Source organism: Amblyomma maculatum, chromosome 7 (assembly GCF_055883805.1).
Source record: "Amblyomma maculatum isolate TAMU_Amacu chromosome 7, ASM5588380v1, whole genome shotgun sequence".
NCBI classification, from domain to species: domain Eukaryota; kingdom Metazoa; phylum Arthropoda; class Arachnida; order Ixodida; family Ixodidae; genus Amblyomma; species Amblyomma maculatum.
This window is the reverse complement of record NC_139350.1, coordinates 108,377,892-108,442,061: the sequence shown is the minus strand read 5'-3', so window position 1 is coordinate 108,442,061 and position 64,170 is coordinate 108,377,892. Positions and strand designations below refer to the sequence as shown.

At 47.9% G+C, this 64,170-nt stretch overlaps 3 protein-coding genes and 1 non-coding gene across 5 annotated transcripts; 2 read left to right on the top strand and 2 right to left on the bottom strand.

The window, feature by feature from the left end:
• Positions 1-14,098: 14,098 nt before the first annotated feature.
• Positions 14,099-14,262, bottom strand: LOC146184309 (U1 spliceosomal RNA). Its single transcript, XR_014708977.1, has one exon. It is a non-coding gene; the product is annotated as a U1 spliceosomal RNA (small nuclear RNA).
• Positions 14,263-17,586: 3,324 nt separating this feature from the next.
• On the bottom strand, positions 17,587-30,541 carry LOC146184308 (leucine-rich repeat-containing protein 20-like). Its single transcript, XM_084609374.1, has 4 exons — positions 29,905-30,541; positions 22,138-22,281; positions 21,662-21,829; positions 17,587-20,143 (listed from the first exon to the last, which is right to left on the bottom strand). The coding sequence occupies exons 1-4, from the start codon at positions 30,008-30,010 to the stop codon at positions 19,962-19,964; spliced, it is 600 nt and encodes a 199-aa protein (XP_084465500.1). The 5' UTR covers positions 30,011-30,541; the 3' UTR covers positions 17,587-19,961.
• A 1,195-nt stretch (positions 30,542-31,736) lies between these two features.
• LOC146184306 (uncharacterized) lies at positions 31,737-57,745 on the top strand. 2 transcript variants are annotated; one of them, XM_084608801.1, is made up of 3 exons: positions 31,737-31,892; positions 56,653-56,896; positions 56,984-57,745. In XM_084608801.1, the coding sequence occupies exons 2-3, from the start codon at positions 56,842-56,844 to the stop codon at positions 57,622-57,624; spliced, it is 696 nt and encodes a 231-aa protein (XP_084464927.1). In that variant the 5' UTR covers positions 31,737-31,892; positions 56,653-56,841; the 3' UTR covers positions 57,625-57,745. The 2 variants fall into 2 exon arrangements, 1 of the variants encoding a protein (XP_084464927.1); XR_014708562.1 differs by lacking the exons at positions 56,653-56,896; positions 56,984-57,745 and adding an exon at positions 46,401-46,501.
• Positions 46,538-47,482, top strand: LOC146184307 (uncharacterized). Its single transcript, XM_084608800.1, has 2 exons — positions 46,538-46,643; positions 46,731-47,482. Exons 1-2 carry the CDS (start codon positions 46,589-46,591, stop codon positions 47,390-47,392), a joined length of 717 nt encoding a protein of 238 aa, XP_084464926.1. The 5' UTR covers positions 46,538-46,588; the 3' UTR covers positions 47,393-47,482.
• Positions 57,746-64,170: the final 6,425 nt, after the last annotated feature.

The window sequence follows — 64,170 nt, the reverse complement described above, 5'->3', positions numbered from 1 at the left end:
TCTCTCTGACCTGGATGCCTCCGAGACCAACCGTGGTAACTACATCGATGCTCTGCAGTCCCACCCGACGCCTTATTCGTTGCCAGAGGACTTCTTCCGAACCGCCATCGATGACGCCCTTCCTTCCACCTACCGGACGCAGCTTGTGGCCCTTTTACAGACGTTTCGCTCCGCGTTCGACGCCGCCCACACACCTCTCGGCCTCACTTCCACAGTCGCGCATCACATTCATACCGGCTCTAATACGCCTTTTCGATAGCGCCCCTATCGTGTGCCAGCGGCAGAGCGTCGCGTGATCAGTGAGCAAGTTGAGGACATTCTACAACGTGGTGTGATCCGTCTGTAAGGCCGCAGTGAAAAGCGACTCGCACGTGGAGTCGAGCTGGCGGATGAACCCCCCACGCGCCGAGGCCAAGGAGCGAGCGCTGTTGTTGTTTTTTTCTCCCTTTCTCCCCTCTTCTTGGGCGCGGGCGCGTGCGAGGCTTGGTTTGTTTCGTCCCTTCGCCCCGAGGCGTCGCCAAGAAGCGAACGGCAGACGCATCCTTATCAGCCGGGAACAACAGCGGCACGCTTCTGCGAACCACTTTACGGCCGGCTCGTCCGGCGATCTCCCGCCGTGGCGCCAAGCATGGGTGCAGGGAGACGCCGTTAATGAAGCCTTTTGCACTGCCACAAGCGCTCGCTAAATGTCCTGCAGAAGGCGACAATAGGCGCGACCCTTGGCCCTCCCAAGTAGGGAATCAGCCCAGCGGCCTCCCGCTGTGTCGCCAGACAGCGGATGCGAGCAACGGCGACTGTACACTGCTCTGGGACAGTGCCGCCCCCCCCCCCCCCCCCTTTTTCCTAGAACGGGACGGCTGGGTGGCCTAGTCTCCAGATCCCCCGCGGCGTTTCTTTCACAAAGGCGTCAGCTGCAAGGTCACGTCGCAAAGACGCCGGGGAGAGGAGGGAAAGAGACAGGCGCCGTGTGAGAGAGTTTGGGGACCAGCGAGTGAAGAGAGTTTATGTTTTGGATGTTGTATTTTTATTTGGCGTAATTAAGGACTTGGGTCCAAGATTATTCCCAACCCACGAGGGTTGTGGCATGTTTTTCAATAATTTGATTGGCTGCTTTATTTTCGGGGCGGATCACCGAAGGTGACCGCCCTCGGGTCTTTGTTGATGCTTATCATCAAAAGGCGGTCCTCGGACCATGTTTGGCAGTCAAGATTGAGGCTCCGTGCTTAGCACGTATTTACAGTCCCTAGGCTTTAACCGAAATGCTCGGTAGAAAAGTAAGGGCTTGTAGAGTGACTTCTCTGTGTGAGAGTCTATTTTGTTTTAAGTTACAGTTGTCTGTGTGACTCTTGTTATTGTAATTTACAGTTTGCCAATGTATACTATTTTTCTTCTGTAAATATAATTCTCCTTTTGACCAAATGAGCAGGGTCACATTGCCGTCAACTGCCGGAAAGAAAAGATTGCTTTCTCGTATGTCAGGGACTGCGATGAAAATATGCAGCTTTTAGAACCCTACCTGCATGACCTAGTAGTCAACGGGAAGCCTTGCAAGGTACTGCGCGATTCGGCCGCAACAATGGATGTTGTCCATCCGGCGTATGTGTCGCCTTCCGACTATACAGGACAGTGTGCATGGATCCGACAGGTAGTTGAGGAACAGAGTGTGTGCTTGCCGATCGCGAACGTGGTCATCGAGGGCCCTTTCGGCGAATTAACAACCGAGGCTGCCGTTTCAGGAAAGCTTCCTAAGTGCTATCCGTATTTGTTCTCCAACAAATCGGACATGCTGCTGCGAAAGAGGGGCATCCTTTTCGGAGACAGAGTTGTGCAAGCCTTAACACGTTCAAAGGCGCGAGAACTAGCTACACTGCTCATTCCAGAAAAATCCACAGCGGAGGAAACGGCAGTTAAAACAGTGGTAAATGCGGAAGATAGCAGGTCAGAAAACTTTGAGAGCGAGGCATCTCAGATATGTCAACTTGAAAGGGAGCTTGATGAGACGCGGAATGAGGACGTTCTTGAGAGTAACCTCTTGCCGCCAGTGTCTAGTAATCTCACGAGACTTTTAAGTGGAACCCGAGAGGACTTAGCTATAGAGCAAGCCAATGATCCCAAGATACAGGAGATAAGAGAGCGCCACCGCGCCACTAAGACAGCAAAGAACATTTCTTTTGAAATGAGAAAGGGAGTGCTGTATCGCCTATTCAAGGATAAGCGCGGAGTAGAGCGGGACCAATTAGTCGTTCCCCAAAAGTACCGCGGAGACTTACTGCGACTTTCCCATGGCAGCTCGTGGTCATGTCACCTTGGAATAAGGAAAACAAAGCAGAGGCTGTTGCAAGAATACTATTGGCCTGGATGTTTTAAGGACACGGAAAATTTTGTACGGTCATGCGACACGTGCCAGCGGGTTGGAAAGGCGCAAGATAAGTGGAAAGCTCCGATGGTGTTAGTACCAATCATTACCGAGCCGTTTCACCGGTTAGTAATAGATGTAGTTGGGCCACTTCCTGTGACAGAGTCAGGGTACCGTTATATCCTCACTATGTTATGCCCAGCCACAAAGTTTCCAGAGGCTGTTCCGCTGCGCGAGGTGACGTCCGAGAGTGTAGTGGATTCGCTGCTGTCAGTGTTTGCACGAGTTGGATTCCCTTCCGAGGTCCAAAGTGATCAGGGTAGCGTTTTCACGAGTGTCCTCACCACCTCATTTCTCGAGCGATGCGGCATTAAGGTAGTGCATAGCTCATTCCATCATCCGCAGAGCAACAGCGTAGAAAGATGGCACTCTGTTCTCAAACGAGTCCTGAGGGGACTGTGCTATGAAAACAAGCGCGAATGGGATACCTGCCTGCCTGCAGCGCTTTTCGCTTTGCGGTCAGTGCCGCACGAATCCACTGGATTTAGCCCAGCCGAGTTGGTGTACGGAAGGTCACTGCGCTCACCTTTGCGAATGGTGCGCGAAGCCTGGGAGGGGCGCGGAGAAGACCCAACAGTAGTAGAATTCATTCTGAACCTCTTGAATCGCTTACATAACACTAAGGAACTCGTTGAGGCCAGCATGAAGTCAGCCCAGGCTCGTTCCAAGGTGTACTATGATAAGACAGCCCGTCAAAGGACGTTTTGTATCGGGGACCAGGTGATGTTGCTGAGAAGTTCAAGGCAGAATAAGCTCGAAGTACAGTGGGAAGGACCGGCTGAAGTCGTTGCAAAGCTTTCTAACACTAACTACGCAGTGAAAATTCCCGGTAGGCGTAAAGAAGTGCGCATTTATCATTGCAATCTTATGAAGCCTTATGTGCAGAGGGAAGCCGTGGTAAATCTAACGTTAAACCTTCCCGAGGAGATGGGGGACAACTTGATTTGCCTCAGCGGAAAAGGAAGCAACGCTCAGGAGCTTCTCAAAAAGACGGAGCAGAGAGGAGAACTAAAGAAATCCCAGCTGTCCGATCTGGGCGAGATAATAACAGAGTTTGAGGCCTGCTTCGTGGACAGGCCAGGCAGAACTGATTTGACTGAGCACGATATTGAGCTGACTTCAGACGTGCCAGTGCGATCAAGGTGCTACCGATTTTCTCCAAGGCAAAGAGAAATTCTGGATAGGGAAGTAACTCGCATGCTGGAATTGGGAGTAATAAAACCCTCGGAAAGCGATTATGCTTCGCCTATGATCTTAGTAGAAGCTCCAGGTAAAGACCCTAGGCCTGTGGTAGACTACCGAAAGCTAAATTCTCTCACCAGGGATCAAGTGTATCCTATTCCGAATATTGAGGAGAGAGTAGAACAGGTCAGTAGAGCGGCATATGTGACTACGCTGGACCTTACTCGAGGATACTGGCAAGTACCGCTCACTGAACGCGCCAGCAGATACGCGGCTTTCGTCACTCCGACGGGCAGCTACCAGCCAACAATGATGAGTTTCGGGCTCAAAAATGCTCCATTTTGTTTTTCCCGACTCATGGATAGGGTTTTAAAGGGGTGTGAAACATTCGCGGTGCCTTATTTAGACGACATTGCGGTTTTTTCCGACTCATGGGCGGACCATATGGTACATCTAAGAGCTGTACTGAGCCTTTTGCGTCAAGCTGGACTAACCGTAAAGGCCGAGAAATGTTGCCTGGCAAGGGCGACCGTGGACTACTTGGGTCACAATGTAGGTCAAGGTTTCAGGAAACCCAGCGAGATTAAGATTTCTGCGGTAGCAGACTACCCGCGGCCGAGCACGAAGACGGAAATTCGAGCATTCCTGGGTCTGACTGGGTACTACAATCACTACATCCCTAACTATTCAGCTTTGGCTAGCCCTCTGACCGACGCTCTCCGCAAGACAGAACCGACAAATGTAGTCTGGGACGAACAAAAGGAAGCCTCCTTCGTAAACCTGAAGGCTGTGCTGATTAGCCGTCCGGTATTGCGAGCTCCAGACTATGGCCGAGAATTCACGGTCCAGTGTGATGCCAGTGATCGAGGGTTAGGTGCTGTTCTCTGCCAGAGAGATGACGACGGTAATGAGCACCCCGTGCTCTACTTGAGCAGAAAACTGAGTTCTAGAGAGAGGGCTTATTGCGCGTCAGAGAAAGAATGCGCTTGCATTGTATGGGCCATTCAAAAATTGCAGTGCTATCTTGGAGGGGCCAAATTCACCGTAGAGACGGACCATTGTCCCCTGGCTTGGCTACAAACTGCGACATCAAAGAACAGTCGCCTTCTTAGGTGGAGCTTGATTTTACAGCAGTACAATTTTGAAATAAGATACAAAAAGGGGAAGTTAAATGGGAATGCGGACGCGCTTAGCCGCTGTTTCTAAGCGGTCCGAGATGTTCCTCACCATGTATCCAAATTGATAATCAGGTTTTTTTTTTTTTTTCGTGCGCTTGTATATGTGTGACTATGTAAAGCAGCACGTTTGGTTTTCTAGGAATACGTGGGTCCTGAACGTCTTGAGAGTGGGCTTTTCTCGAACAACAATGGCAGTTTTCTTTTGACCTGGTCTCTTCAGACGGGAGCCGAGTGCTTGTTTAGACATGTGGTTGAGTTTCAGACAGCTCGAGCAATTTGGCCTACAACAATCAAGACAACGCGACAAGCAACAGCGAGCTTCAAGCGTTCACGTGCAGGCCATTAAGTCGTCTCTTCATGCAGCAGCTGGGACTGCTGCCCTCCGAGACTCTTCTGGCGGGGGAGGAGGCTGTTACGACCAAGCATCCGCATTTGCGCGCTCTATTGTTCGCCTGTGGGCATGGATAAGTGCTGTGAATATGTGGTGATGGTCCAATGGCTCTAAGTGAGCCTGTTTCCAGGAATCCTGTTTTGTAAGTCTGTTTTGCTTTGTGGACACTCTGCAAATGCCAAATTGACCCTGCCAAGAGAACGTCTGGAAAAACACAAAGAAACGTCCCCCTGCGGGAAATGCAGGAAGTGCTTTCTTTCTTTTGTTCACCCTTCCAGTCGATAAGCCCTATTGTCCAGTGAGGAATGCCTACTTTCCAAAGGAGACGACAGAGTGACATGTCCGCTGACGTGCAGGACAAGAAAGGAGCATGACGCATACAGCCATTAAGTGATTTCCCAGGAATGCAGGAAAGATTTGCAATTGTCGAAAACGGACAATGCTGGGAGCGGATGCGGCGCCACGTGCACTCGGGTTTCTGAGAAGTAAAACCCCCAGAACCAGCCTGTGGTTTCTTTGCTGAAGAATAGAAATGTACCTCCTCTCCTCGCCGTTCCCAAGCTTTTCCCGCCAACAAGTGATCACGCCCAACGAATGAATGCCGGACCAGTCAGTGCTTCAGACCATCAGTGCAGTGATGTGTTCGATTGGATGCCGATACCTGAGGGGCGTGCCCTGGATTTGGTTGGTCAGCATCTTCAGAGAGGGGCTGGAAATAGGGGGTTTTAAGGACGCTGCAGAGCACGAAATGTCGCTCTGGGCCCTGGGTAAACGGCTCATCCAGTCGCTTCTCGCTATGAACTCTTAACGCTTGCCATTTTGCTGATGTACCCTTCTTTTTCGTGTAAATAATCTTGTAAATAAGTTTCTCAAAGTGCCATTAAACCTGCTTGTACATATTTCACCAACTTCGAAGATTCAATCCTACTTCAACCCCGAGTCTCTGCACGCCACCAAGTGAAGGCCGGGTCGACGTAGCCCCAGCGTCACGACAATGTTGTATTTTTATTTGGCGTAATTAAGGACTTGGGTCCAAGATTATTCCCAACCCACGAGGGTTGTGGCATGTTTTTCAATAATTTGATTGGCTGCTTTATTTTCGGGGCGGATCACCGAAGGTGACCGCCCTCGGGTCTTTGTTGATGCTTATCATCAAAAGGCGGTCCTCGGACCATGTTTGGCAGTCAAGATTGAGGCTCCGTGCTTAGCACGTATTTACAGTCCCTAGGCTTTAACCGAAATGCTCGGTAGAAAAGTAAGGGCTTGTAGAGTGACTTCTCTGTGTGAGAGTCTATTTTGTTTTAAGTTACAGTTGTCTGTGTGACTCTTGTTATTGTAATTTACAGTTTGCCAATGTATACTATTTTTCTTCTGTAAATATAATTCTCCTTTTGACCATCATCTGATCATCGTCTACTGCTTCTTCACTGCCGAATGACCACGTTTGGAGAGGCTTCAGCCGCTCCGAAAATTGGCAACGAACGAGCATAAAATTACTCCGTCCATCTCAAAGCCCCTGGTCTTCGCCAGTGGTGCTAGTAAAAAAGAAAGATGGTTCGTTTCACTTTTGTATCGATTACCGGCGCCTCAACAAAATTACCCACAAGGACAATTACCCCCTTCCGCGTATAGACGATGCTCTTGATTGCCTCCAAGGTGCCGAGTACTTTTCGTCTCTTGATTTACGTTCCGGTTACTGGCAAGTACTAATGGCCGCCTGTGACAGAGAGAAGACCGCATTTGTGACGCCGGATGGCCTTTATGAATTTAATGTGATGCCCTTCGGTCTGTGCAATGCGCCCGCCACATTCGAGAGGATGATGGATAACATCTTGCGGAAGTTCAAGTGGCACATCTGCCTTTGCTACTTGGACGACATTTTTGTCTTTTCCACCGACTTCGCTACGCACCTAGAGCGCTTGCGGCAAGTTTTAGTTTGTCTTACTGACGCTGGCCTACAACTGAATCTTAAGAAGTGTCACTTCGGTGCCCAGCAGTTGACAATTTTGGGTCACATCGTCTCTAAGGAAGGTGTTCGTCCTGATCCGGCCAAGCTGCGCGCAGTCGCAGAGTTTCCTAAACCGGTCTCACTCAAGCAACTTTGAAGCTTCATAGGTCTGTGCTCGTATTTTCGGCGCTTCGTACGGAACTTTGCTTCTATTATTGCACCCCTGACGAAGCTACTCGGGGGAAACAGTGAGTTAAGTGACTGGTCAGCCGACTGCGACGAAGCGTTTAGGGTGCCTCGATGTCAGCGCCGCCGTTCTGACATCGAGGCACCCTAGAAGCGTTCACCGCATTGCGCCTTCTTTTGACATCACCACCAATCCTTCGCCACTACGACCCGACAGCACTCACCGAGGTCCATACTGATGCGAGTGGCGTTGGCCTCGGAGCTGTCTTGGCTCAACGAAAAAACGGCTTTCACGAATACGTCGTCGCCTACGCGAGTCGTGTTCTCTCTAAAGCTGAATGCAACTACTTGGTTACGGAAAAGGAGTGTTTGGCAATTGTGTGGGCACTAACGAAATTCAGACCCTACCTGTACGGTCGCCAGTTTGACGTCGTCACGGACCACCACGCGTTATGTTGGCTGTCCTCTCTTAAAGACCCGTCCGGCCGCCTCGCACGATAGGCCCTCCGCCTTCAGGAATTTGGTATTCACGTTGTATATCGTTCTGGCTGTAAACACATGGACGCCGACGCTCTGTCTCGTTCTCCCCTGTCCAGCGAACCTGCTTGCTCCACGGCGGCTGATCCCGTCCTATCGTCTCTAACCATCGCTGATTTGCCTGCGGAGCAGCGCAAAGACCCGTGGCTCGCATCTCTTATCGACATCGTGTGCACTTCTCCCAACGCTGCGCCTTCTCGAACTTTACGCCGTCAAGCACCACACTTTTCCCTACGAGACGGTCTTCTCTACGGCCGCAATTATATCACTGATGGGACCACCACAGCCTACCACCCTCAAACTAACGGGCTGTCTGAGCGCTTCAATCGTACCCTCGGAAATATGTTCACGATGTACGTTGCCGCCGATCAGACTAACTGGGACGCTGTTCTTCCTTTCGTGACATACGCTTACAACACCGCCACGCAGTCAGCCACCGGATTTAGCCCTTTCTTCCTGCTTTATGGGCATGAGGCGTCGTCCGCGATGGACACTATATTACCATATCGTCCCGACTCCTCCGAGTGGACTCCACTTTCTGACGCTGCAAAGCATGCGGAGGAATGTCGCCAGCTGTCCCGCAGTTTAACATCGCAATCTCAAGGCCGCCAAAAGCATCGTCACGACAAAGATCAGACGCCACATGTTTTCCCTACAGGGTCCTCGTTTGGCTCTGGGTTCCTGGTACCCCACCGGGATTGTCATCGAAATTTCGAACCGAATACCACGGCCCCTACCGCATCGTTCACCAAACCTCCCCTGTAAATTATATCGTGGAGCCACTCACTCCCTCTTCGGACATGCGTCATCGCGGCCGCGAAACTGTGCACGTGAGCCGCCTCAAAACATACTACGACCCGCTCGTCTTGCCCTCGCCATAGGTCGCCAGGGTGGCTCCTCTTCGCTCCGGGGGAAATTGTATGTGAACGAAGAGCGGATGTCACGAAACACGAGGAAGAGAACAACGAAGTGCCGCTGCGCTGCTCGAGCTTGCTGGTTTGTGCCTAGACGGACTGTGTTCCTGTGCTGTTCGCCGTGCCACTTACAGAGGGCTATATTCCCTGTTGAACCCTCAGTAAAACCCATTTCAATATAATATATATATATATATATATTTTTTTTTTTTTTGGGGGGGGGGGGGCAGAGTTTTGCTTTTTTAGTAAACTGACGCAGTAAATAAAAACGAGACTACACTTTCTACGTGTCTGAGGACGTTTCGCGGCCTATGTGCCGATCGCGCGCGAAGGGAAGTGAGTGAGGACTGAGGGGTATGCCGGGCTGCCGTCAGAAGAGAAGGTGGTCTACGCGCTTCGATCGGTACTTTGCGATCGGGAGCTCTCGGTCAACAGCAGTGCGACCAGTCATAGAGACAAATAATTCGCATCCCTAAGTGTGCGGGCTGAGTTTTTGCCCCCTTCTACATCAGCGGAAGGGGAGCATACCGTGGCTGCCTGGATCGAGTGCGGTCGGATTCCCTGTGTCATCAGCTGCGTCCTACACTGACAGCTATATTCTCGGAAAGTTCGAGCACACTCACGACACTTGAGCGGCCGATAAGGCTGCGGACGCTGCCCCGCTACATAGGCGGGCGCGGACGCGCCGGCGCGGTGCCGGTATCAAGCAGCTCGTTCTGCTCCAAACGGCTGCAGCAACTCCTCGGTCATAGAGCTAGCGGGATTCAGACTGCATACTACGGGCGTTGTAGACCTCGTTCTTAGGATATTTGCCATTCTGTGCGAAAGACAGAACTTACAAAACTTCGCAGCGAGCGAGGAATCAGACGACGATGGATGGATGGATGGAATATAGGAGCGTCCCCTTTGAAACGGGGTGGTAGCAGTAGCTATCATGATAATATTTCACCCTATATCTTAATTATTGTTTAGATTGGTTAACTATACCATCGTTCTATTTATTACATTTTTGTTTCTACATTACTAACATTATGTCACTTTTCTGCTTTTAAGCCACCAATCTTCCAGTCGTTTTTTGCGAGCTTCCACCGCTGGCTTATTATCCCGGCCACTGGTATCTCTAAACCCCAGAGCGCCAGGAACAGTGACTGCGCCTGCATCGACTTCCGGTTGGATAAAATTACATCTGAGTATAATATGGTCAATTGTTTCACTGGAGTTACCACATAGAGCACGTGCGTCATCTTCATTGTTCAATTTCTTTTTGTAGCTGCGCGTTCTAAGGCACCCTGATCTAATTTCAAAAAGTAGGGCACTGCCTCTTGAGTTATCAAAGAAAGCTTCCTTCCTGATCTGCATTTTCCACTTTCGGTATAATTCCACACTCTGTTTCTTTTTCATCGAATTTATCCAATTTTTACCTTGTGTGTTTTTCACCTGTTGCTTAACGCTCTTTATTTCTTCGTCCTTGTGACCAGCATACTTACGCGTTAGTTTCCTAGTTCTTTTCCTCCATTGTGAGTCAACGCTTTTTAGGTACAGGTATTTAAATACTTTAGCTGCCCATCTGTTACTGTCCAGTTTCCTCAGGCGTTCCTCATATATTTTACTCTGAGCTTCCCGTACTTCGAAAGATGCCCAACCCATATCTCCCTATACCGCCTCATTTGTGGTTTTGCCTTAGGCACCTAGTGCTAATCGTCCGATGGCTCTCTGATTTATTTCTAATGTCGACTGTACCTCTGATTTTAGGTACAAAACTCCATTTTCGAAAGTAAGTGCGGGCACCATAATTCCTTTCCAAATACCCCTCAAATCCTCATACCTGTTGTATCCCGAAAATGCCCTATGCTTCATTATCCCGGAATTTCTTCGCCTTTTGGCCTTAAGTGATTGCTCATGCTTTCCAATGTATGCCAATACTTCGTTTACCCATACCCCGAAATATTTATATTCTGCTACTGTGGGTATTTCATGGCCTTGTATTTTAAGACCCTGATCAGTTGAGCCGTTGAAAATCATCACACCAGACGTAACTGCGCTAAAACTAAAGACTAGAGCGTCCCCTTTGTCTCCGCAATACTTAACTAGAGTTTGCAATTCTTCCAGACTCTCAGCTAGCAGCAAAATATCGTCTGCATACATCAAACCGGGAAGGTGCTGCTCTACCGCCTTTCCACCTAATCTATATGATATGTTAAAACCTAGGCTACTTTCTTGTATCCTCCGTTCCAGGTTTATCATATAAAGCATGAACAGCAGCGGTGATAGAGGACAACCTTGTCTTAATTCTTTGCATACCTTGATAGCTTCCGTACTTCTTATCCCTTCCCACGTAATTTCTACTTTGTTATCCCGGTATATTTCCTGTAGGAACTCTATTATCTCATAACCGATACCTTCTTCTTTTAATATGTTCCACAGGAGTTCCCTGTTTACGTTGTCGTACGCCCCGTTTATGCACAGGAAGGCCAAATACAAAGGTCTATTTTCCACTCTAGATATTTCAATGCATTGGGTAAGCACGAACAGGCTATAATCTAAGCGCCTACCATTTCTAAAGCCGTTCTGAAGTTCTCCGCGTATCTTGTTACTTTCTACCCATGCTTGCACCTTTAATTTCCCCACCTGCATGGCCAACCTGTACATAACAGAGGTTATGGTAATCGGCCTGTAGGATTTTATGTGCATCCTTTCTCCTTTTCCTTTATAAATCAAATTCATTTTACTCTGCCGCCAGTTGTGCGGAATTTGCTTATTCGTTATGACTGTTTCCAAAGTTTTTAACAACGTTTCCTTACTTCTTGGACCAAGTTCCTTAATCAGCTTGATCGGAATTCCATCTAATCCTGTAGATGTGTTTTTAGGATTTTTTTTCTACCTTTTTCTAGTTTAGATTGGTCAGTTCTAAGCTGCTTTGTATTCTGCTACCTTGTGTTGCTTCCTGATTTGCGGAGATTACCCTATCGTCGCTCTTAAATGAGTCGGCTATAACTGATGTAATGTAGTTCACTGCGCTGTCTCCATTTAAACAACTTCCCTCGTTATCTTTAATCCGGTCCTGCTTTCCTTGATACTTTTTAGCTAGCCAGCTTATTTGGTTCCAGAATTTTCTTGCTCCGCCTCTAGAGGCATCGTGTATGTCAGCCATCCAGCGATCGGTGGACTGCTTTATTTTACTTTGGACGAGGGCCTGTACATCAAGTTTCTTTTGTCGATACGATTCCCATTTTTGATCGATTTTCTCCTGAGATACCTGCGCTTTCTTTGCCGCTCGATGTTCCCTTGAAGCAGCCCGTCGCTGTTCAATGGCTTCCCTGATTTCCTTACTACACAACGTCACCGCGCGTGCGACACCACCTAGGGCGAAAAAGGTACTCATTAGCTAAGAAAATTGCTCGGTGGTTGTTAACAGGAACTTTCCAACAATATTTAAGTCTGTTATTCTCTAGTTTGCATTATTATGTAATTATTAGGTTTATTTCATACTTAACACCACTTCGGTAGAAGTATTTGGTACCAGAAATAGCCACATGCTCGTGGTGGACACGATCTGGCGCCATCGCCGATTGGCCGCTGTCTTTCCAATCATCCCCGCGAGGTGACGCCCGCTGTCTTGCTGACGTCAAATTGACGTCATCTTGAAAGAGAACGGTTCCCGAAAGGAACCTCCGCTGGATGCGGCCCCAGCGCCGCATTTCGAACCACTTGAGGTGGCCGCGTAAAAAAAAGCATGGCGAATTCGACGTGCACTGTAGGCGGCTGTTACTCACCGCAGTTTGGTAGACAGTTTGGCGGGTGGTAAAGTAAGCTGACACATGTTGTAATTTGCAGAAAGCAAACGACGTCATGAGGGAATTTTTCAGCTGCGTCATCTTTTAGAGGATTAATAATGAAGACGCAGATTTACAGCCGCACGAGGGTCGTAGCTACCCTCCCGTTGCAAATGCTTTGCTCTCATAGAGAAACCATCGATCTGCGCCGTCGTTGCCAAGCGTAGCAATGCGGCCCGCTAACTCAAACGGTTGATCTGCGCGAGACGAGGCATTTCAGAGAGCAACAGAAGGGAAAGTTGGGCGAGTTGTAGGTTGTTCATGATGGTTTCGTGGGCGCTCTTTAACACAGAGACAAAGAAAAGAGGAGAAATAAAGGCGCCAGACCAGTGTTTACTTCTCGTTGTCTCTGTGTTAAACAGCGCCCACCAAACCATCATGAATTTCAGGGAGCACCGCTATGCTTTCTAATTATCTGTCAGGTCGGTTCGTGAGTACAACCCGAGGGGCCGTTTATCCACCTCTGCACGTGTACGGTAGCCTGGGCATCGCCTAATTAACCTTCCTGCTATTCCGTTCTTCTGTTTCTTTCTCTTTCTCGGACTTCATTTGCATTTCGCAAGAGCTTTTCGCACGCCAGCGCATGAAAATTTAACCGACTAGGTGTAAGGCCAAGCTTCCACTTCCTCTCTCCATCTCTCTGCGCTGCTTTCTGCGCTCTACACAACTCAAGCCGACACAGTATGTTATCTTAAGCAGACTAGGAGACCTGACGGTAGCTGGTCATAACGCAGAATTAGCACAGTATTGCTAATTCTGAGCGATTAGAGAAAATGCGCAGATAAAAAAAAAACGCGTAAACTACTTCGTGTACCTCTATCCGGTTGTACCACTATCGGCATAAATTACTCAAAATTGCAATCCGCGGCTATTGCAGGTCTTACGGAAACACAGGAAGCCAATGATCTCTCTCGTTCTTTTGATTCCCAGCGTTCTCTTCGAACGGTTCGCTTCCCAAAGCTTCACAATTATTATTTTTTTTTAATACCGCTCAACGAAACCGCGCATGAACGCTGTCCAAGCACGTGACAGCACGCATTGTTAAGGCCAGAACCTTTCTAAGCTCTTGGAACGAAAACCCGAGCGTTAGATCTGTCAACCTCTACTAATATGAGGAGTTGGACCTGTGCGCGAGATGGGTTCTCTTTGTCTAGTGTTCCTGCCATCTGCAATACCAGACTTGAACGCGCGCAAGAAGCGACAGTAGCGATGGTGTACCTACAAACTCACACTCGGCGGATAAAGTGCGACTATTTAACACCGATAAGACGCAAATGATAAAGGAGAGGATGGATTCCCCTCATATTTAATATCCGGAAAAGCTTGCTGAAGGTCACTTCTTACTAAACAACCTGTGCATCCCGCGAGGTTTATCTAGTTATGATCTTAATCAATTATTACGAAACTAAACTCTCCTTAAGCGAACGACCTCGCATTAGCGAAGTGCCTGTAACGGAGCAGCACCAAAACAGCCGCCGATGAGTTATATAATCTGACTTTTGATGGTATCGCGAGGGGGAAAGCGCGAACGCAGTCCCCCACTACCAAAAATTGCATGCCCCATCTGCCCCAGTTTAGGGTAGTGGCAGGGGTCAGCACGAGCGTAGTGCAATGCCCGCACCTCTCCCTGGAGGCACCGCCTAGCTGATCACGGTAGCCTCGGCACCAGGTAAGTATGCTTGGACGACGTCTCTTCCGCGAACGCAACCTACAGAGACACCGCCTTCTGCTCCGGTTACGACCGTTAGGAAGTAAACGAACGTGCCTCCCTCTGCTCCGTTTTGTCTTGTCCAGCCTATGTAAGCGTGACTGTGTGAATACCTGCTGGGTGCGGTGTAGAACGAGAGGAAGAAGATGGTCACACAGTATGCAAAAGAACTGAACAAGTATTCAGGGGGAGCCTCAGTTCGTAAGCTGATCCAACGTTTCGACCTCTCCCTGTTTGCAAACAATATGATGTCAGGGAGGCACGGGACGAGGGGTCGCCGAAGGAAGACCGGCTTGGTGGGCAAAAGTGTCCTTTCGAGCCGGGTCTTCCTGCTGTAGGGAGTCGGAGAGCTGCCCGTTTTTGTGCAGTTTTTGCTTCAAATTGTGTGTTGGCCATATTTAAATCCAACACAATAGGCAGCACTCTTTAGTATGCGCACCCATTAGCAATTCTCGCCTTGAAAAAGTTGACAGTCACGGCAATGCAATTTTTTTTATTTCATGAACTGGCATGGTTCGTTGCGGACGACTGGAACTCCTACCAAACGCCTCACCCACATATGACTTATGAAAAGGGATCAGTTTAGGCGTCTTTTCTTTTTTTTTTCTTTTTTTTTTTTTAAATGTCCTTCACAAAAGTCAATGCAGAGCCCCACGAAGCATGGACAGTTGTGAGCGAAAACAGCAGCGTACGCGCGAGCTGCGTGCTTGGCTGGGGGACATTTTTAGTTTGTGTTATGTTCGGCCAGACAAAAAAATTTATTGCTACTTTATTGTGTAATTCAGTCACCTGAACTGTGTTAGAAGGAAGCGCGAATTTTCCCCGCTGCTAGCAATACCACGCGAGTGGGTCCCGCGGTATGGAAAGTAACAAAGCGCGTTTTGTACCGCGTAATAATATTGATGCAAAGCGTACAAATATCCATCAATGCACTTAAATGATTCCAGTAAAACCACTTTTTGATTGAGACACGAGCGCGCTATATTAAGATTCCGTTTAGAGATGCGGCTGTACTCGAGCGATCATGCCGCTGGCATGACCTTGTTTATAGTCTTGTGAGAGAGTTAGCTCCTTCAACATGGCCTGCTGAAGCGGAATAAATTCAATTCCGAACAAGAATCTCTAAAAGCGATGCCAATTATCGCATGCCGTTCGGGCCTTTAAAAGCGCTATCGGTCAGTATTCAGTACGATTTGTTCGGAACGGCATTAAAGAAAACTTTATAACTGCTGTGAACACAGGAGTATACCAAAAAAAAAAAAAGTATGCTTACTGACAAGTACAATATCGAGACCTGCCAGTGCACGACGTTTGTCACTTCGCTCTTTGCGTAGTTGAAAAACACATTGAGCTGCTTCAAGAACGAAAAAAACGCATGCCGTTGCTCATATTTGATCTAATATCGCATCGATTCCCGCGAGAGCTTGACTGAAAAACACAGCGAGTTTTCACCAGACGAGACCAAATCCTCCGCACCCAGCAGAGGAATGTTTTGCCCACCAGGTGAAGCCACGTGGAAGCCTCCTCCTTCGCCCCTTCTCCGATACGTCATTCATGACGTAGGCAAGCAGAGGTTTTGTCTCTGTCTGGGTCCAGGCGAAGTCCCCTTGTCGAAACGTTGGCTAGACTTGTGAACTAAGGCATCCCCCAAAACTTATTCTGGTCTCTTTCTTGCTGGGTCTGGTGTTACTGCCAGCACTTTTTTTTTTTTAACGTGAGATTAACCCTAACGATTAAGTTTTTTTGAATAAGGATTTTTTTTTTTTTTACTTTTGGGCTTACTGGATATGAATGAAAAATTTAAAAAGCTACAATACCTTGCAATAAAGTTTATGTTGGCAACTCCATCAGTGTGTTATACATATTCTACGTTCTTAATCTGTCCCATACGGAGATTATGGCATAACGCCGCAATAAAACAAAGCGCGTTTAAAGCCAAGCAATCGGTCAACTTTGTTAAATATCATTTTACCTCCCTATGTGACATTAGCCCAAGGCACATTTTTACCTCATCCATGCTATTTTTAAAAATAATAATTAATTCCAAACATTCAAAACGAATGTCGCGTCCACATTCGTGTGCACCTAGAATTTTGAGCGGATTTACGCCACCATGTTGAATTCCGCCAGTCTTTATGAGCCCGTGAAATAACCTGTAAGCTAGCACTAAGCGTCTCACCCAAAAAGCAGCATTCGGGTGGCATGCCTCTTCCAGTGGTGCTAATCAGGCGTTGCCAGAGTATGTGTATGAGATGGTGCCGCTCGCTTTGAAGCCTGAGCCCCCTGTTGTTGTTTTTCGAACTGTCGAGCTGTGTTCTGCCAAAAATAACCGGCAGCGTGTCCATTCAGGATGGTTAAAGAAATAGTTAAAACACTACCTGCAGACGTTCCTTTCGAGGATATCATATTTGCATCATACTGCATTTTTTACATGTATCTAATTATTTTTCATTCTGAATAAAAATTGCCTTGCTTTCTGGATTTTTTTTTTTTCATTTTTAGTTAGTTTTTTCAAGAGCGCTTTGATGATCATGGAGATAGGGTTCATAATTTTGTTTTACTCTGATCATGGCGAAAATGTAAAGATGCCGAGTCCAAGAAGGAAACATTTGGTAAAACTTTCTTTTTGTGCTGCAGTAGATAATATGTTTTCGAAAAAATGCATATCTTTTTCTCCTTCGAAAGTTGAAGTATCTGCTACAACGCGCCATTTTTTCTGCTGCAAAGCCTGAAATTGCTGCTAGACATTGCAATTTCCTCAGCAATTAAAACTGCTAAATGAAGCCTGTTGTGTAGTCCCACTGCTATTTCTGACAATTACGTGACAAAAGCGATAAAAAAACACTCACGGGCAGGGAACTTTCATACCAATAATAGCGAAAGCTGTCGAAAACAATCCTCACCGGTACGAATAGTGTAAACAATAGTCTCTGGCCTGCACTACTGTAGCTGCCACGGGAGCAAAAATTGTGCACAATACCATTGGAGCTTCCTTTAGGTAACTGCGCTGCAGCGACATTGTTTGCTCTCGACACACGAGGAGGTGACAGTTTTGGTCGTTTGAACGCTTTTTCGTGAGCAGAACGCCGAATGGCGTCGAAAGACCACTATGGCGCACCACTTTTACTTCCGGCAGCACCTGCGACATCTGCGACGGATTTCATATATATAGCTTGTAATGACCTGTTGTGTTATGTACTGCGTGCTGTATCTTCGTGTTAGCGGTGCTTACTGACGAGTAACAACCGGTGTCAATAAGTGTAAACACACTAATAAAACTCACAAGCCAGCGATTTCTCTAAAAACGTTACGTCATTTATTGCGCTTGAAACGTCACTTTCCATTCTTTTCAGTAAAAGATCTGCTGACCTTGCAGCTTACAGAAGTCGCCCACAAAGTAGCAGTCGTTCAAGTCATGCGTACAAACTCAATGTGTCTGCAACACGCGAACACTGAACAGAAGAAGGAAGTAACATGCAAGAAAAGACGCGCACACACTAAAGGTAACCACTAAACACACAACAAATGACTTGTGCCTCCTGCAACCTGCTGTCTCTGAGTATTTCCTCTCGAGAAAAACCGTTCTCACTCGGCTCTATGCGGAAAGTGCTGCTCCGTCAATCTCTCGCACCGACCAGTGTCGAGCTAGCCGGAGTGAGCCTTCACTAGGCACGTGCGAACGAAGCTTGTCTGGCCGGGCAGCGGATGTTAACCACGAGCGGCCTCCGGTCACTTTCTGCCAGCCGTGGCCGTCCAGCTTTCTGAGACTGCATTTTCGAACCCTACTGGAGGCCGCTCTGTGTGCCCTGACGAAGCTGTCGCAGAGGCGTAGTAATATGGCTTCTCGTTCCTTTGTTATAAGCACAGGTATCGGAAGCTATGCGCTCGAGGCGTTCAGATGCGACTAGGTGACTAGCTTAACTCCTCGCCGGTCTTATATTGGCAGCACGTTTATGAGTAGAGTGAGCGGCGACACATTTTTGCCCATGGTGTACAACACACGGAACGAGCACAACACAACACGGGCAGCCTTCACCTGAAGGACTTCGGCATCGCAATGAGAAGCGAAACGAACGTCAAACCATTCATGGTCTGGCAACATGGAATGGCGTTCCTCTGAACGGCTCGTTGACGCCAACTCTCTCGGCGTCCTTCGCCTGCTTTATTCTGAATTGGGCTTCGACAGAATGAATCGAAACAAAGTGTATTTTGCTGCTTATTGCAAGAATTAATGTTTAGCTCACTTATACCTGAACACAATCAGAGAAACCTGTTCTATTTCGTGTACTTGACCTCTTCAAGGTTCTCTTAAAGCAATGTCATCAGATAACTGGCATTTACTTTTAAAACTGCCTTCATGTGCCCACTCGGCATAAATGAGCTCAGACTATTCACCAGTGTCGGTTTCTTCACTTTCACGGCCGTGTAAACTTTAATAGCATTTTCGACAATGCAACGCAGTCCAAGTTCCTTTCGATACCTTAACTCTACTACATTCTTCGAGATACTTGTTGCACCTTACTGTACTGCAAACAAGTGAACCTGGCTGCTTTTTTACCGTAACAATAGCTCGTCATTTTGAAACACTGCCGTATTATGACATAGGGTTCAAGCTCATATGATTTAATGGACCTGCATAATATAATATTATTTGCAGCGAGCAACAGTTGACACTGGGAATGATGCTTAACTGCCCCGGCTGCGTATCCGGCGTCCGACGCCCAAAGCAACTTTGTTCATCTGTACTGAAAGTAGCAGCTGAAGGCCGAAGCCGAGCTTGATATGCAAGAAGAAAAAAAAAAAGAAAAAGGCAGGGCGCAAGCCACACTCACGAGGCATACGCGAGCTCTTAGTCTGAGTATCTCTTCATCGGAATATGCAAAATAAGTATTTGTATGTACAACATAAATAAATACCACGGATGCCTCTACGAACATATGTACAGTCCTCCTCACCGACACGTTTATTTACAAGTTATGATCACGCATGCGCGCCAAACACACCTCGTCAAAGCTGAGGCGCCGCCTTCCGTGAAGTGCCAGCCGGCTTTACTCGCTTCAAATACGCATGAGACATGTTTACCGCTTAAGTATCTGATGTCACATGTGACAGGCTGGATTTACCGCTATGGTGCACACTCTAAAACACTCATATCGCGTCCATGTACCGTATACACTGTGTCTGTTGAAAGACGGGAAGGTGATCGCAAGCATGTTTCACAAAAAGTACAAGATTATTCTCTTATAAATTAACGTTGGTTGGCTCGAAGGCAACCGAATCTTTAAAATGAGTGTGTTGGAATTCTTCACGAATTCACGTTTCTGTCGCTGATTAATCTGATACCGTAACTATTATCATGATGTACCACTAAAAGAACCCACAAGCGCGCAGTTTCGGCGCTGGCGTCATTTAGCCCAAATTAAACTGGTCGGCTTGCACGACCGTTTATCATTTTAGGTCTACCTAAAGGAACATATCGCATGATGTCTTATTCTGGGAGCTACGCTGCTCAGGGTCTGCACAAAACAATATAAGAAGATTCGCCACAGCATTCGCGCACCTTGTTCGAGCAACGCGCGTCCCTGCACCGGGTGTCCGCAGCTTGCCACAGTCAGCGATATCACAAATCGTGGCAGAGCACTTCCGGAGCCGCCGAGCGATGCGGCGCTCACTTGTCGTCGTCGCCCGAAAAGTCGTCTTCGTCCGAGTCGGAGGAGCTCGGGGGCGTGACGTGGACAACCATCTGCGAGATGTTCTCCAGCCGTCGGCAGGCATCCTCAGACAGCGGGTTCTCCTCCAGGTGCACCTCACGAAGCGTGCTCACCGAACGCAGCCGCGACGCTTCCACGTCTGCGAGACAGGAACAGTGGGTCACAATTGGACTGGACACCAGCTGTGCTCAGTATAGTTATCTGACAGGTCCCACCGGAAAGCAGAGCTTGTCCTTGTCGAAATCTCCCCTTTTTGAGTGCTGCTACGCGAAGGCGCAACAGATTAACGCGCTTGGCAAGGAGTGCCCATTTCAAAGGTCGCGCATATTTTACTATATAGCCAGGAGGTGCTCTCCTACACTACCGGGGTTGACTCTGCCTCCGAGCCCCTGTTTGCTCTAGCAAGCCTAATAATAGGTATTCCTCAAGTGTGCCATACTCAAAAATTTTGGGCATTTTCCCTGAAAGAGTTCGTCAAATTTTTTCACATATTGCTTAACATCGTAATAACAATGAATATATCCGCGCTTCTTTCCTCCGAAGCTAGGCTTCTGGTTTTTGCTTATAATATTTACCCCACTGCGCCCCACTGGTTTTCTGTGGCAGCCTTATTTATTCGGTGTGAGCGCAGGCCGACCTTCAGGAGCAACACTTTTGCCACGCAACGAAAACTTTGCCCGTTTATATATACGTAAATATGTTGATAAAAAGTACCTCACAATATTACATATTCCCCTCACAAGTATATTAAAAAACGCCGTCCAGGGGTTTTCTATGGCAGCTTTAACTACTCGTGCGAGCTCTGCAAAAACGGTAAAAACATTTGTCAAGCATCGGAAGCTTATTTTTATCCGCGCGTGCACATAACAGTCCAATAACATCCCACATATGAGCCTCAGAATTAAAGAAGCGTCACGAATCGCTTACTTGCTTAGAATACTGTTGCCGAGGTAAAGAAATTCAACAGGTTTAATCACCACTGCATGGCTGGCGTTCCCGATTCATAATAAAAGACAAGCAGCCGAGAAATTCAGGAGCGTAAATATGGACGACAGATTGGAGCACTGGAGATTGGAACCAGCTGCGCGGTTACAATTCTTGCCTCATCAATGATTTCGGTTGCTATACTCATTTTGTCTATCACTTTAGTCATTACCAACTGTACAAAAAAAAATAGTGCTAGTTACTGCAGTCGATCTCAACGGTTTTGGCCAGACACTTAAATGCTTGTTAGCGTCAGGTGTCTAAACGCTGCCTATTTGTTTCGAATTGTTCACTTTGTGCACCTCCTTCTTGTTTTTTTTTTTTCTATTCCTTAAAGTTTCGATTTCAAAATGACCCGGTGGTGACAATTCACTTAAAGAAGGCCATGTTGTTTGAACTGCAGCCTCGAGATCGCGCACCCATGAAGAAAACGAAAGTGCATGACAGTGGTGGGAAATCGACATTATCAATTATATTATGTCACCTACAACGAATTCTGGCCAATCCCCCACTGTGGGTATGTGCCAATATAACGAAGGAGAAGAAGAAGAAGCGCAGTTGCGTAACAAGACAGTGATGGCTGTCGGGAAGAAAGCCGGCATCATTCAGACACAGTCGCTTCTGGTTCCTCGATGCGGCGCCGGTTACGCAATGTCATTAGATTGCAGCTCACCTGAAATGTAGTTCTTGCGGGCATCCAGGTAGGTGAGCCTGGGCAAGCGGAAGATCACCCAGGGCATGGACATGTAGTCATTGTACGAGATGTCCAGTCGCCGAAGCTCTGGCAGCTCCTTCAGCTCTTCTGGCAGGCTGCTCAGCCGGTTGTGCGACAGATTCAGCTCTGCATGATCGCATCGAGAAAACTCAGTTAACCACTCGGAAGCATTCAGTGCGCTTATGGCGATGGGTTATTGTGCGAGACAAAACCTGGCTCTGCCGCCGCATAGACGCAGGATCGAAAAGCTTTTACAGAGCAATCAAAACTGACACTGAGCGAGAAAGCAGCTCCTGTCCGCTAGCGAATGTTTCGACGAGAGGGCCCGTCTTCCCAAGACGCATCTTCTTGGAACTTTGGATAGCGAGCTCAGTCTTTCCTATCTATATATACAGTAGATTTAATTCATTGACGTTTCGCAGAATGGTACGCACCTGTAATGTGGGTGAACCTGAGCGGCAGCTTGGGTGGAATCTTGCGCAGAACGTTGCTGGACAGGTCGCATGCCAGCACACGGGTATTCCTCATCAGGTGGAAAATGGCGTCCGGGAACGACATCAGCTGGCACTCCGAGAGATCTGCGAAGGTTTGCACGCCTGTGAGCAGCTGCGGCAAACATGCTTGCTGCAAACAACAGTGTTCACGAATCAACCGAACCTCGGTTCGTTAAATTCGATGTTTACTTGCAACCAGGAGCTAAAATTTCGCTCGAGAAAATTGGGAGATTGGTCTGGTGCAGTTACACGCCGTGAGCTGAATAATCGCCGCTTCCAACCTCTGGTCCCCTGTACCTCCTGTGATCAGGCAATTATGCTCCCTCTCGCCAGTTAAATGAATACAGGCAAAAAGCGGCGCTTATTTCGCTGCTCGAAGGTAGCTGGCACTTTCCGATTAGTGTTCTGGGCCCAGGTGCACTCTCACCCCCGACAGACTGTTTCTTGGTCAAGCCTGGCTACTGCTGTCAATGAAAAGTCAGGGAGCGATAATAGTTGAATATGGATAGTTCTTCATTGTGAACAACTCCGATTGATTCCAGTGCACAGAACGTGAACGTTGCGTTGACAGGGCACTGAGGCGACAAATTAGCGACATTAAAAAGGGGAACAAAAACGATAACACTGCTCAGTAATAACAAAATACATAGTTGACGACGACTATGATACAAACTACCCCTGTTTTCATAGAGACTCACGCCATAAAGCCAGGTGTTCTTTGTATGCGTACGGTTGTCGCATCCAAAAAAGTGCGCAAGAGCGAGGCATTTGAATATAATGGTGCGCAGCCTCTGGAGTGTATAGTGCGCAACGCGCCTTGTCCAAATTTCTCCCTCCCTGGTCTTGGCTGGTATACAAAAAGAAGCGCCGTTTTGGCCAAATGCTGGCACTGATTATTTATTGGTGACACGAGGCTTCGCTATTTTCGCCACATGCGGTGGACCACTTCGTCGGTTGTCACCGGGCGCTTTCGTATGAAGTGTCGAGAAGAAGTGTCAGGAGATCAGAGCGGGCGCCTCCCAGAAGGCGTTCCAGGCAGCGAGCATACCCGCAAGTGCGCGTCTCCAGGCGGAGGTGATCTGCGCAGGGAGCAGTTGCCGGGCCAGCGGTCGGAGGCTTTCCGTCACTCGGCGGTCCGGCAACAGGCCGCTTATTTTAGAACGGGCGCAACGCTTTTGAAAGACTCGGCCGCGCGTCAGGCGGACCCCCTTGTTCCTCAGCCGCTCATCCTTATTGCAGCTTCCTGACGACAATACGTGGGCCTCGGTTCGCTTATGCGTTTCGTTATTTGCGCGCGCGTCTTGCGGTTTGTTTTGTCGTCAATATGCAACGGCGCAGCGCCGAGGAGCGCCGTGCCAAGCGCAGCGAGCGGGATGTGCGGTTGCACACTCCGTGTTCTTGAACTCGTGCCCAGGGCGCAAAAGCCGGCCCGTTCCTAGCATTCGTTTCCGGTGCGGCCGCTTTGCTTTTCTGTCCTCTGCCAAGACCTTGCGCGACGATGCTTTCACTCTCACCAGGTGTCTGCCGTCGCCGCGCGTCACGAGGCCTCGCACGTGACTCGCTGAGCGGGCTGTCGCGATCCTCCGCGAACTGAACCTGCGCCAGCACTGGGTTCTCTCAATCCCCGTGGCAATGGCGCAGGTGCCTGCGCGTGTCGGGCCCGCTGCGGACGCGCCATCCGGCGATCCTTCGCACAGCCGTGCTCATTATCGCACAGAAGGCCCCTGCTCAAGTACAACCCTGGATGCACGAGTAACGGACGTAACGAATATACTGAATGTTGAAAGAAAAAGAAAAAAAACGCTCTGTCTGCATGCCCCATTGAATTATAACAGGCTTAACTCAGCCAAAAACACCAAATAAAAGGGCCCGAGAGAGGACGTAAGAAGCTATATCCATCGGCCAGGGTACATACAAATAAAACGACTGCAGCACCCTCTTCTCGGATGCGAATGGGGATCGAATTGAGGGGCGCTTTTCGTCCAAAGGAAAGAGGAAAAGTAAGTTAGTGAATTCCCGTGTTTTTCCTCGGTTGTCGGACCGGGTATACAGCGGCTGTTTGCCGCTGGCGAAAGCATGGCAGTGTTCCCAGGGAGCGGAAGGCCACCGCGTTTTAAATACGCTATTTTCGCTGCGCGCACGTGACGGAGAAAAACGTACAAACTAGCGGTTCTGCTCCTGGGCCACCCAGCGTCACGTGTTTCGCGTCGGCAATATGCGGAACCTCTCGAACTCCCGTCGCCACCCTTACAGGAGCCAAAACTCGTGAAGTGCGTGTTTTGAACAGTTACTGTGCCAATTAGGTGCAGTACTACTACGCAAGCACCGGCAGCACTGTTTTCCTTTCTTTAAGGCATAATTATGCCGACCGAAGAGGCTTTCGGTACGTGCAAGGGACCTTTTTTACTCCGCGAGAAGGCCTCGCATGCTACGCGCCTTGAGCGTGAAATGTGAGCACATTAAGCAGGGAGTATAGCGCAACGACAAAGAACCGTTGCGGGACACAGACCCCGCCCTAATGCAGTCTTCGTCGGCATTTCATGGAAAGCAAAAAAAAAAAAAAACCCTTGCTTCATCTTGGTACCTGCTCGGTGTTCTTTTTCACAGCGTACTTCGCTCATTGACGATGAGCTGAATAACCTATCGCAATACGCTCTTAGACGGCCTGCTTGCGTCTAATGCACAACCCATGGTAACGAATTCTGCAATCGCTTCGTTTCGCAATCTGGCCGCTCTGCAATTGCTCGTTTCCATTGCACCAGCTGAAATCACAAGAAGGCAGGTTACAGAGTCCTTGGCCAAGTTTCAACAACATTCCCTAAAGGCTTGTGGCTTTACATTTCAAAAACTTCCAGGCAGCCGGATTCGCAACTCGGCTGATGCCTTCTTGGAACAGTGTGTGCACACGCTGTGAAAAGGTTGAGATGAGTTTTCTCCGTCCATCACAGATTTGCAGAGCTAAGGAGGCTGCGCGAGATGTATTGCGGGCCATGAAGCAGACCAAGGGCTCTGTGTTTAGTTTCTGAGAGTGAAGATCACCTCTCGGCCATAGGCTCAGTCTACTCGCTGCTGGCAGGGCTCTGTACTTTTTGATTTCCAATAGCCTTTGTAAAGCGTCAGTAAAAGACGCTGTTGGTAGCGCTATTCTCGGTTAAACAACAAAACAAAAAGACTTCCTCCTGTGCCCCTTGCGTTCCTATATTGTTACACTGTACTTGGCTCACCTGAGGTGACGAGGCTGTGAAAACTGCAGCCTTGAAACTTAGCCATAAGCAGTACTTTTTGTTGGGCCAGTTGGTTTGTTTCCATGCTTGGAGAGCTCGTCGCACAAAAAAAGAATGAATAAACGAAGCACAAAGACAAGGACGACATCAAGAAGCGCCGATAAAGTTCAGCGCTCCGTCCTGTCGGCCGTGCTTTTGTTTTTTGTGCGCTGACTCTTGCGAGAAAACTAAGCCATAGTTATTTAATGGAAGCTTACAACGAAGCAAGCATGCGTATCTGGAAACAATACCATTGCAATTTTAATACGCTGCATATTATTTACCCCCTTGACGTCCTCGCATTCAACACTGGCCTGAAACAATCGGACAACTTTATGCCGTTCAGTCGAAGTGCAAGCCTCTTGGTTCAAGCCGCCATTTCATGTAAAGCGGATGCATGATATACTTTCGCAGCTTTGATTGCTTTGTTTGGTTTATGGAGTGTAGAGCAGCAAAGCTACCCGGGCTATGAGAGACGTCGTAACGAAGGGATTGAATAATTCGACCGCCTCGGGTTCTTCAACGTGAACACTGGCGCCTTGCATTTCGCCTTGAAACGAAAAGCGTCCGCCGCGTTCAACGTCTAAGCACCATTCTTAGGATCAGATGAGATCGGTAGTCGAGCGCCCTAAGCACTGAGCCACTGCTGCAGATAACTTGTAGTCGTAGATTAGCTTACTGACTTTCTTGTTGCGATATTTAGACACCTCAGCGTGCACAGACTCCACAGCGCTCCTCGCGATCGCCAGCCGCTAATGGCTGGCGCTTGTAGAAGCCCTGAAGAATGCCCCATAAATAAAAGTAGGGCCTATAGGTCTCTTTTCTTCTTTGAAAATTACGCGTACTTTTTCGGTAGGTATTTAAGGACGCAGTTGCCGTTACTTTTTTTTTTTTTTTTTTCAGCGAATAATATTCTGCACATTGAATTACCGGTTTGCTGCTTTTTAGTGATTGATACATTGTAGCATTTATGTGTGGTCAAAAGTCCATTAAAGCAAATTTTGACCATTTCGTCGGCACCAGCAGTAATTTACCAGCCATTTATGCACGTGCCTGTCAATAAAAAAAAAAAAAAAAACAATGCGTCGTTCAAACACTAGCGGAACAATAAAGCTATCAAGCATGAGCCCAAATTGATGTCTATGTTTATGGTTCTCATGCCATCATTGGGTTGTTAATAAGTGCACACTGCCCCGAGTTCAGCGGGAGGGCGGAGCATCACGTGGTCTGTGCAGGAGCGATGAAACTGCCCTGAACCGTCGCGGTCGACCCTGCATGGCGCTTATACGAGCCAGGCGAAATCTAATTAGGTAAGTAACTGTTCTTAGTGCATGTTGAAGTGAGCAGGGCTCTACAGGGCAGACACATCTGTCGAGGGGCGGAGCCTGCGATCTGCGGAGGCGCGTAAAGTAGAGCCGTTGTACTGTAACACCGACTGGCCGCGCCCTTCGATTTCATAAGACTAAAAGCGGGTTTTTTTTTTTTTTTTCTCATCCTTTCCTGCTCTTTCTGTTCTGCCGGGATGAAGGCAGCGCAGCAGGCTCGTTTCATCACGCAGATGCAGCGTAATATCATCCGCGTAAGCAGTCTCACGCAGCGTTTGGCACCCTGGGAGAGGGAGGCCACGGATACAAAAACAATTACCCAATACATAGTCTGCATCCATGAGCAATTACGGCGCAACAGCTTCTCGTTGAGGACGTTTCCTGTCGACGCGGTATCAGTGTCATCTTCAATCCTGTTGCCACCGTGTCTATAGAATGCGTCTCGTTACAGATACTCTTCTCGCTTCGCAAACAGGGTTGCCCCTGCAAGAGAACCAGACGTCTTCTTCGACGGCAATGCTTTTCCCCTAAGCTCTCCTCTGCTCCTCCTCCGTCCGGCAACACCCAGCTGCGGACCCCGTCGCTAAATGCCAAAATTCTTGCCACAATTACCATGAACCGAAAAAGGCGTACGGATGTGTACCGCAGTCCTCGATGTAAGCCTCCTTAGTCCGGGGCAAGAGCTGGTTCCTAACCCTTGTGTCAACACTTTTGCGTCCGGGATGCTGAGCTTACCCGGACAACAATGTACGTCCTTAGCGACGTACATTGTTGTCGAGATAGCGTACACGGCCGCTCTTAATTTATTTTAAATTTTAAAGCATTACTGTGGGTCTTCCTTACCGACCTCCTTCATGATGAAACTCATTTACTGATACCTCCACGACTAAGACTTTACACACCGCCGCGCATGCACAGCTCATTGGTGACTTTAATTTCCTAACGGCATTTGCTTTATACAGCACACATCCTTTTTTCTGATCCGCCTTCAGCTTATGCGATACGTTTCTCGTAGTTTTCTTGAAGCATAACACGGAAAGTTTCCAGGCAACACAGGGGCTATGTCGTCGCTATTAAATTTCGTGCAGATGCCATCTCTGGAAACAGTGTAACTAGTGACACGCTTATCTGGTCTAAGTGACCGTAATGTTTTGTATTTTACTCTTGCTCTGCCAAGTTCGAACCCACTATGAAGAAAGCAGTTCAAAATTATCAGACTATCATAGAGCCGATTTTGACGCTACCAACCGCGAAGTTTCTTTTGCTGAATTTTCTTTATACCGGGAACAGTCATCGGAAGGAAACTACTGGGCATGTTCATAAGCAAAGTCTCCGAGCTTATCGATCTCTAGCCGACGAGTTTATTCTAAGAGTTACGCCCCCTGGTATCATCGTTCCTTAACCCCCCGTCAAGAAGCGCCTTTCATTACCGCAAAGCTAAATATAATCTGGAACGCACACAATGCCGCTCATCCACTTCAGCTGCGAAAACGTATTTAAAAGCTCTAACAGGTACTAAGTTCTCGTTCTTTCATTTGACTCAAATTCCCGTAGAGGTAACCTCAAGTGCTTCAGCGGCATCATGAAAGGGAACAGGAATCATTATGTATCATTTTGAACATCAAACGGAGAATCCCTATACAACAGCTTATAAGTGTTAGGCTCAACAATAGATTCCTGTAAGCATTTTCATCCTCATCATATTTCACTTCGCATCTCAACGTTCAGTCTACTAATCGCAACGGTTTGAATGGAGTCATATTTTAAACTATGGGCATAAAAAAGAATAATCGAAGAAATATAGCCAAAATCTGCTTGCGGAACTGATGGCATCAATGCGGAATTTTTTTTTTTTTTAAACGTGCGAATAATCCTCCGTGATAGCTGAAGGCATTTTTACATAGCCCTACATCAGCAGAACGCTCACCACGTGACACGGAGTCTGCATCGGCTTCGGTTACGTACCACCAACAACGTATTCGACCGAGGAGAGACATTTTGTTCACGAATGCAACCGCAGCAGCGCTGCAGGCTACGAAGATACGGTCACTCCCTATGGAAGTGCACCGGCGAAACTTGTGCGCCGCAATAATCAGCAAACGCCACTTCTTCGGGTTCTACCTTTCTCTCCCGAGGAAAATTTGTCGCCGCTTTTAACTGACATATGTCCACTTCACATACGACTCATGAATGGGCGCAGTCTAGTTTCCACCTTGTATACGGAAACATAAACGCGGAAATGATATTTATCGGCTCGCATGTGAGGCGAAAACATGTCTCAATCTTAAACTTAGGACACCCCAGAAAGTACACCCGTAGTTTATGCAGCCGCCGTTGCTATGTGGCTGATATTGTGCAATGAAAGCTAATTATCTAGTGGGTTAGGACGCCAAGCCCGCAAACTGAGGGCGGTACCTTACGCAAGGGCAGTACGGCATGAAATCCTATTGTATGGTTCATGGGGTTTAACGTCCCAAAGCGACATCGGCTGTGATTGATGCCGTATTGAATAGCTCCGGTAATTTTGACCAGCTGTGGTTCTTTCGTGTGCATTTACATCGCACAGCCCAAGGCCGCCTTGCATGTCGCCTCCATTAAAAAGTAGCTGCTGCGGCGGGAATCGAGCCCGTGTACTCGGACTTCGCGATTTACCGTCCTAACCAATTAGCCACCGCGGCATAGCGAACGCGAGGGCGATGATAGACAGCTTTAGAATAGCGGATCATGTAAACTCATGACCAGTTGCCTACCGCGCATGCGCAGGGGCAGTTGCGCGGTCAGGTCGGGCGCACACCTGCCAAAGCGCTTGCGCAGCCGCCAATACGTCTCCGCTAAGCTGAAACTGCAGAGGAACGCCGAGCACACTCTGATGCCCATCACGTTGCATGATCGTCCACACACACACGGATTTGAAAGGGGCACAGCTTGCATGTATCCTTTCCGATATGTTTCCTCACCGAAAGGCTAACATACAGTAACAAACACTCAGGCAGCCTCGCGTATCTCCGTCTGCTGCCATGCGAACGAACGGCGCAGGGAATGCGTCCCTGCCGCAAGCCTCCCGAACGTGAGGATGGCGTTGAGCAGGCTTGCGGGGAGGCACGGGAAGGTGCGCTCACCCAGGTTTTGGTTCTCCGTGGCGTCGGTGCACCGATGTACCACCTTGATGACGGCCTTGCCGGCACCGCCGACGATGTCTACCTGTTGCTGAGTTGGCGGGGGCATCTTGCTATGCACACACGACGAAGGAACGACGAGTCTCTTCTCTCTGACGGCACTGGCCCACGGGCGCCCTAAATATACGCGGCTGGGCTCCCTGCGCAATGGGAATCAGCTGACCTCGGACCCGAGCCAACGACGAAAAACCCGGGGCTGTGATCCTGGAAGGGCTTTGGCCACCTCTTCTTTTTCGTCGTTCTGCAGCCGTTTTTCTTGGATGAGGTCGGCAGCCCCGGGTTTCGCAGCGCGCCCTTCTTTCTCGACTACAGCGTTTCCCGGCGGGTGTCACACGAGGTCGTGCCGGAATTAGCGCAGGGAACACCTCGCAAGCGTGCGTCTAAGCCGCACGTGACGCACGGCAGACTGCTCGTCCCCATTGAACGCACTTCCTGCCGCAACGTTTCTTCGCAACTTAATTGCTTGCGAAACGGTTTCCGCGAGGGACGCAACTTGTGAAGGGAATGACAGCGCACACGGGGGAAAGTTTGCGTGTTGCTGTGATGGCTGTCCAAGGCCAAGTCCACGGCGAGCTTGGAACGAAGGCACATGAGCCGACTTCCAGGTTTATTTTCGAAAAGCGCGTGCACGTGCATACTTGCCGGCCGGCCGCTACGTACCGCCACAGGACGATGCTCGCCAACATCGCAGAAAAGGAGCTCCTTATGCAAAAATACTGGCGTTTATGCAAGTCCGTTTCCGAATTCATTGTTTTTTAAAATGTATTTATCATCACCGGGACCTCAGCTGCTTCGTGTGTACCGTATTCTTGCTTTTCGCCGTGAAAGTGCATTTCTTCAAGAGTTGTAGCAGCGTAAGGAAATCGGGGAAATGCAGACTTCCGAAAACGCTCGGCTATCCCACACGCTGTTCTTTTTTTCTTTTATGCTTTTTACACGGTCTCATGGAACTGCATTAAATTCCCGTACCAATGTTTTTTACGTGCATTATTAAGACCGCCTTCCATTCTCTCTTCTCCCATTCTCCCCCCCCCCCCCAAAAAAAAAAAAATAAAAAAAAAATAAAAAAAAAAACGGCTGCCCAGGATTCTCAAGGGATGAGAAATGAAGACGATGACGGCGGAGCTCACCCTCCCAACAATTTACCAACTTCCAAATTTTTGCTCCGTATATTTTTTCTTTCAATTTTGTTATCTTAAATCTTAGGTTTTTCTTTACTTGATAACTGATTTATTACACTTATTCATAATCTGCAGTACATTTCGCTGTCCACACTGAACCCTGGCCAACCCTCCTTCTTGGGTATCTACCATTTATCAAGGTAGAATAAGAAGAAGAAGAAGAAGAAGAAGAAATAAAAGCAATCATCTCAAAATCTAATATCCCTGCACCCCAATTCTTGGCCGATCCCCCTTTGTGGGTATGTGCCATTAAATTAGAGGAGAACAACAACAACATCGGGCCGTGGTGTAACATTGGGGTATATTGGCACACTTGCACGTATTATTTTCGGATATAATTTTTGTTTTCGAAAGTCGAAGCCTGTTGAAAAGCTTCTGACGCTCCGCAGTGCATGCAAAATCAACTTGAATAGCTCGTTTTGTAGGACTCCGATCCTGCGCTCCTCGGTTCACGAGTACACATTCTGTCATCAGGAAGAGACGACTGGTAATGAATTAATGCGGCAGTATCTTTCAAACTTTAACCCTCGATAAAAAGTTACACGCACTAGTGCGACAAAGGAAACGCCGCGAAAGACAGTACGCAAGCCCCGATACAATCAGCTTCGGCTACACCCGACGCGTCAGCTGGCGTGAGACACGCCTCCCAGCGCACAACGGCACCAAGCCACGCGATATGCTCCCGCGCCGGGTACCAACGCCACTTGTCCTTGCACTGCCGTCACGTCATCAAGATCATCAATATTTCAGGTAGGCGATAGTTCAAGCAGCGAAACAAGCGTCTTTTCGCTCGTTCCGGGTGCTTTTGCAGTGGCGGTGAGCAGCATATCGACGACTGTTTCGAGCTAAAGCCCACAGTTTATGCGAATCTAGTCGCCGGTAGGCATTTCTCGAAACGCAATTCAACAAGCTGCCGAGGTGCTTGGCCCGTGGCGCACGTATGTTGGGCACCTCTAGCACCGCTTTAAACGCGCGGCAGGCGTCATTTTAAGTCTGACTATATGCTAGTTGACGTGCAGAGTCTTGCACGATGGTTGCAATGTCAGTATATATCCCATCAGATGGCTGTACTATAGTAATGGCACCATTCAAGAGTAGCATAACCAAGTGCCGATCTTGTTTATTTTCGAAAACTTCAAATACATTTAGTACTTGCCTAAAACATTTGTACTCCGTTCTTGCCTACTTGTGTGTGTGTGTGTGTAACCTTTATTCGGAGGAAGCTTGAGGTAGCCGGAGCAACCTCACGCAAACACTAGGTGGGCTCCTCATTACAGGAGCCCATTGGCGACCGCTGCGGCTAGGGCTCGGTGGACCAGGGCCTTCTGGCTTGCCAGATCGGAGCAGGGCTGCCTCCCAGTCCTCCCGGGTGGGGTTGGGTTTGGGGGTGAGGTTCGGGGTTGACTGACATGCCCACACCATATGGAAGATGTCCGAAGACTTCTCCGCACAGTGCGGGCACTTTCCTGTACAGGCAGGATCAAAATGTTTTAAAACTGCCGGGCACAGCAGCGTTTTGGTGTAAAGGCGGAGGAGTGTGCGTTCCTCCACCTCTGTAAGACCCTTACAAGGCTTAGGATAAATTGCATGGCCGAATTGAAATAATTCAATAATTTCTCGAAAAGTGAGAGCCGGATTGGGTTCGAGATCCGTATCATAAGGGTCTGAAGGCGTTGCCCGGAGAGTGAGTGCGCGGGCGGCGGCGTCGGCCGTTTCATTGCCTTCGAGGCCCATGTGAGATGGAGCCCATACAATCGTTCGAGACGCGGGGGCCCCGAGGTAGTCACTGTTTTGAAGGATGCGGTGCGCAAAGAGAGGAATGTACCCCTGTTTAATATTTCTGCAGGCCCCTCTCGAGTCGGTGATGATGACTCGTGAGTCCTTGTCTGCGGCGGCTAACGCGATGGCAACTTCTTCCGCATGTGTTATGTCTTGAGCTCGGAACGTTAGGCCATTCACCGTGATTTTTTGATGGACGACTGCGGCTGTGTACCACCCCCCATGGTGAGGGCCGGAGGCGTCCACGTAGAAAATTCCGTGTTTGTTCCCATAGTGACGGGCCAGTGCTTCCGCCCGCGCAAGGCGCCTGCCACTGTGGTCGTCACGTGTCATGTTGGCCGGAAGAGGGCGTACGTGCAGGGCGTATCTCCAGATTTCAGGAATGCGTACGCGCTCTTTCGTAAATGTTGGGTGATGGATGTGTAGTCGGGCTAATAGGCGGCGTCCCGACGGCGTTTTTGAAAGTCTTGTGTATTGATTAGTCAAGTGCGCCTCTCGGAGCTCCGCGAATGTGTTTATCATCCCCAGACCCATAAGACGCTGGTTGGATGTGTTGATCGGGAGATCGAGGGCACGCTTGTACATCTTTCTGAGAATCACTTCGAGAGCGTTCTCATCAAATCTGCGCAGGTGGAGGTAAGGAGTCGAGTAGAGTACTCGACTGGTCACGAATGCATGCGCCAGCCGCAAAGCGTCTGTGCACCGTAACCCCCCGCGTTTGTTGGAAACCCGGCGCACCATCCGGCCCACCTGGTCCCCCACCTTGCGCAGTTTTGCTAGTGTTGTATCAGCCCGTCGATGTTTGTGGATAAGGAGACCAAGTACTCTAATCTCATCGTGTTCGGGTATTGGGCCGCTGGCCAGGGATAGTTCCATTTTTGTGGTGCACTTAGGCGACGGGCGAATGTGCACAAATTCGGATTTGGACGGTGCCGCAGCGGCGGGCGTAAGCGTCTACGATCTGCGCCGCTTGCTGCAGGTTAGCCTCAATGTCTCCAACCGATCCGTGTTTGGCCCAGATGGTTATGTCGTCGGCGTACAGCGAGTGCTGGATGCCTTCGACCGTCGCCAACTGAGCCGGGAGTTTCATCATGGCCAGATTGAAAAGTAATGATGACGAGAGGACCGCGCCCTGTGGGGTGCCTCTCGTTCCCAGTTTATATGGGCCGTGTTCTTCGTCTTGTATTCGGATGAAAGATTGCCGATCTGAGAGAAATTGCTTGATGTACTGAAATGTGTTATGTCCACAGTTTGTCTGGGAGAGATGTTGCAGTATGATTTCGTGTGTGACATTGTCGAAAGCCCCCTTCAAGTCAAGGGCGAGTACTGCCTTATCGTTGAAGGGATATTCGACAGGGTTGAGAATTTCTCGGTCGAGTTGAAGCAGAACATCCTGAGCGGACCTTTGCGGGCGGATACCGAACATGGTGTCTGCGAATGTATTTTTATTTTCCAGAAACCCAGACAGCCTGTCCCGCACCATGGTCTCCATCAGCTTTCCCGCACAAGACGTGAGGGAGATGGGGCGGAGGTTGTCTGTGTTTATGGCTTTTCCGGCTTTCGGAATGAGAGTTACCAGGGCGGTCTTCCATTCAATTGGTAGAGGTGCCTCACCAAGCCAGATCGAGTTGATGAAAGCGAGGAGGGTTTCGCAGGCGGGGTCGGGAAGATTGGCAAGCAGTTTCACAGTTATCTTGTCCCGGCCCGGTGCCGTTCCTCGTTTCATTTTAGCCAGGGCCGCCTTCAGATCATGCAACTGGAACGGTTGATCCAGATCCGTGTTCTCTGAACCTGCATACGAGTACGCGGGTCCTCCGGGGTCCTGCTTAGTGCAAAGATACTGGTCGCGCAGTTTGCATGCTAATTTTGATGTATTTCCATCGAAGCTATGAATAGCTCGTTGGAGATGTTTTTGTGTCTCGGCGCGGGTTTGAGTCGGGTCAATTAGGGTACGGAAAAGGCGCCACGTGCTCCGGCTCGACATTTATCTGGCCGCCGTGTTGCAGCGGTCTACCCAGTTTGAGTCGGCGAGTTGGGCCGCGTACTCTGCCGCTCGCTGAGTGAGCTCGGCGATACGAATTTTGAGCTTTCTGTTATGTTTTTGGCGGCGCCATCTGCGGACGAGGCTGTGCCGCGTTTCCCAAAGGTGCAGAAGGTGGTTGTCCACCTCTGGAGTGGCCTCCGAGAGCTGAATTTGTGTTTCCACTGAACGAAGATGTGTAACCAATCCTTGTGCCCACGCGTGGTATCCTTGTTCGTGGATAAAGGCCGAATTGATGTAGCTTTGCCTACTTCAGTAAGGCTGCGGAGGTGCCGCTTATAACTGAGAGAGTTCAGAGTGGGATGGGAATAGTTTTCGAGACAGCCTGCAGAGAAGTTGTAACTACGAAACTTGCTAGCAATCTCTGAAATACAAGCAGCTTGCATTAGAGTTGGAACAATAGATTGAAATTTGGCCTAATCTTTTTTATTTTTGTTTTCATTTTTATTTATTCTATTTATTTCAAGAAACCTCTTAAGGCCCTTGTCACAATGGTATTACATAGAGGGGGTAAAAATACAAACTTGAAGATACAAAAAGAAACATCTAACATGAGTAACTTAATAAAAAAAATAAAAGAAACAAGAAACGAGCAATAACTTAATAGTCAACAAGTATCAAAATGGGGCGGAACACCAGTAGGCCCTAATGCACTTTATGTACTTCCTTCTAATATCTACTTAAAGCAGAGTGTTGAAATTTTGTGTAAGATTAACAACTCTAATGCAACTAGTGCCACAATGACGTGCTTTGAATGTCAAATAGATTTACCGTTTTTTTCTTCTTCAATCTCCTTGCAATATAGCTGTCATTACTGAATGGTTCTTTTAGTCGTGAAAATAAAGGCGCACTTGGGCTATTTATTTTGGTACCAGTCGTGCGAAATGCATCTGTAGAAAATGTTTGTTTACAGCTTATAGGCTCTGAGAAAAAGGTACACCATTTCTGAAGCGTTATTCGCCTAGAGGGCTTGCTTTAAGTTGTATAGTGGGGCTCAGACAGCAGTCATGGAAGTCCCCACACGCTGGAAAGGGCCAAAAATATTACCTTGAGGAGATTTACAATACTAGATACTAATTACGAGTGCCACGGTTCAGCTCAGGAGCCAACCCCCTGGGTTCGAAATGTTTGGCCAGGGGTGTACACAAACTCCCAAATATGCTGTTCTAAAAAAAAAAAAAAAAGAAAAAAGAAAAAAAAAAAGGAAAAAAAAATTTGTTAGATGCTATGATGCTTTGCACCTAGAAAAAGTATTTTTGAGGTCGGTAATGCCAAAATATAACATATTTTGTAAGGAAATGCCTTACATATTTGTAAGGTTTCAAAATCTGAGACGATTTTTTTACAAACAACACAATTGCAAATAAATATTTTGAATACTTCCATTTTCCCGCTAAATGTCACTGAAAAAAATGATAAGCATTTTTCAGAATGTATTCCAAGCGAGATATGTCCTACATTTCAATAGAAATGCCATATCAGATATTTGACAATATGTCCGCGATTTTAATAAAGCGAAGTGTCACCCCACCATAAAAATGCATATCGGTGGCGTAAGCTGAATACGTAGGCGTTTCTATTGTAAACTATACCTGCGCATGCTAAGTGCATGGTGCAAAATTTTTCAGATATCCAACGCCTTGCACCTTTGATGAGAAAGTGGACATATAGCACCCGACGAACACCATGCTAAAGATGTGGCTGAGCAGCTCATCTGGGCATTCATTGTATTGTTTTTCTATGGCTGCCGAATCAGCGTCGTCACAAGCTGGCCCAGCTCGCCGGGCCACATATCTGGACACAGCTTTATCGATCCCTATCTTTTAGGGCAGTTCTATAGAACTCCGAAATTAGCCAGCTTTTTAACTTTTCAGCTGCTGGGCTTTTCACCTTTTTCGTATCTGGGGTCACCCTTTTAACACACTTTAGAGTTAAAACGGCTAGATATGACTTGTCAGGGCATATTTCACCAAGCAAATTTATATCAGATAGCGGAACAATTAAGGAGCATCGAGGGAAAGAAGGTGAAAGAAATTAAGCTCCAACTCCGAGCAACACAAGAAAGTGTACTGAAGGTTTTACTCTGTTCACTATAGATAGATGTCACCCTAACTCTTAGCAAGCAACATTTTTGAGCGGAAATGAAGAATAGCGCTCTTGACAGCGCTTTTGAAATCACGCGATTTCGGTTCTCCCTTGTGCAATGGTTTCGTCGACCGGGATATTTCGTAAGCGCCCACCGCACTGTCTGGCGGTGGTGCGAATGTGGGCGCTGGTTGTCGTCAGCCAGCAGTGTCGCTCACGTGCTCAGCGATTCGCGCGGTGCGTATCCAGGGCCCCCCAGTCACCAACGCGGTTCATTCACCGCTGGATGAGCAGGAAAACACCCGGCATCCTCCGTGCGCTGAACGCTTGACGGTTTCATTGCGCGTGCGAAGAAAGACCTTCGGTCGTGTGGTGTCCAGATCGGCAAGGACGTTGCCCGTGTCTGCGATACTGATCGCTTGTCCATGTTTACACTTGGTGGGTTCATTTTCTCATTTTCAGGTAAAATCAAGTTCACCAGATCCAATCCGATCACAACGTTTGTTACACGTGGCTTTTTTTTTTTTTTTTTGTCTGTGGCTGAGTTCGTAAACTGATAAGCCTGATAAGTGGCAACACGAGCACTTACGCGACGTTTCACTGGCATCATCGTATACGTTAAAGACTTCCGGTTCTAAGAATTTTGGCGGCAGGGGTTCTCACTATTGTCACGTAGTGATGACAATGCCATTGAAGACAAAGAGGAGGCTTGATATTCACTGGAATAAACTATTTATTGGGCTCACTTCCGCCCTCAAACGAATTAAGTAATCGGCGGCGGCGTCAGAGGGTGCTTGGCGATCGTCGATCAACGAATACCAGTTTCACTCGTCAGCGCTCGATTTAAAGGCGGCGAAGAAAGATGTAAATAAAACTGCGGACGGTGACTAGCGTAGCCTGGAACAATGTAGAAGTACACGCGCGGGGCTGGAATCCTTCGAGATATATCTCGAATCATCTTTTGCGACAAAGAAAATCATAAAGCCGCATCTAAGCAAGCCATAATGAGCATAAACAAACGAAAAGTACGTAGTCGATAAGCGCACTACAAACACGGTTATAAGGCCGCATGCCGGCGGCTGTTAAAAAAGCAACAAAAAATATAGTATTGAATGGTTCGCTGCAATATAATCGCAGTAAGCACGGGCTGGCAGGTCGAGAAAGGTCGCTGTACACGAAGGCAGTAAATGTGCGCGGCTAAATAGTTTTAAAGAGAAAAAATAAGCGCTGATTAAGCCTTTGGTAACACGGATGATCAGCGCTAGCTGGCCGACCTTGTGCGTCTGCAAGCTCCCAGTGCGTCTGTAATGCGTGAGTGTGTGATGGTTATTTTTATCTTGTGGCACGGTTACAACGAGAATTTTATGGCGTGAGAAATGTGCGGGGACGAACTTGAGGATAGTGAAGCTGTCGGTCTTGTAGGTCCAATAACTCGCGGAAACTGGGTGCGCTGCTTGAAGGCTAGTCAAACTGCTTGTAGGCAAATCAATCTGCGTACGAATGGAGAACTTTATACAGACTATTATTGCAGATGGGTTCAAGAGTCAGTACGGACAACTATATATCATCCGCGGCTGGCTTAGCCGTCCTTCAATGCCAGTGAACGGAAGCCACTTCCCCACAATCGACCTATGGCGTGGCTTGCAACAGCTGTCACCGGCAGCTATTGGGCGGGAGGATATACCGTGGCGCCACCTCTTGGCAGCGCCGCATGACGCAGTAAGCGAGATAACGTGCGTTGAACTGCTGCTGTGTGATGCTTTCCTAGGCAGTTTAGATGCGCGTTTGTGCTGAATTTATTTATTTATTTCATATACATTTTGGTCTAGGTCTGTTGAAGACTATGTGAGGCGTTAAGCCAATTCTTTTCGGCAAAAAGGCTTGTCACAGTGCCCATGAGATGATGAGATGTCGAAGCGTTAGCCCGGCGAGTTTGAAATACTGCTACGATGCCGCACACCTGCAGCGTTGTAGTCGCTGTTGTTAAATAAAGTGCACTTGTGACCGATCCAGTCAGAAATAAGCAGGGTCATAAATCACGGTAATCATTTCGAACAAATAACGCTCTGCACCGCAGCATCGTCGCTTTGCTCGGTTATCTCTCTGCTAGAGGAACGGAGCTCTCAGGTGGTGACAGATGCGGTGCACTTCGCACAGTGCCGGCAGAAGCGGCGGCATTCGGCTGATCATTGAATAGTCAAGTTCTACAACGTGGATGACGCGAAGAAATCGTTTAAAGCAACTGCGCAGAGATGTGTTCCTTCTTGTACACTGACCACGATCATTGTCACTCGAGCTTCGTGTAGGTGGGTGTTTTCCCGCGCAGTTTTGTTGACCCTTAAGTGAGCAGATCATGATATGCATGGTTATTTGCTATCTCTGTGATTTTAAATTACTGCTGAAATTGCATAAAGGCGAATTGCAATGCGTACCGCTCCGCGTGGCGGCATAAGCGTTCAGTTTCGGGCATCGATGCCGTCACTGAGAAGGTATTTTACACATTCTCACTTTCGGACGAACACTGCTTGATCTGGGCAGGTACTGCTCGGCGAAGAAGCCAGTATATTTTCTACCCCGGCTGAACCAGACTTCGTTAACTGCACAAGTAATAAGCGCAAGGACATAAACTTTAACTACTTCAGACGGCATTCTTAGCGCAAAAAAAAAAACCCACACGCACACGAGAGAAAAGGAGGGACACGGGACAAGCGCTACTACATCTGGTTTATTGCACTGAAAAGACCTGCAATATATAGCAAATGACCACACATGCGTAGATCAACCAACACGCCCCCCTTCGCCGAAACCGCTCAAGAAATCGCATTTCTGCCCCCATTTCTGCCCCTCAAGAAATGCGATTTCTTGAGCGGTTTCGGTGAAGGGGGGGGCGTGTTGGTTGATCTACGCATGTGTGGTCATTTGCTATATATTGCAGGTCTTTTCAGTGCAATAAACCAGATGTAGTAGCGCTTGTCCCGTGTCCCTTCTTTTCTCTCGTGTGCGTGTAGATTGCCGTCTGAAGCTGAAAACCATCTAGCTCGTCTAAAAGTTCTTTTAAAACCTCAACTAGCGCCAGTCCTTCGGCCGAAACTCATGGAACTGTCCAACTTCATGTAGATGATATCTTGCTCGATGAAACGCATGTTGCATTCACAAGAATAACCACTCACTTCTTTACACATTGGCAATCTTTTACCAAGCTTCCGTCAGCTTGGTACAGCCTGGAAACAGTAACAGACATTTGAACAGCTTAAATAAACTAAAGCAACAGCGACGACACAAGGTGAAAGGGTGTGATGCAAGCATTCGTCAAAAAACAAAAGTGCGCAGAAAACCGTGACTTTTCGCTTGTAAAACCACAATTTCAATCCAGCGCCTGCTTCAGCAGCAGTAAGCGAGTCAAGTGATCCGACTGGCTCCCCTAGGTCGACATTAGCGCCGTTCGCTCCACTGGTGCCGCTTGCGCCCAATATTCGCACCACACGGCCAGGCCGAGCACCTTACAGAAAACATTCACTTTGAACACCCGGAAGCAGATTCTTCGGCGGGAAGATCGAGCCATCTGCATCCCTTTTCGAACGTAAAAAGAAAATAACAATAATTAAAACTAAAAAGCTTCGCTCCTGGCATCATCTGCAAGCAATCAATATGGAAGCTTGGAACTTATGTGAGGGTTTCTTATGTCTAAACACTTTCTTTCTTGGTTGCGCAATACTCTGCAAGATCCACTGAATGTACTCTAGACGTGTGGGCTGGCAGTTTAGGTTCTTTTGCGATGTTATAGTGCCTCGGGGCAATAAACATTGCAAAGTAACATAAATAAACATAAACGAATTTCATGAAGGATGAAGGGTATGGTCAAATAAATGAAAAAAAAAAAAGGTTTGCTGATGTAATGAAGTCGAGGAGTGAACGATGATGTGGTCCCTGCGTCCAAGCGGCATTCGAATACGGATTATGGGAGGAAAGGCCAGCTGCCACCAGGTGCCGGACCCGCGTCGGCTTCAGCGCTGGACAATCCCACAGCAGGTGGTGGATACGGTTTCTGTATCTCTGAACTTGCAGATGGGCAGCCAGGGTGGGAATGCAAATCTCGAAATAGAGGCCACTTTTGACTCCCTGTCGGTGTTAGGGCCACCCCAACTCGAATCCCTGAAAGCGCCATCTCCTCTGCGTGGGTTAGACCAAAGAGGATATATGGTTAGACAGCAGGTTAGGCTTACTGTACACAGACGTATCAGAGCACATGTACGACGTCGGAGGTGTTCATTTCTTGTTAAAAGTAGGGTAGCATTATTCAATTTTATTTGATTTAGTAATTTGTGTCAGCATCAACGATTTCTGGTATAACATGGTTGTCAACTCAGCTGACAGGTGCGTGACATGTGCCAGATGCTTCACACCTCCCTTGGCTTTTGCAGTTTTCGCTATGAAATACAGCTTTCGGCATGAAAAGTATAGCAACAATGAATGTTCTCTCCCCCACTCATTCTGCTCCACTCTATGCCGCTGAGAAAAAGGAGCGACAGTGAAACGCAAGGTATAGTGCGTCACTATAGCTGTCAGGTGGCCATTAACGGGCGAGGTCCAAAAAGCGAGCCCAGATATGGCATTCAGAGAACCACGAGAGCGGAATTTGAGAGGCATGAGGGAGAAAGAGGGGACGGCGAGAGAGTGCCCTAACAAGTGGGTATGATATGCAGCAGCAGGAAGCTCCATGACAATAATAAAACAAAATCAGTGACCATGAGCGATAAGTGAACCAGCTCTGACCATGAGCAGCAAGATACAGATACAGTAGCGCCTTCAAGGGCCTTCAGGGCCACGGGAGAGCGACGAAGAAGTTGAGACGAGAGAGGAGTCGATGGCAGCAGAAAAGCGGCTGTGTAACGATCATGGCTTAAACCTTGTCCTCGAGGCCCTTGTACGAGGTAATAGCCGAGCCACAGCAGAAGCCGCTGCAGTGTAACGTTGGCTATCAAACACTTTTCACAACATTGGCAGCCCTTTCGACACTGTCACCGACCCTTAACATGACTGCCACTTACACGACAGGCCGGCCATCCGCACTCCGCCTCACCGAACACCATCACGTTATGTGGACTCCTGGCCACGAGGGGAACACGCTCTCAGTGTTACCAACCGAACAGAGCTGCTTATCCCGAACAAATGAACACCTCTATCCGTCCTGAATGCTGTGCCCTTGTGACGAATAGAGGTGTGCATTTGACATCAAAGAGTCCAAACTCACCTCAGCCTATATTAAAATTTCCGGACCTTATTCAACCTAACGCATGGACGTTGAGGTTTGCCCAGGTGACCTCACCTCACTTTCTCAGACCCCAGCATCAAACTCTCTCAACCACTGAGCTCGGTTGGTCAACCTCAAAAAAAAAAAAAAAAAGAAAAGAAAACAAAAAGTAAGAAAAAGAGGGAGAGAAAGAGAGCGATAAAATGTTTTTTTTTTTTTTTTTCATTTCAGAACTCTAATTATAAACCATCATGGCGCAAATCCTGTGGGGAAACGCCAGAATGATGACATAAATTTTAAATAATACTGAATATGATGGGACTTGCTGGTAAAAAAGAAAAAGAGCCTTTAAATGGGCTACTGATTTATAGCAGGCTGACTTAACAACGGCAGTATACGTGGTCACTTTAAACTGTTCAAATTTTACTTTTTATAATTTATCTGTTGTTTTGGTGACCTTTCATATACGTCTAATCACGTTGTCCTTGGAGCTAACTGCTGGATACGAACCCTTGAAGGTAATTTAGTCTGCAGTTAAACTCCGCCCATAAATTTGACTGTCACACAGTATTCCGCCATGAGAAGCAATAATAATAATTTCTTGATGAAAATATTTTTCTGCGAGTTAACGTCTAATCGCACGACAAAATCACAAGCCCTGTAATGTATTTTTTTTCTTGCGTCTATTTATAAAACAAAATAAGAGACCTACCGCTTACTTAGCGATAGATGGAAGATGTAATATCGCAGCATCCTTTACTAAATTGGCATTAAACTTGTGAATTATCACATGACGTGGACGGAGCAAAACGTTACCACTCCTAATATGCATCATTACGAAAAGGTAACGAGTGTGCTTGCACTGATAACTTTACTCTACATTTCAAAATGCCCATAACCATGTAAATCTTTGTAGCTAAGTTTGGCCCATTAATTATACATAACTTAGGTGGCCTTACAATGTCTTTAATTCACCTCTGAAACTGGTTCACTTGGACTTTCATAAACATTTTGTAATCTTCATTGGCAGTTAAGTATTATGTATCCGTCGGTGTGACTTCATTGAGAGCAATTTGAAGGGGTCATCGCTCCTTGGTATCAAAACCACGTTTGTCTTTCGAAATGACGGTGGCGTTTCTTCCTTTATATGTTTCACTCAAAACTTGATGCAATGCCTGTGCAACTCAACACTTAATCCGTCAAGACCTGGCGATTTTCAAGCATTCAAGTGATATATCGCATTTTCTATCTCTCGCTAGCTGATGGGTGTCTGCCTTCACACTGTCATCGAAGACTGGCATCAGTGGTAAAAAGCCTTTTTCAAATCCTTCATCCACTCGCCTTGCGTCAGCGAGCAAGGAAACAAAACAAAAATCATTTTATGAACGCCCGTTGTATCTCCACCCTACCGCTTTTGACCCAGTTGTTAGTGTTTATCTCTTTTATTTCATTATTCATCACATATCTTTTTTCCGGTCCTAACACGCGCTTGGCGGACGCTTTTTCGGAAAATAATCTCTGCCCGTGCTCAGAAAGCATCCCCTTAGTACTTCCCTATAGCAATGTCATCTAGGTGGTTTATAACCTGCCTTATTTACATTATATATATATCCCTGTTCGTGCACCTTTTAAGCTCAACAAAAACTCAAGCTCGCCGTGAATTTATTTCTCTTTAGTCTAAACAACGAACCCGATCTCTGATTGCATTTGCCTTAACCTCGTCTTTAAAAAACTCGTATGCCTGAAGTACTGTTTCGGACTCCGGCTCTAACAAACAATTTATTTGACGATGCACAGTACCTACAAAATTGTCATCATTTAAAAGACTGTCGTAAACTTCCATAAAACCCACTTAAACAGCGTCGTTGCCTCCCTGGATTCAATTGTACACATTACTAGGCTATGCTACCTGAACCATACAGATTTGACGATATGGCCGTTGCAAGGAGTCTCCTTGCCGGGCACGTGAGAAACATGCTTTATTTCGCCATGTTTAACGTTCCTGCTGTCTCCATGAGAGCCAAGACGACGCCACTGTGCCACATGAGAGTGCTTCCCCACGAGGGAGCGTGGCCGGCCGCATCCGCGCTGATAGCGACGACGATGGAGCTCTTTTCAGGCTAAAGCCTCCGTGCTTGTAAACAAAAGGTTGTCACCAGAGGCGTCACGCTTTAGAGAGCGAGAGTTAAAAATTCATTACAAAACATTGTCTCCACCGCGAATCGAACCTCCATTCCTTGGATCCCCAGCCCAGCGCTTTATCAACTGCGCCTTGCCCCGGTTCGCGAATTCGTAATTCCCCTTGTCCGTGAGGATGATAGCGAGATTCCGCTAGTGACAGATACTCCGCCTTTCCTTTCCTGTGGACGGATTACAGAACACCGGTGAACTTTGATGAGTTTAATGAAATGCTGGTTGTGTTCGACAAGAGGCGCGCGATGTACCGTCACGACAGGTCATAACGTCACCTAGCTTTTCATGCAAAGCTGACCCCGCCGGGCGTCCGATCCAGGCTTCCGTGCGGCATCTTTCGTTTGCCGCTTTCTCGAACGCCGCACTTACAGCAAACAGAAGCAGACCCAGATGTCTAGGAGGCGTTAGTACAGCAAGCATCAGTGGCGTCTGAAATTGGTTTACAGGATAGAGAGGTACAGTATCTGTCACAATTCTCCGCGGACACGTGTACCGCGCCGTAAAGGAAGGGAGGAAGGTGGGAGTGAAAGAAGAGAGGGAGATAGAGGTGCCGTAGTGGAGGGCTACGATCCACCGTGCTATAATGGCTTTCGTTTCATCGCACTTTAGTGGCCCAAAGTGCCCTCTACAATTTTTTTTTTTTTTGTATCAGGCTGTCACACTGGATGTGTCCTAGCGCGTCGACCGCCCTCGCACGCAATCTTCCGGCATTTATGAAGACCAAACGGCGAAGCGCGCGCGCACCATCGCCGCCGAGTGAAGGTACACTGACCTGATATCCCGTACCCATCGCACTGTTGCCTCGTGTTATCTGTGGGGTTTTGTCAAATAAACACATCAGAATCTAGCCTTAAGTGATATCGCCTTCTTGCCAATAAGGCGCTATATCCGCCTGCTAGTATTTTTTTCTTCATTATTGAGCAACTCCAAAGGTTCTTCGACATTCGAATATCTGGTAAAAAGTTTACTGTAGGTCCTCCTCTACGCCTAGGTGTAATCTACCAAATTTTGGCGCCATGCGATAATCCACTAGCGCGCAATACGATTTTCAAGTGTGCAATTTTCGTAGCTTCAGATGAAAAAATATCTGCGGGCAACGCTACGTTTGTGACGTGCTAAACAGTGCATCCTATGTACTGCGATTAAGAAATTCTTAGGCTTGTGTTTGGCTATCTCGAACATTTTATGTACTCCGTCATAATTTTCATACTTTATTTCAACCATCTAACGCGCATGCGAATTCTTTTCCGATACTGTATGTGACGTCACCATTTCGTCGACTAAAACGTCGTTACTGGCCATGAAAGCAGTTTCGGTTTCGGATTGCTGCTTTTCCTTCATTAAAAAAAAAAAAAAAAAACTCCTGCTTGGAATTTCGAAATGAGGTTTTTTTTTTTGTCGGAATCAGGACACATCGGCGAATGCGAAGCAATCAAAAACTCAAAATGTTAAAACGCAGCTCCATTTTAAGTTGCACCGGGTTAAGTGGAGAAATATGGGAGAGGCTTTCGCCCTGCAGTGGGTATAATCAGGCTGATGATGATGATGATGCATTTTAACATCTCTGCAATGCACTCTGTCCCATCCACCGCCGTCGGTATGCGTTATTTTAATTGAGAACATCGTCCACCATCCGCAAATAAAAATGCATTGAGGACTGGGTCGCGTTCCGATGCTCGGTGTGAACGCCAGAGAATTCGTGTTGCCTCAAATTCGCGAATATTTGCACAACTACAATAGAGCTACGGGCAGACTTATTGTATCCAAATTTTACAAACTTGGAAACTTCGCCCCCTCAGGGTTCTTTTTTTTTTTTTCATTTATTCAATGATCTGATCTTGAATAACTGGTCTATTTCTTTAGTACATCACTAACTTATTCAACTGATCCCCTTTATGTACCACATTAGGCTGCCCTCACTGACCCATGCCAATCCCTCCTCGTGAGTGTGTGCCATATGAGCCAAGGAAGAGAAAGACGGCAGAGGAGCTACGTTCTGAACCGCCAAGAAGCTGCGTTGACCCGGCTGGCGAGCCTGCAAGTTCCCAAGTTGAGAGGTCACGTTACGGGGCTATAGTTCAAGCAAAGGGTGCAAGCATGGAGACGTCGGCTGCTGGAGCGATCGACAACCAGGGAGGGACTGCTCCAACAGGTACGTCTCATGATATATCGGTTTCTAGGCATGTCAGAGAACGAGCTACAGTGTCGCGTTTAATTTCCGACCCTCTTCATTTTTCAGTCAAACAGCCTGATGTGAAGGAAATTCCAACCGCCGTGGACTCAGGGGGTGACGCAGCCCGCTCCGTCGATCGAGTACCCGCCCATGCACGCTGCATTAGATGTCATGTTCTAATGGAGCTTCGAAAGATTGCACCGGGACACGTTGTTGTAACGCCGTATGAGGGGTACGCCGAGAAGACTTTGGTTATAACGATCAAAAGCCGGTCGCCGGAAGGTGACCCAAGAGTGGATCCGCCGCCGGTTCAACCGTCACAACATTTGCAGAGACCGGAGCATTTGACTGCCACAAACTCATGCTTCGAGTGCGGCCGCCTGTTATCCAGCCGTCCAAAAAATGTGAGACCAGGAAGCGATGCAGATGAAGGTCCTCAAAAGAAGAAGTTCAAGCCTTCAGCCGACCTGCCTGCTGAAAAAGAGAAAGGAGGAGGAACAGAAGGAAAACAGGAAGTCGAACATCGGGAGAGCGAATTGCGCATGACTTGTGACAAGAGCGAGAATCACAAAGCCGAGCCATGCACAGCAGTAGACGGTCCAGGAGACACAAAAGGAAAACAGCAGGAAGAGATTCTGTCGCAGGAGTGCAAGGAGACTGTCCACCACAAGACACAGACTAGAATGAAGAACACATGCCCCCGAAGTGACAAGTACATTGAATTTTGAAGTGCAGTAAGGTTTTTTACTTCATTCCCATAAGAGGAGTCCTAGTCGAGAGGGTTATTGTCAACATGTGAATGCTGAAAGGTCATTGGAGGGGAGGAGTTTTTTTTTTTTTTTCTTCACTGAAAATAAAGAGCATTTGCAAAACCCAGGTCTTCTACTCCTCCCTGCGCTGGTATGGAGGCCTTGACAAGGTCACCGCATGAGTTGGACACCGAAGTGTCGGCTTTATGTGATACAGCCGCGTTTAGACGAAGCTGCGAAATGCGAGTAGCGCGCAAAAAAAAAAAAAAAGTATTTTGCACACCAGTCCACGCGGGCATTGACAAAAGCGTGTGTTACTGAACCGCCAACGATCCAGTGCACCAACCTCCCCGCTTTTTGCCGAAATCGTTTCAAGAGGCGATTTTGTCTGTAAAACGCATCACAATGCACCGTAAATTGCAACAACACTCCTGGAGAAATACGTAATGCGAATGCTGCTAGCTGTTTTAGAAAAAAAAAGAAGGAAAATGCCGAAAAAAAATGTTTCAGGGGTACTTCGCCGAAAGCCTCACAATATGCATCCCAAAAGCGAATGCACGTTTACCGTGAATGGCCAATCGTTTTTTAGTAGCGAATAAGAAAATCGTAAAAGAAAAAGAAGGTAAAGATTACTAGTAGAACCGTGATTCAAAATACTGACCCACCGACGGACACCTACCGGTAAAAATGAGTACAAGGTTTTCCGGGCCTGGCACCCGTCATTCCCAGCACTGAGAGCTTTAAAGGGGCTCCGCAAACCCTGTTCGGCTTCTTTTTACCGCGTTTCACGCTCACGACCCTAAAAAAAAAACTAAGAAAGCTTTGAAATTTCAAGTGCAGAAACGTTAAAGCTGGTGCGCTGGTATGGAGGCGCCACTGGGATGGATGGGACGGATGGATGGATGGAATATAAGAGCGTCCCCTTTCAACAGTGTCTGAACAAGTGGCGCCTCGTAACGGGTATGTTTGCTCGTCGTAGGGAGGCGGCGGAGTTAACGTGAAGGCTATACCAGCTATGCTTCTCGGCAACAAACGTGTTAGAATGAAACTTTTTTCAGCCATTTCCTGCCTTGTGCCGCACGCGCACATAAGAGGCACATGCGCCACGTGTTTGTTGCAAAATAAACCTAAAGCAAAACGAAGAAAGCCGCTACCCGCTCATGCTGGCAGGTAGAAGCCCGCCGGCGATCCGGGCGCAGAGCATCGTCGACGTGCGAGCGCTTCTGCTGGAGGGTCTTCGTTTGTTTGTTTATTTTGCCTTTGAAGCAGGAATTCAGTTTGAAAGTACGGAGAAAAATAAAACAAACACCAAGCCCGTGTGCAATGCTGGCTTTTTCGCTCGGTGGCCATGTATGTGTAGACAGCATGATAGAACCCCCAGACTCGAGAGCCCAAGCTGCCCACCGTCGGTCAATGGCAAGGCTGTTATAAAAAATAAAATAAAATAAAATAAAAAACTCCTCCTCCTAAGTCACCGGGCCGTGCGTGGTTTTGCGGCTCTCCGGAGCTCTTCCGTAGTTTTTATTTTCTACTCGGTACGTCGAAACGAGTGGTGACTTGTGACAATCTAGTGCGCGGAAAAACAGGCATGGCTGAGCAAACACCGCAGCGCCTGGTGTTTTCTAGATTTCTAAAGATCGAGGATGTTGAGACTTAATTAGTTTAAGAATAACCGCTTGGAGCGCAATCAGAAACTGCACGAAGACGTGTATGGAGTGCGCGAGGAACTTCACAGTGCAGAGGAGTCTTGGGATATGTTCGGAAAATGAGCTGCCAAAATAAAAAGCGCCTTCTACGACGTCAGTTTGGATGTGAGTTTTATTTGCTTTCGGCGCATCTCTTAACCTTGCACCTGCAAGGCTGGGTGCTACCGTTAGACGATGTGCCATGTCGCTGAACCTTGAAAAGTGAACAGTCGGATTTTTAATTTTTTTTGTTTCAAGAAACAGTGCATAAATATTGTTTCTGCGCCTAGCTTAAAAATAGTCAGTGACCCGTACTTTCGTATCTCTTCAGTTTTGTGTCAGACGAAACTCCGTCACCCTGATTCATGCATAGAACATGCTCGAAATATAGTTGGTATATAGGAAGGGTGCTGGGCTATGTTTCCCCATCTCGTTTCCGAGGAAATTAGCCCTGCATAAGCGTGTGTAACGTGCAGGCTGGCAGAGGCTCCCGTCTGCGGACTGAAAGATAGATATATGAAAGCGAAGCTTAAGAAGACGCCCCAGAAAGCGAAACCTAAAGAACGAAACGCGAGTCTCCTCACCTTCCGCATACGCCGTACTGTTTGGGTCCAACGCTGTCTCCTTTCACTCTCGAATGATTTCCAAGGATAAAATTTTATTTTTTGTTGCTTCCCGGCGGTATTCTTATGTCTATTGTGGCACCCATAAAAACAGCAGTGACCCGAGTTGTTATTTTTAAAGGGCGTTTTCTCTTGCTTCTTGCGGGGATAGTCATGAACGCATGGCAAGCCAGAAAGCGTGCAAATGAGCGTCACTCTCGATGTCGGGCTTCCACGTCAGACTAGGCTTCCCAAAAGCGAGTGCCGAGAACAGCTGGATTATATTATTGGGAAGTGGTTCAAAACAAAAAAAATATATATATAATCCCGCAAGGCAAAAACAAAAAGGTTCCGCGCTCGCTTTCTACAGCGCGGGCCGTGTCCGAAGACCTTTCGGGCGCTGGTTCCAGGCATGCATGCATAGTACAGCTCTTAGAGCTCCAGCTGGGTCCAGAACTAAAAAAAGAGCTACCATTTTACTTTTTTTTTATCTCGTACATCGCGCTCGATGCAAACAAGCGTTCGGTCGTGCTTGACAGAGGCGAAGCGTGTGTAAAGACCTGGAAAAGAAAAACATGCGAAATGCGCAGTCGAAACCAAAAAGAATGGGTGCGATATAAGGTTGTAAACGACCGTAAAGACAGAAGAAAGCCGGCGTTTTTTTTTTTGTTTTTTTTTAATTCTTACGGGGAATCAGGAAGAAATCGGAGCATAGCGTCGTAAACAGCCGCATTTTGCGGCGCCTTCTAGACGGCGTCACATGTACGGCGCGTCTGCAGCGCACCAGGCCCTACAACGTTTTGGTCCCAGACCCCCCTTTCCCAAGAATTTCACCCCAGAAGAGCCGAGCACCAGAGCGAGGAAATCTTGTACCAATAGAAATCCGATGGGCACCCGGCGACACTATGGTACGAAACCTGGTATAGCTCGAATGCGATGCGGATGCGCCAGCACAAGGCCACCGGCCTTTGTTCATGCCCACTCACAGGCGATGAGATCAAGGCATGCCGACCGTCCCCTTTAGGGCCATGGCGTAAGAAAGGAAACAGTTCCGTCGACACGCCCGAGCTTTCCGCCGAAGGTGCGGGAGTTCTACGGCGCAGCGCCACGCGCGCTTACATTGCGTGACCTTGTAGGCAATCAACCCCTGCAACGTATAAATAGGCCAGTTTTGCTTACCTAATCATAAAATTTTGGAGCTGCCGTGCTGCTTCTAACTATTGAAACCACTTGATTTTCTGACGCGCGGCGCCTGCTCGGGAATTTATGGAGACAGCACAGCAGGAAATTCAAGTGATAGGCTGCTTCTCGTCTTACAAACAGCCGTTTGGTAAATTTTTTTGCGATGTCTTTAGCTTCGGGGCATAATGATATGAAGAATGAAGGGTTCGGTAAAATAAATGAAAAAAGGTTGGCTGATGTGAGTAAGTTTAGAAGTGAACGATGATGCGGTCCCTGCGTCCAAACGGCATATTGCGACGGAGTATGGTCTGGAGGCCAGCTGTAACCATGGCGCCGGATCCGCGTCGGCTTCAGCGCTGGACATTCCCACAGCAGTGGTGGACATCGGCTTCTGCATCTCTACACTTGCAGACGGGGCATCCAGATTGGGGATACAAATCTCTAAATAGAGGCCACTTTCGAGTCCCTGCAGGTGTTGAAGCCACCCCAACTCCAATCCTCCGAATTGCCACCTCCTCTACGCGGGTTAGACCACGGGGGAGGCTTACCGTACACGGATGTATGAGAGCACGTGTACGGCGTCGGAGGTGCTCCTTTCTTGTTAAAAATAGGGCAGCATTATTCCATTTTATCCGGTTCAGTAATTTGTGTCAGCACCAACTCTGCACAATCTCCACAACCAGCACATTCTCTGGTATAGCATGGTAGTCAACCCAGTTGACAGGGGTGTTCCAGATGCTTCACACATCCCTTGGCTTTTGCAGCTAGCTTCCGCTATGAAATGCAGCTTTCGGCCTGGAAAATTTAGGAACCCGTGCATTCTGCTCTACCCTATAACGCCGATAAAGAGGAAAATTACGTGATAGGGCACGCAGCGACAGTGAAAACGCAAGAGTCACTATTGCTGTCACGTGACCATGAACGGGCGATGTCCAGAAAGCCAGCCCAGATATGGCTAGCCAGAGAACCACGAGAGAGGAATTTGACAGGCCTGAGGGAAAAAGAGGGGTAAACTGAGAGAGTGCCCTAACAAGTGGATATGGTATATATACAGCAAAAATAAGCTCCAAGAAAAAAAGAAAAAGAAAACTCAGTGACCATAAGAGGTAAGTGGACCAGCTTTGACCATCTGAGCAGCAAGTAGCGCCTTCAAGGGGGCTTCAGGGCCATGGGAGAGCGACGAAAGGAGTTGAAACGAGAGATGAGTCGAGGGCAGGGGAAAAGCGGCTTTGTAACGATCATGGTTTAAACCTTGTTTTCGAGGCCCTTGTACAAGGTGATAATCGAGCCACAGCAGAGGCCACTGTAACACTGGCTATCAAACACCGACACTTAACATGACTGCCACTTTTACACGACAGGCCGGTCATCCACAAGAGCTGCGATCACCCTGCACTCCGCCTCACCGAACACCATCACGTTACGTGGACTCCTGGCTACGAAGGGAACACGCTCTCTATCTTACCAACCCAACGGAGCTGCTTATCCCGAACCTCATCACCTTAAACCAGTCGTAACGTTGCGCCCTTGTGACGGACAGTGGTGTGCATTTGACATCGAAAAGTCCAACCTCACCTCAACGTATACTAAAATTTCCTGATCTTACTCAACATCACGCATTGGCGTCGAGGTTTGTCGAGGTGACCTTACCTCAATTTTTCAGAACCCACCATTAACCTCTCTTGATCTTTGAGGTCGGTTGGTGGACCTCAAAAATAAACAAAAAAGGAGAGAGAGAGAGATATATATAAATTTTTTTTTCATTTGAGAACTCTAATTATAAGTCGCCATGGCGCAAATTCTTTGGGGACGCGCCAAAATGATGACATGAATTTTAAATAATACTGATTATGATGGTACTTACTGGTAAAATAAAAAAGAAAAAAAAAACTTTAAATGGGCTACTGATTTATAGCAGGCTGACTTAACAACGGCAGTATACGTGGTCACTTTAAACTGTTCAAATTTTACTTTTTATAATTTATCTGTTGTTTTGGTGACCTTTCATATACGTCTAATCACGTTGTCCTTGGAGCTAACTGCTGGATACGAACCCCTGAAGGTAATTTAGTCTGCAGTTAAACTCCGCCCATATTTGTGACTGTCACACAGTATTCCGCCATGAGAAGCAATAATAATAATTTCTTGATGAAAATATTTTTCTGCGAGTTAACGTCTAATCGCACGACAAAATCACAAGCCCTGTAATGTATTTATTTTCTTGCGTCTATTTATAAAACAAAATAAGAGACCTACCGCTTACTTAGCGATAGATGGAAGATGTAATATCGCAGCATCCTTTACTAAATTGGCATTAAACTTGTGAATTATCACATGACGTGGACGGAGCAAAACGTTACCACTCCTAATATGCATTATTACGAAAAGGTAACGAGTGTGCTTGCACTGTTAACTTTACTCTACATTTCAAAATGCCCATAACCATGTAAATCTTTGTAGCTAAGTTTGGCCCTTTAATTATGCATAACTTAGGTGGCCTTACAATGTCTTTAATTCGCCTCTGAAACTGGTTCACTTGGACTTTCATAAACATTTTGTAATCTTCATTGGCGGTTAAGTATTATGTATCCGTCGGTGTGACTTCATTGAGAGCAATTTGAAGGGGTCATCGCTCCTTGGTATCAAAACCACGTTTGTCCTTCGAAATGACGGTGGCGTTTCTTCCTTTATATGTTTCACTCAAAACTTGATGCAATGCCTGTGCAACTCAACACTTAATCCGTCAAGACCTGGCGATTTTCAAGCATTCAAGTGATATATCGCATTTTCTATCTCTTGGTAGCTGATGGGTGCGCCCAAGTTTGCCTTCCCACTGTCATCTAAGAGTGGCATCAGTGGCAAAAAGCCTTTTTTCAAATCCTTTCTCCGCTCGCCTTGCGTCACCGAGTAAGCAGCGAAAATATTTTATGAACGCCTGTCTCTCCACCCTATCGCTTCTGACTCAGGTGATGGTATTTATCTCTTTTATTTCTGTCTCCATCGCATATCTTTTTTTTCCTGTCCTAACGCGGGCTTGGTGGCCGCTTCTTTGGAGAATAATCTTTCTGCCCGTGCTCAGATGACATCTAGGTGGTTTATAAATTGCCTTATTTACATTATATATATCACTCTTGGTGCACCTTATAAGCTTAACAGAAAGTCAAGCTTGCTGTGAATTTATTTCTCTTTACTGTAAACAACGAACCTGATCTCTCAGTTGCATTTGCCTTAACCTCTTCTTTAAAAAACTGCTGTGCCTGAAGTACTGTTCCGCGGTCCGACTCTAACAAACAATTTATGTGACAATGCACAGTACCTACAAAATTGTCATTATTAAGCTTCCATACAGACCACATAAACCGCGTCTTTGCCTCCCTTGATCCAATTGTACACATTACTAGACTGTGATACCTAAACCATACAGATCTGACAATATAGCCGTTGGAAGGAGGTTATTTCGCCATATTTAACCACGGCCTCCGAGATCACCTCCGCGCGCGCGTTTCTACGAGGGCGGACGTGAGCTCTGAGGCTATGGGTTAGCGTACCTGCTGTCTCCATGACAACCTAGACGACGTAACTGTGTGGCCAGCCACTGCCACGCTGATAGTGATGATGATGGAGCTCTTTTCAGGCTAAACCTTTATGCCTCATCCTTGTGGACAAAAGGTTGTCAGTAGAGAATTCACGCTTTCGAGAGCATGAGTTAAAAATAAATTACTAAACTTTATCTCCACCGCGAATCGAACCTCCATCCCTTGGATCCCCAGCCCAGCACTTTACCAACTGCGCCTTGCCTCAGTTTGAGAAACGCTGTTCATAATTCCCTTTGTCCGCGAGTGACGGATACTGAGCATTTCCATTCCTGTAACGAATTATAGAACACCAATGAACTTTGATGAGTTCATGCAATGGAATGCTGGTTGTGTTCGACAAGGGGCGCGAGATCTACCGTCACGACTGGTCATGACGTCACCAGGCGATTCATGCATATACGAAGCTGACCCCGCCGGGTGTCTGATCCAGGCGTCCGTGCGGCGCTTTTTATTTGCGGCATCTTCAAACGCCGCACTACACAGCAAACAGAAGCAGACCCAGATGTCTAGGAGGCGTTAGTACGGCAGGTATCAGTGGCGTTTAAAATATTTATAGGATAGAGAAGGCGCAGCATCTGTCACAGTTCTTCGCGGACACATGTACCACGCCGTAAAGGAAGGGAGGAAGGTGGGAGTGAAAGAAGACAGGAAGATTGAGGTGCCTTAATGGGGGGCTACGATCCACCGTGCTATAATGGATTTCGCCTCACCGCACTTTAGTGGTCCTAAGTGCGCTCTATAATTTTTTTTGTATCAGGCGCTGGACACATGTACCACGCCGTAAAGGAAGGGAGGAAGGTGGGAGTGAAAGAAGAGAGGAAGATTGAGGTGCCTTAATGGAGGGCTACGATCCACCGTGCTATAATGGATTTCGCCTCACCGCACTTTAGTGGTCCAAAGTGCGCTCTATATTTTTTTTTTGTATCAGGCGCTCGCAAAGAATATGTCCTAGCCATACGTCAACCGCCCTTGCACCCAATCTTCAGGCAGCTCTGAAGACCAAACGGCAAACCGACCGCGCACCATAGCCGCCGAGTGAATCTTTACTGACCTGATATCCCGTACCGATCGCCCTCTTGCCTCGTGTTATCTGTGATGCTCTGTCAAATAAACACATCAGAAACTAGCCCTAAAGGCTTTCGCCTTCTTTCTATCAAGGCATTATAAGTGTCTCCTAAATTGTTTTTTTTTTCATTAATGAGAAACTCCGAAGGTTCTTCGACATTCGAATATCATGGTAAAAACTTTACTGTAGGGAGGCGTAGCATTAATGAGAAACTCCGAAGGTTCTCCGACATTCGAATATCCTGGTAAAAACTTTACTGTGGGTTCTCCTCTACGCCGAGATGCAATAGTCAACGACATTTTGCTGCCGTGCGATAATTCATTCGCGCGCGATACGATTTTAAAATGTGCAGTTTTCGTAACTTCAGTTGAGAAAATTTCTGCGCGCAACACTGCGTTTGTGACGTCACAAACAGTACGCCCGCGTTACTGGTCACTGCCTACGCGATCATGAAACTTTTACGCTTATATTTGGCTATCTGAGACATTTTATGCACTCCGTTATAATTTCCATACTGCGTTTCTACCATCCGTGCGTGCTAATACTTTTCCGATATTGTAGGTGACGTCACCGTTTCGTCGACTGGAACGTAGTTTCTGGCCATGAAAAGTTTCGGTTTCAGTTTGCTGCTTTTCCTTCAATAACATACTTCTACTTGGAATTTCGAAACTCGGCTGCTTGTGTCAGAGTCCGGACACACCGACAAATGTGCAGCAATCAAAAACTCAAAATGATAAAAATGAAGTTAGCCTTTAACATCTCTGCTAAGCACTCTGTGCCATCCCCCACCATCGGTATGGGTCATTTTAATTGAGGACATCGTCGTCCATCATCAAAGAAAAAAGGATCGGGAAACTGCGTCGAGTGCCGCTGCTCGCCGTGAGTGCGAGTATTTGTGATGCCTCAAATTCATGAATACTTACACTACTGCACCATAGCTACGGGCAGAACACATTGCTAATTGTATGCATATTTTACAAACTTAGAAACTTAGCTTAGCGTCTTTTTTATTTATTTATTCAATGCTCTGGTCTTGAATCACAGGTTTTTTTTTTCCTTTACTACATCACTAACTTATTCAAATAGTCCACTTTTTGTACCACATTAGGCTGCCCTCGCTGACCCATGGCCAATCCCTCCTCGTGAGTATGTGCCACATGAGCCAAGGAAGAGAAAAACGCCAGACGAGCTACGTTCTGATCCACCAAAAAGCTGCGTTGGCCCGGTTCTCGAGCCTGCGAGTTCCCAAGTTGAGAGCTCACGTTACAGGGCTATAGTGCAAGCAAAGGGTGCAAGGATGGAGACGTCGGCTGCTGGAGCGATCGACAACCAGGCCGGCACCCCTCGAACAGGTACGCCTCGTGATATCTCGGTTTCTAGGCATGCCAGAGAACGAGCTACAGTGTCGCGTTTAATTTCTCCCCCTTATCATTTTTCAGTCAAACAACCTGATGTGAAGGAAATTCCAACCTCCGTGGATTCTGGGGGTGACGGGGCCCGCTCCGTCGATTCAGTACCCGCCCATGCACGCTGCATTAGATGTCATGTTCTAATGGAGCTTCGAAAGATTGCACCGGGACACGTTGTTGTAACTCCGTATGAGGGGTATGTCGAGAAGACTTTGGTTATAACGATCAAAAGCCGGTCGCCGGAAGATGACCCAAGGGTGGATCCGCCGCCAGTTCAACCGTCACAACATTTGCAGAGCCCGGAGCATTTGACTGCCACAAACTCATGCTTCGAGTGCGGCCGCCCGTTATTCAACCGTCCAAAAGATGCGAGACCAGGAAGCGATGCAGATGAAGGTCCTCAAAGGAAGAAGTTCAAGCCCTCAGCCGACCTGCCTGCTGAAAAAGAGAAAGGAGAAGGAATAGAAGGGCAACAGGATGCAGAACCTCGAGAGAGTGAATCGCGCATGACTCGTGGCAAGAACGAGGGTCACAAAGCTGGGCCACTCACAGCAGTAGACGGTTCAGGAGACGCAAAAGGAGAGCAGCAGGAAGAGATTCCGTCGCTGCAGTGTAAGGAGGCTGTCCACCACGAGACAGACTTGAAAGAAGAACAAATGCCCCCGAAGTGACAAGCGCTTTGAATTTTCAATTGCAGTGGGGTGTTTGACTTCATTCCCGAAACTGGCATCCTGGTCGAGAGGGTTATCGTCAACCTTTGAATGCTGAAACATCATTGGTGGAGGGAATTTTTTTTTTTTACTTAAAATAAAGAGAATTTGCAAAACCCAGGTCTTTTAATCGTCCCTGCGCTGGTATGGAGGCCTTGACACGGTTGCCACATGAGTTCAACACCGAAGTCCCGGCTTTATGTGATACAACAGCGTTTAGACGAAGGTGCGAAATTCTAGTAGCGCGTAAAAAGAAAATGTAAAGTGCAGATTTGGGACGCCAGGCTTCGCAGGCACTGACAAAAGCGTGTGTTTACGAACCGGTAATGATCCAGTGCATCAACCTCCCCGCTTTTTCCATAAATCGTTTCAAACTGCGATTATGGCTGTAAAACACTCCACAATGCATCCTAAATTCCAACGACACTGTGGTGGAAATGAGCGATTTATTTGCTGTCAGCTGTTTTTGAAAAAAAAAAAAGAAAACTGTTTCAGGGGTATTTCTTTGAACGCCTCATAAAATGCACCCTAAAAGCTAATTCACGTTTACCGATGAAAGACCACTCGTTTTTGTGTAGCCGATAAGTAAAATCGTAAAAGAGAGAGAAGTTAAAGATTACTAGTAGCACCGTGATTCAAACTGCTGACCCACCGACGGACATCCACCGGTAAAAATGGGTACAAGAGTTCCCAGGTCTGGCGCCCGGCATTCCCAGGACTGAGAGCTTTAAAGAGGCTCCGCAAACCCTCTCGGGCTCTTTACTGTGTTTAACGGGTTTGAGAACTTTTGGTGTCCGCTTTGAGCACAAAACGTTAAAAAAGTACGAATGCCTTGAAATTCCAAGTACAAAAACATTGAAGCTGGTGCGCTGGTATGGAGGCGCCACTGCTCCTGAACAAGTGGCGCCACCACCCACGCGGTGCGCTCGTAATGGGTATGTTTGCTCGTCAGAAAGTGGCGGGGGAGTAAACATCAAGTCTACGCTTCTCAGCAGCAAATGTGTTAGAACGAAACTTCTTTGGGTCATTTGCTGCCTCGTGCCACACGAGCACATAAGAGGCACATGCGCCACGTGTTTGTTGCAAAATAAACCTAAAGCAAAACGAAGAAAGCCGCTACCCATTCATGCCGTCTGGTGAATGCCCGCAGGCGATTTTTGGCTCCGGGCATCGTCGGCGCGCGAGCACTTCTGCTGGAGGCTCTTCGTTTTTGTTTTCTTTTTTTCTTTGAGGTAGGAATTCGAAATCTGAGCAATATGGCACTTTTAAAGAACGGAGATGACTAAAATCAAAACCAAACCGGTGTGTCATGCGCACCACTGGTTTTTCCGCTCGGTGGCCATGTATGTGTAGACAGCATGCTAGAACACCCAGAAGCGAGAGCCGAGAGCTGTCCACAGTCGGCCAATGGAAAGGCTGTTAAAAAACAAAAAAACTCCTCCCCCTAAGGCGTCCAGCCATGCGTGCTTTTTCGGCGCTTGGCAGTTCTGCCATAGTTTTTATTTTTACTTGGTGCGTCGAAACGAGTGGTGACTTGTGACAGTGCAGTGCGAGGAAAAACAGGCATGGCTGAGCAAGCTCCGCAGCGCCTGTTGTTTTGTGGATTTCGGACGATCTGTAATGTTGAGACTTAATTATTTTAAGTATAACTGCTTGGAGCGCGCTCAGAAACCGCACGAAGACGTGTATCAAGTGCGCGAGGAACTTCACAGTGCGGAGGAGTCTTTGGATATGTTCGGAAAATGTGCGGCTCAAATAAAAGAGCCTTCTACGACGTCAATTTGGAGGTGAGTTTTATTCCCTTTCGGCACTTCTCTTAGCCTTGCACCTGCAAGGCCGGCTGCCACCGTTACACGATGTGCCACGTCACAGAGCTCTGTAATGTGAGCAGTCGATTTTTTTTTTTTAATTCACGAAACAGTGCGAAATTGTTGTTCCTGCGCCTAGCGCTAAAAATGGTCTGTGACCCGCACTTTCGTATCTCTTCAGTTTTGTGTCTGACGAAACTCCGTCACCCTGATTCATGCATAGAACATGCTGAAGATATATAGTTGGTATATAGCCAGAGTGTTGGGTCATGTTTGTCTCTCTCGTTTCCGAGGAAATTAGCCCTGCATAAGCGTGTGTAACGTGCAGGCTGGCAGAGGCTCCCGTCTGCGGACTGAAAGATAGATATATGAAAGCGAAGCTTAAGAAGACGCCCCAGAAAGCGAAACCTAAATAACGAAACGCGAGTCTCCTCACCTTCCGCATACGCCGTACTGTTTGGGTCCAACGCTGTCTCCTTTCACTCTCGAATGATTTCCAAGAAAAAAAAATTATTTTTTGTTGCTTCCCGACGGTATTCTTATGTCTATTGTGGCACCCATAAAAACAGCAGTGACCCGAGTTGTTATTTTTAAAGGGCGTTTTCTCTTGCTTCTTGCCGGGGTAGTCATGAACGCATGGCAAGCCAGAAAGCGTACACTCCTGCAATGTTCTTCACTCTCAATGTGCTTCCACGTCAGACTAGGTTTCCCAAAAGCGAGCGCCGAGAACAGCTGGTAACTATCATTAGGAAGTCGTTCAAGAAAGAAAATATACTCCCGCTGGACAAAAATGGTTCCACGCTCGCTCTCTACAGGACGGGCCGTGTCCGAAGACCTGTCGGGCGCTGGTTCCAGGCATGCATGCATAGTACAGCTCTTCGAGCCACAGCTGGGACTAGAAGTAAAAAAAAAAAAATAAAAAAAGCCTTCGCCGTTTCTTTTTTCTTCCTTTTTTTTTATCTCGTACCGCGCGCTCAATACAAAAAAGCGTTCGGTCGCGTTTGACAGAGGCGAAGCGTGTGTAAAGTCCTGGAAAATAAAAACATGGGAAATGCATAGTCGAAATCAAAAAGAATGGGTGCGATATAAGGTTGGAAATGACCATAAAGACAGCCGTAAGCAGGGTTTTTTTTATTATTATTGTTATGGGGAGCCAGGAAGAAATCGGAGCACAGCGTCGGGTGATCCAAACAACCGCCTGTTTCGGCGGCGCCTCCCAGACGGCGCCACATGTGCGGTCGAAACTGCAGCGCACCAGGCCCTACAGCTTTTTGGTCCCAGACCCCCCTTTCCCCAGAATTCACCCCGGAAGAGCCGAGCACCAGGGCGGAGGAAATCTTGTACCAATAAAAAACCGATGGGCACCCGTTGACACTATGGGATGGAACCTGGTACCTCTCGAATACAATGCGAATACCCCACCACAAGGTCAGCGGCCATTGCTCATACCCGCTCACAGGCGACCGTGACCTTGAGGGCCATGGCGTAAAAAAGGAAACAGTTCCGTCGACGCGTCCGCGCTTTCTGCAGAATCGGCGGGTGTTACTACGGCGCAGCGCCACACGCGCTTATATCGTGTGATCGTGTAGGCAATCAACCCCTGAAAAGTTTAATTGGCCAGTTTTACTTACCTAATCATCATATTCTTTAGCTGCCGTGCCGCTTCTGACTATCCAAACCATTTAACTTTTTGATGCGCGGCGCCAGCTCGGGCAGTTATGGACAGAGCACCGCAGATTATTCAAGTGGTAGGCTGATTCTCGTCTTACAAACAGCCGTTTGGAAAATTTTGTTTGCGATGTTTTTAGCTTCGGGGCATAAATGGAATGTTCTGAATAATGAAGGGTATGGTCAAATAAATGAGAAAAGGTCGGCTGATGTGAGGAAGTCTAGAAGTGAGCGATGATGTGGTCCCGGCATCCATGCGGCATATATACGTATACCTGGGCGCTTCCTTTCTGCCTCCCTTGCTTTCGGCCACGGCCGGACTGGAGGGAGAGCGCGCGCTCTGCCTCGATACCGGCCTTGCCCAGGTGAAGCACTGCGCCTTCTCAAACGCGTTCGTTCCACTTCTTTCGCCTCAGGCCCGTTTCACATGCTGCGACTGCAGCGGACATTTTCGATGCAGTCGGTGACGCCACAGTCCGATTTCGCACAGCGCTTTCACATGCAGCGAACAGGCGTGCTAATTCGGTGAGAGATATACCATCAGGGTTGTTTGCTGCTTTGTAGAAAACGCATACGTGGAGCATGTTTTATTTATACATTCAGATGTATTTTTAGCTCCTTAGGGATAACTCATACGTATTTACGACAACGGGCAGTCTTTCAGCATACAAAAAGCGCGTTGCAGCGCCGAATGAAACCACTCGGACTTGAAAATAGGGGTGGGGACACCACGGCCGGTCTCAATGCGCGCGCCCGTGACTGGGCGTGTCAGCCCGTTGCACGTCATATACGTCACATGACGTCGTGGCGCTCCTCGGCTCCTCATTGGTCAGTCGCAGAACGGCCGCGCCTCCGCGGCTGGAGTGACGCTCGCTCTGCGGCTAGACCGACGAGAATCGCAGCGTCTCAGGGCAAAAATCGCATCATATGAAACGTCGCAGCGCGTACTCGCTCCGCCCGCCGATGCAGGGGACGTCACTGTTGCTATGCGCGGCTGTGCATGCGCTTCTACGCCACCTGCCGCCGAGGACGGTGTGCGCCATTGCTGTTCCCCTCTACCAGGGTGACAACTACCGTGTTGTTATCACCAGCGGTTCTTCTTCTTCTTCCAGCCTTTGGACGTAACGGACCGACGGTCAGCGCGAGTATGAGCGCCTAAAGGCTTACGCGTTATCAAACGACGTCTCTGTCAGAACAGCGTAAGGCGAGACACAGAATGGAGTCAGACGACTGGACAGCACCGGTAATGACATCATCCGGCGTCAGCGGTAGGCGTTGTCGTTGTTAAAACCCCTCAATAAACTAAAAGTAGCGCCAACATGTGAAGTTTGCCGCCCGCCTCCTCTCCTGCGCTCTCCTTCGTAATTCGACCCTCTCATTGGCCGAGCGCCGTCACGTGCGCGCGCTTTTTTTTTTTTTTTTTTTTTGCTGGGCGTGCAGCTTCCTCCTTTCCAGCGGGGCGGGCGGCGCGCGCGCGGCACATATTGCCGTGTGTTTTCCTGCCACGCGGACTGCTACTAAATCGTTCCCGCTGGCTATTTAATTTTTTTTTTTCAAGCATGTTGCGCTCTTTGGCCGGCGGCTGATAGAAGCACGGTGGTGAAGGCGAGTTCAACCAACGCAAACATCGCGTACAAATGGTGTCACGCACTGACAGTTGAAAACGGAACCGTTTCAGCGCGAAATATAAAAAAGAAAACTGCTACCACGCTTCTCAAGTTTTACGGTAGCTTACAATTCAGTCCAACCTGCAAAGAAACCACACAGACTGCAGCTTCCGCAGCCTAGTTAATTTTTTTTTTTCAAGCATGTTGCGCACTTTTGTCAACGGCTGACGAACTCAAGGAGGTGAAGGCGAGTTAAATCGACGCCAAAATCGTGTACGTATGGTGACACACCATGGCAGCTGAACACGGCACCGTCTCAACACCAAATATAAAAAAAATAACTGCTACCTCCCTCCCCAAGTTTACCGGTAGCTCACAAGTCAATCAAAGCTGCAAACACTCCACACAGACTGCAGCTTCCGCCGCCTATAGTTAATTTGATCTGCAGCTGAAGTTGAAAATACATGGAAGACAGCTGCTGCCACACTTCTCAAGATTACCGGCAGCTCGCAATAAAGTCAACGCTGCAAAGAAACCATACACAGACTGTTCCAAAATTGTTCCTGTCCGCCGCCTAGTTACAAATTTTATAAAGCATGCCGCTGAGTGGCCAAATGTGACGAACTACGGACGCACGGAGATGACGGCGAGTTGAACCAACGCCGAAATCGCGTATATGTTGTGTATGACACTCACAGCTGAAACTATTCTGGCGGGAAATCCCTGTCAACATTCGGTAATTATGTTTCAGCAGTGAGTAATATTTTAACCTGAACACATTGCGACAAAATGCAAGGCTCTGGTGAGACCCGGCGCACGGCCGCCTCGATCGGCGCGCGCGCGGCGCTGATCGAGACGGTAAAGTGGTAAAGTCCCTTGATAATTTGAAAGTAGCGACGTTCTGCGAACTATGCCGCCGCGCCGCGCACCCTCACCGATCCTCCTCTCTCACCTCTCCCATCGGACGGTGATTGGCTCCGCGGGCGGTCTTCGGGAAAAGCGCGCGTTAAGTTCCCTCTTTTTGTGTTTTCATTTTTCGTCGGCGACATTAGCCTTGTATACATGAGCCCGACGCAAGCGGGTCGGGTAGGGGGGAGCCGGTTGTCGAGCTTAGCCAGCCCGACCCGTCCGGGTTTACATGAGCTCGTTTCTATCGGGCAAAGATCGCTGCTACACCGTGCGTCGAGCAAGAGAACCAGGCGCAGGCAGGAGAGGAGGAAAAGGAGGAATGCTCAGACGAACAGCTCACGGTCCCGTCCCCGACCAGCAAGGAGGCAAGAGAGGAGGTGCCTGCCCGACGCGTCAGAGTATACATGCCCCTCGCCCATCGGGTAGGGTCGAGCCAACCCACCCCCTGCAGTCGGGCTGGCGGGACCCGACGCGACGGTCCTTTAGCTCGACCCCCTAGCGTATACATGAGCCCG

Excerpts from the sequence above, each read along its gene's own strand:
- LOC146184306 (XM_084608801.1), top strand. The coding sequence starts at position 56,842 with ATGGAGACGTCGGCTGCTGGAGCGATCGACAACCAGGCCGGCACCCCT. Across the intron at positions 56,897-56,983 it reads GGCCGGCACCCCTCGAACAG|TCAAACAACCTGATGTGAAG; the intron begins GTACGCCTCGTG and ends ATCATTTTTCAG.
- LOC146184308 (XM_084609374.1), bottom strand. The coding sequence starts at position 30,010 with ATGCCCCCGCCAACTCAGCAACAGGTAGACATCGTCGGCGGTGCCGGC. Across the intron at positions 21,830-22,137 it reads CAGGTTCACCCACATTACAG|AGCTGAATCTGTCGCACAAC; the intron begins GTGCGTACCATT and ends GCGATCATGCAG. Across the intron at positions 20,144-21,661 it reads CCGCAAGAACTACATTTCAG|ACGTGGAAGCGTCGCGGCTG; the intron begins GTGAGCTGCAAT and ends CCTGTCTCGCAG.
- LOC146184307 (XM_084608800.1), top strand. The coding sequence starts at position 46,589 with ATGGAGACGTCGGCTGCTGGAGCGATCGACAACCAGGGAGGGACTGCT. Across the intron at positions 46,644-46,730 it reads GGGAGGGACTGCTCCAACAG|TCAAACAGCCTGATGTGAAG; the intron begins GTACGTCTCATG and ends TTCATTTTTCAG.